General features: G+C 36.2%; 12 protein-coding genes and 1 non-coding gene across 13 annotated transcripts; 9 read left to right on the top strand and 4 right to left on the bottom strand.

Annotated features, from left to right (window-relative positions):
- Nucleotides 1-1,673: 1,673 nt before the first annotated feature.
- On the top strand, nt 1,674-2,630 carry LOC111804894 (2S albumin). Its single transcript, XM_023689713.1, has 2 exons — nt 1,674-2,077; nt 2,455-2,630. The coding sequence occupies exons 1-2, from the start codon at nt 1,723-1,725 to the stop codon at nt 2,523-2,525; spliced, it is 426 nt and encodes a 141-aa protein (XP_023545481.1). The 5' UTR covers nt 1,674-1,722; the 3' UTR covers nt 2,526-2,630.
- A 503-nt stretch (nt 2,631-3,133) lies between these two features.
- On the bottom strand, nt 3,134-3,206 carry TRNAA-AGC. The gene has a single exon. It is a non-coding gene; the product is annotated as a tRNA-Ala (tRNA).
- Nucleotides 3,207-3,676: 470 nt separating this feature from the next.
- Nucleotides 3,677-7,731, top strand: LOC111800285 (transcription factor ILR3-like). The gene is made up of 5 exons (XM_023683906.1): nt 3,677-4,143; nt 5,571-5,633; nt 6,740-6,817; nt 6,928-7,090; nt 7,278-7,731. The coding sequence occupies exons 1-5, from the start codon at nt 4,001-4,003 to the stop codon at nt 7,536-7,538; spliced, it is 708 nt and encodes a 235-aa protein (XP_023539674.1). The 5' UTR covers nt 3,677-4,000; the 3' UTR covers nt 7,539-7,731.
- An 89-nt stretch (nt 7,732-7,820) lies between these two features.
- Nucleotides 7,821-9,300, top strand: LOC111800276. The gene has a single exon (XM_023683895.1). It carries the CDS (start codon nt 8,126-8,128, stop codon nt 9,155-9,157), a length of 1,032 nt encoding a protein of 343 aa, XP_023539663.1. The 5' UTR covers nt 7,821-8,125; the 3' UTR covers nt 9,158-9,300.
- Nucleotides 9,301-9,387: 87 nt separating this feature from the next.
- Nucleotides 9,388-12,307, bottom strand: LOC111800266 (probable galacturonosyltransferase 12). Its single transcript, XM_023683884.1, has 6 exons — nt 11,550-12,307; nt 11,417-11,472; nt 11,166-11,324; nt 10,307-10,897; nt 9,845-10,147; nt 9,388-9,758 (listed from the first exon to the last, which is right to left on the bottom strand). Exons 1-6 carry the CDS (start codon nt 11,758-11,760, stop codon nt 9,474-9,476), a joined length of 1,605 nt encoding a protein of 534 aa, XP_023539652.1. The 5' UTR covers nt 11,761-12,307; the 3' UTR covers nt 9,388-9,473.
- A 2,638-nt stretch (nt 12,308-14,945) lies between these two features.
- Nucleotides 14,946-27,704, top strand: LOC111797765. Its single transcript, XM_023680872.1, has 20 exons — nt 14,946-15,271; nt 15,391-15,479; nt 15,767-15,876; nt 16,023-16,074; nt 16,598-16,686; nt 18,994-19,060; nt 19,135-19,197; nt 20,082-20,252; nt 20,383-20,476; nt 20,583-20,662; nt 20,755-20,830; nt 22,568-22,611; nt 23,501-23,568; nt 23,775-23,860; nt 23,993-24,150; nt 24,243-25,557; nt 25,751-26,025; nt 26,219-26,425; nt 26,508-26,664; nt 27,028-27,704. The coding sequence occupies exons 1-20, from the start codon at nt 15,160-15,162 to the stop codon at nt 27,324-27,326; spliced, it is 3,612 nt and encodes a 1,203-aa protein (XP_023536640.1). The 5' UTR covers nt 14,946-15,159; the 3' UTR covers nt 27,327-27,704.
- A 929-nt stretch (nt 27,705-28,633) lies between these two features.
- Nucleotides 28,634-29,625, top strand: LOC111789638. Its single transcript, XM_023670276.1, has 2 exons — nt 28,634-29,216; nt 29,357-29,625. The coding sequence occupies exons 1-2, from the start codon at nt 28,858-28,860 to the stop codon at nt 29,418-29,420; spliced, it is 423 nt and encodes a 140-aa protein (XP_023526044.1). The 5' UTR covers nt 28,634-28,857; the 3' UTR covers nt 29,421-29,625.
- A 1,348-nt stretch (nt 29,626-30,973) lies between these two features.
- LOC111805883 (proteinaceous RNase P 2) lies at nt 30,974-34,190 on the top strand. Its single transcript, XM_023691203.1, has 6 exons — nt 30,974-31,954; nt 32,194-32,295; nt 32,433-32,608; nt 32,777-32,897; nt 32,995-33,063; nt 33,626-34,190. Exons 1-6 carry the CDS (start codon nt 31,037-31,039, stop codon nt 33,848-33,850), a joined length of 1,611 nt encoding a protein of 536 aa, XP_023546971.1. The 5' UTR covers nt 30,974-31,036; the 3' UTR covers nt 33,851-34,190.
- Nucleotides 34,191-34,221: 31 nt separating this feature from the next.
- LOC111805971 (gibberellin 2-beta-dioxygenase 8-like) lies at nt 34,222-37,141 on the bottom strand. The gene is made up of 3 exons (XM_023691321.1): nt 36,647-37,141; nt 34,781-35,102; nt 34,222-34,698 (listed from the first exon to the last, which is right to left on the bottom strand). The coding sequence occupies exons 1-3, from the start codon at nt 37,084-37,086 to the stop codon at nt 34,438-34,440; spliced, it is 1,023 nt and encodes a 340-aa protein (XP_023547089.1). The 5' UTR covers nt 37,087-37,141; the 3' UTR covers nt 34,222-34,437.
- Nucleotides 37,142-39,686: 2,545 nt separating this feature from the next.
- Nucleotides 39,687-42,141, top strand: LOC111790819 (probable NAD(P)H dehydrogenase (quinone) FQR1-like 1). The gene is made up of 4 exons (XM_023671893.1): nt 39,687-39,797; nt 41,202-41,295; nt 41,370-41,632; nt 41,744-42,141. The coding sequence occupies exons 1-4, from the start codon at nt 39,775-39,777 to the stop codon at nt 41,973-41,975; spliced, it is 612 nt and encodes a 203-aa protein (XP_023527661.1). The 5' UTR covers nt 39,687-39,774; the 3' UTR covers nt 41,976-42,141.
- Nucleotides 42,142-45,042: 2,901 nt separating this feature from the next.
- Nucleotides 45,043-47,190, bottom strand: LOC111805792 (transcription factor bHLH123-like). The gene is made up of 6 exons (XM_023691027.1): nt 46,788-47,190; nt 46,082-46,715; nt 45,865-46,002; nt 45,709-45,774; nt 45,557-45,622; nt 45,043-45,467 (listed from the first exon to the last, which is right to left on the bottom strand). Exons 1-6 carry the CDS (start codon nt 46,970-46,972, stop codon nt 45,258-45,260), a joined length of 1,299 nt encoding a protein of 432 aa, XP_023546795.1. The 5' UTR covers nt 46,973-47,190; the 3' UTR covers nt 45,043-45,257.
- A 6,352-nt stretch (nt 47,191-53,542) lies between these two features.
- LOC111789617 (WD repeat-containing protein 25) lies at nt 53,543-55,923 on the top strand. Its single transcript, XM_023670253.1, has 4 exons — nt 53,543-53,917; nt 54,234-54,395; nt 54,567-55,051; nt 55,425-55,923. Exons 1-4 carry the CDS (start codon nt 53,626-53,628, stop codon nt 55,794-55,796), a joined length of 1,311 nt encoding a protein of 436 aa, XP_023526021.1. The 5' UTR covers nt 53,543-53,625; the 3' UTR covers nt 55,797-55,923.
- Nucleotides 55,924-60,101: 4,178 nt separating this feature from the next.
- Nucleotides 60,102-62,112, top strand: LOC111776555 (indole-3-acetic acid-amido synthetase GH3.6-like). Its single transcript, XM_023655994.1, has 2 exons — nt 60,102-61,331; nt 61,404-62,112. Exons 1-2 carry the CDS (start codon nt 60,143-60,145, stop codon nt 62,003-62,005), a joined length of 1,791 nt encoding a protein of 596 aa, XP_023511762.1. The 5' UTR covers nt 60,102-60,142; the 3' UTR covers nt 62,006-62,112.
- Nucleotides 62,113-64,564: the final 2,452 nt, after the last annotated feature.

Below are 64,564 nucleotides of genomic sequence, written 5' to 3'. Positions count from 1 at the left end.
TTTTTTTTTTTTTTTTTTTTTTTTTTTTTCTTTTTGTGGAATAAAATGTCGTCGTTAGTTAATCCTCTTAAATATTAAATTCTCTTGTTGTTATTATTATTATTATTATTATTACTTATGGTTTTTTTTTTAATTTGATATGAAATAATTTAATTTTAATACACATAATATTATTGATATTAAACCCATGTTATTCTGAAAATGAATGAAATAAAGAAGCCTGATGCTAATATTTGTTCCCATTTTATTGCTTTTCCATAATTTTTAAAATAGAGTTTTAATAAATATAAAAATCACATAATGGTGTTAAATAATTTAATTTAAAAATAGTTTTTGAATATATAAAAGAATAATTACTTCTTTAAAATTTTAGGATGATGCCTATTCTCTTCCTAATTTTTTGTACAAACATTTCTAAGTACGTTTGGTTGGCTTTGGTATCCTATAAGAAACACAAAATCCAACCTCAATCCACGTCATATACTTAATGGATGAGATGAATAGATTGAGAATTAGATATTCAGATGACATCGTTTGAGGCTATATGGGCGTTAAGAAGAGGTCGATGTAGACGGCTGTAAGGACAGTTGCCCGTCTATTATAAGTCAAATATCTAGATATTTGCCGTCTATTATAAGTCAAATATCTAGATATTTTCCGTCTATTATAAGTCAAATATCTAGATATTTGCCTCACATTATGACTTACATATTTGCCCTTTTATTAGTATCTATTTATTATTCTTTCCTGTTATTTCCATATTATTTGCTATATTTCTGTATTGAATTTTGTAAATGATTATAAATAAGAGAACTTTCACCACTATTTAGGCTTTCACCACTATTTAGGTGTGGTAGATTCAGCAAACATTCATATGGTATAGAGCCCTTTCGGTTTAACAACCCGATCCTTTCTTCTCTATGGCTTTCAAATCCTCTTATCATCTTCTTCCTTTCAATACTCTAATCCATATGATCACCATCAAACTTCCATATAGAAAGAACCTCAAATTTATTGTGGGTGAGCGAGAGGGGTTTTAAGATTTGAAAAGGGTAAATTGAGCTGGAAAGAAGGGTAAAATGAGCTCAAGATTGGTAGACCGCTTTGAGATCCTAGATAGAATAGGATAAGTGATGTATATACATTTCGATTTACGGTAGATATCATATTTGACAATTGATTATAAGTTAATAGTTTGTATTGTTGAGTATATTTAGGCTTTTCATTTCAATTTACTATATATATCATATTTGACTTGGAATTATAAATTAATATTATCAATCTATATATTGCTTTTTTTCATTTCCTTTCTATGATGATCTTATTTGATTTGGTAAATGATTATAAATATAAAATTTGGGTGTTTTAAAAGTGTAATGGAATAAGTGGTGTTGGCATAGCAAAACGACAACATACGCCACCACCCCCCAAGTAACGAAAATAAAAACTGCCATTTGGACACAAAATCCCACTCCCAATGCCAGCATCATGACACATACGGCATCGGCATTTGCATGGCTACCGTCACGTGGAAGCAGAAACACAGCACACAACTCCACCATAGCTTACACCTTCACAAGCTACACAAACCCACAACAATACAAAACCACTCCTTCCACGTTCCCTACATGCACCCACTCCCCACTCCCTATAAATACCAATTACAAATTAAACAACGCTCATCCATAAAAAAATAAAAATAAATAAACATCTTCTTCAACAATGGCCAGACTCACAAGCATCATTGCCCTCTTCGCAGTGGCTCTGCTGGTTGCAGATGCGTACGCCTACCGCACCACCATCACCACCGTGGAAGTGGAGGAAAACAAGCGAGGGGGAGAGGAGAGGTGCCGCCAGATGAGCGCCCGCGAGGAGCTCCGTAGCTGCGAGCAGTACCTGAGGCAACAGAGTAGGGAGGTGCTGCAGATGAGGGGAATCGAGAACCCATGGAGGAGGGAAGGAGGGTCCTTCGACGAGTGCTGCAGAGAGCTGAGGAATGTGGATGAGGAGTGCCGGTGCGATATGTTGGAGGAGATTGCTAGGGAGGAGCAGAGGCAGGCACGTGGCCAAGAAGGAANAAATAAACATCTTCTTCAACAATGGCCAGACTCACAAGCATCATTGCCCTCTTCGCAGTGGCTCTGCTGGTTGCAGATGCGTACGCCTACCGCACCACCATCACCACCGTGGAAGTGGAGGAAAACAAGCGAGGGGGAGAGGAGAGGTGCCGCCAGATGAGCGCCCGCGAGGAGCTCCGTAGCTGCGAGCAGTACCTGAGGCAACAGAGTAGGGAGGTGCTGCAGATGAGGGGAATCGAGAACCCATGGAGGAGGGAAGGAGGGTCCTTCGACGAGTGCTGCAGAGAGCTGAGGAATGTGGATGAGGAGTGCCGGTGCGATATGTTGGAGGAGATTGCTAGGGAGGAGCAGAGGCAGGCACGTGGCCAAGAAGGAAGGCAGATGCTACAGAAGGCTAGGAACTTGCCTTCCATGTGCGGAATTCGCCCACAGCGATGCGACTTCTAAGCCCCAACTACAACACAACACAATAGAACAGAACAGCACATGGTCGTGTGCCTTTTGTCCTATGTTTTCATAAATAAAGACTAATGAATTCTGCCATCACTACTACTCCTCTGCTGCTTGCTGCTTACTATAATAATGACTGCTCTTCAGACAACAATGATAATAATTAAATAAACTGAAATCCTAAGGATAAGAGGATAGATTTTAATGATGAATTATGTTATCCAATACAATTTAAAAGACTCCCAAATGTAACATTAATAACGTAAACTAATCAAGGGGACATACAATGATGAAGGGGATGTAGCTTAGATGGTAAAGCGCTCGCTCGGGGTATTCGCTCGGGATCCATACCCCGCATCTCCATTTTTAAAACCCATTTTTGCTAATTCGTTTTTATGTAACTTTGCTCAGAGTGGGGCTTGCTGATAATGGGCCAAGCCCATAATTGAGGGAGTCCATGTGGGAAGACCCGGGCCAAGCCCATAATTGAGGGAGTCCATGTGGGAAGACCTCGGCCCTTTTCACGTGAGAATTTAAGCGGCCCAAAAAATGCCCCGACAAAACCGCGCAGAAGAGAGAAGCAAAATAAAGGGAATTAATGAAAGTGGAGATGCGGGGTATCGATCCCCGTACCTCTCGCATGCTAAGCGAGCGCTCTACCATCTGAGCTACATCCCCTTTTTGTTTATTTGGAGACGTATAGACTAAATTTGTAAGATTAGTAATTTTGTTTGTATTGAAAATATACATTAAAATAAGGTAATAATTGGAACCAATGAAAGTTAAAGGTTGTAACAACCCAATAAAGAGGGCATGGAAGTGTGGACAATAATAATATTAAAATAAAATAGGAAAATTCCAACTCCACTACCATTTCCATAAACTTTACCCAATCACCATCCAACTTAATGGGAATCATTCTCATACCCTTTTATGCAAGCTAAGCTAATTTATTTGTCTTTTCTCAAGTGCTTAGCTTGCATCGGCTGTCTTCTCCTCCCATTATTTCTCTTTTAAATTACATATTCGTATGCTTTCGAGCATACTTCCAAATTTTTGAACGACTATTATTAAATCGGAAGGTCAGAAGTTCAAATCTTCATCCCATAAAAGAGAAAATAGAATTGATTTTAAGAAAGTCTTGAAAATTGAAAATAATATTAAGAGGGAAATGATTCTGGAGTGACATGAAGGCCCATTAAAACCTGAAAAGCCCATAAGGAAATATCATCAACATAGTGACGGAGGCGACGAATCTCTCGTTCCGACGACTAACCGCCACCACTTCTTTCTCATATTCCCCAAATCCCATTTCAGATTCTCCATTTTTGTTCATACATTTTTGGCTTCAACTTCGACACACTTCTCTTAACGCTGGCCTCTCTCTTCTCTCTTTCACTTTACTGCTTTCAATTCGACGAAAATTCACGCTGGAAACATCGCCCTTCCTGCTCAATCACCATCAACGCGATATGGTATCCCCTGAAACCACCAATTGGCTCTTTGATTATGCGTTAATCGATGATATTCCTGTTCCTGATGATGCCAATTTCTCTGCACCTACTGCCGGTTTCTCTTGGTCCATGCAACCCTTCAACGCCTCCTCTGATGTCAGGTTTTATTTCTCTCTCATTTTCTTTGATTTTCCTGTTCTATCCGTTTGACAATCATATATTGCTCCGTTGAACCTTACTGGCCTTTTACTTGGATTTTTATGTGTGTGAAAGTTCCTTCGAGTCTGCATGTACGGACTTCTAGTTGTGATCTAGGATTCGACTGTGCTGGGATTTGAGATGGTCGTTTGATTTCATCTTTAGCTCGAAAGTAGTCGCTGCAACTTTTTCTTTATGAAAGAACTTGATTGGGACTTGAAACTTGACCTTGCTTCTTCGAATTTGATAATCAGAAGATTTGTGTCTACATCTCCAACTTTCCTTAATATCTAAATTTAGTAACTAATTTACCATGTAAGGGGAAGAAACAGGATCACGTGTTTGAGAATATCTGAGATTTCTATCTAGTTTCTTCATGTTCTTGGCTTTCTAGTCGAAGCTTGTAGGTTGTAAATTTAAATGGGTAGGTTTAAAATCTGCAGTATAAGTTACTTATTTCATTTCATCCTCTAGCTTGGTCAAAGTCATTTTCTCTTGCTGACTATATAAATAATAAAAAAATTTCCCTTTCAAGTGTTGTTACAATCCATTCTCCCCCTTTAACTAGGGGAGTAATCGGCACCTTTAAATTAATCATTTATTGAAGCTTAAATGACGAATAATAACCTGAAAATATGATCATATTAAATAATCCCCTTGAAATATAATTAGTTTAGTTAAAAGAAACTATGTGTGATCTTCGTTTAATCTTTTGAAATGTAGTTTTCTCTTATAGTCTTTACTCTTTTCATGTTAGACATTCAGTTCTTTATTAATTTCTTTCATTTTGGAGACTTTTATACCGATTATATGAGTACTTCGACGACTAAAGATAACTTGATCGAAGTAAAGGGTCTATCTTATTTAACCAGCCTCGGCATGAATTTGCAATTTACCTGTCTTTCAAGACTTCATTTCCTCAGGTTTATTTCTCAAATTGCTTGACTAGCATCTATGAATTAATGGAAGATGTTGAGACCTGTTTTTAACTTAACTTTTTGCTTGTTTGAATTGTTGTTGTTTTTAATTTATTTCAACATTAACATTTCTACTATGTTAACGGAGACAGTGCCAATGTACTCGTACAGTTTTTCCTGTGTTTGTGCCTCCAGTCTTTGATATGGAACAGTGACTTAATCCTTTGGTTACTGTCTTTGGACAGTATTTATTTTTGAAATATGTCATTGCATTTAATATTTTTTTTTAAAAAAAAGAACTATCTTTCTCTCTCTTTCTCTCTCATCTGCAATTTTTCCTGTCATATATTCTCATCCTCTCTGTCTTTTTTATTTTACCATTTCATTAAATTTTGCTTTTTCATGGTGGTGGTTGGTAGGGGGATATCATTTTTGCGTTTACTCATTAAACTTTTTGCTACATCTTTTACTAGTGCGGAAATTGAAGGATCATTGTTGGAATCAGATGGCCTGAAGGAGCCTGGTTCAAAGAAGAGGTAAATACCAACCTCTTGGCTCTTGATGATTCTTTGATTGCTAGTTAGTTTCCCTGCTTTTCTGTAATCCAATTTCTCAGTGTATTTTTCATATTCTTGAGCCTCCAAGATTAGACATAGCATCATGATAGAAAAAAGGGGAAATGAACATGTTTAACAAGTTAAACCTTAATGTGACAAGTGGGTATACTCTAGAGAATGTATCATGTTAAAATAAAAGGCAACACTAACTATCTAGAAGCTTCTTAGAGTATCTACATGTATTTGGAAAAAAATCTAGAAATATTGTAGCTTATCCTTTGGGTCCTAGGTGTTATAGAGAATTACTTTAGATAAAGATGCACCTTAGAAATATCTAGGATATTCTAAGATCCAAGAAGAGCATCGAAAAATCTTTTTACTTGGGTCCAAGGTTCATATACCTATGAATAGCAAGTTAATCACGTATGCAAGTCAAGTTAGAGGAAGTTATAAAAAGGTAGAAAAGAGTGAGTGAGTATTTTGAGAGAGTGAAAGATTCTCTCTCAAAAGTGGCCATCTTCATACTTCCTTAACAGAAGTTTGGTTCTTCCAGTGTTTTTCTCTTCTCTTTCGTTTCAATTTCTTTATATTTCTTCCTATTTGCCAAATACCAGCCATTCTCTTTTTTTATTTACTTATAAAATAATAAAAATAAGGTTTTGGAAAATTTTCCGTATGTGGAAACACAATCGAAGATCAAAGAGTCTCGGCACATTTTGACTCCCTAAACTCAGCAAATGAAGCTGAGAGGCAGATTAAGATTTCATTTGGTTAGGGGAGGAGAGGCCGTTTCCAGCTCTTACTGTCTGGTTGCTATTCTTATAAGTCCGGTAAAAGAAAGAACTATTTGCAAACTGTTAAGATATCTTCTTTTAGGGGAAAATTTCATATAGCAATTGAATTTAACTTTTCACTCAATTACATTACATTATTAGAGTTGAAGGAATCTATATGGATGGTTGTAACGATACATATAGAACAAGTATGTTTTCTTGAACAAATTACTGAGCCTCCTATTCCTCCCCCTGTCCCAAAGGGGAGTGAAAAGGAGAATAAATAACGAGCAATCAAATAAAACGCTGCAGGGTCAGAACTGAATCAAGTTGTGCATCTAGCTCAAAAGCATGTAGGGAGAAGCTGCGGAGGGACAGATTAAATGACAAGTAATCCTCCTCTTTGTTTCTCTCTCTCACACTTGCATGATAATGCATATGCATGTACCGAGAAGCATATGTTTTATTTCTATAAGGAATGAGCATATGAAACTTGACAGATTTTTGGAATTGGGTGCTACTCTGGAGCCTGGAAGGGCACTGAAGACCGACAAGGCTGCCATTTTGATTGATGCTGTTCGAATGGTCACTCAGTTACGCGGTGAAGCCCAGATGTTGAAGGACTCAAATACAAGCCTACTAGAGAAGATTAAAGATTTGAAGGTAGGTCTTGTACAATTATCTAACCGAGAAGAAACTTACTCTAATCTCTGAGTATAATCTCCAAGTATTTCCATTACATTAGTAAATTCCACTTGAAAGAATCTTGCAAACTGCAACATTAGTGAGGCGAGGATTTTGATTTGCGTACTTATAAGACTTCAAATTTTCACTTTTCCCACTTTTTTAGGCTGAGAAGAATGAGCTTCGTGATGAGAAGCATAGGCTAAAACTGGAGAAGGAGAAGTTGGAGCAGCAACTAAAAGCCACGAATTCACAACCTGGCTTCATGCCTCCAGCCATCCCTGCAACTTTTGCTGCACAAGGCCAAGCACCTGGAAACAAGTTGGTTCCATTCATTGGCTACCCAGGAGTTGCCATGTGGCAGTTCATGCCACCTGCAGCTGTTGACACCTCGCAAGATCACGTACTTCGACCCCCTGTTGCTTAATTAGGCAGCCAGAAAACTACCAGGGTGGTTTGGGATTGCATATTTTGACCCAAACATTTGTACTGATTCTACCATTGTTCTTGACACATACTTCAAAACTTCGTTTTAACTGGTGGATAATATGGTGGAATCATTGATCTTGACTGTATTTGCAACCTGTAGACTATTTATGGAATCAATGCTGGTTTTTACATGTAAAAATGTGAATAAGTTAATCCAGCATATGAATGTTCATGAGAAGAATAGGCATAACAATGTGATGTTTGCCTGCATTACAGCCAGAGAGACTGAATTTCCTCTTCTTTTTCTTCCCTCTTGAGTATCATCCGCTGGCCCTTTCTCAAGTACAGAAACATTTTGCGGGATCTTTCCTCCAAAATGATAAAAAGTTCATTTCAATCGTCTTAATTGTGATTGCGGGATTTTTAGATAAATCACGATATAGTAGGTCCATAGAAATTAATTGAAACCAGACAAAGAAATATCTGTTTGCTAACGTTCTACCCGGCGGAGCAACATTATCCGGTTATTGCTGGAGCTTTGATGAACAATTAGTTTCTCAGTTCCCTCCTGTTTTCTCTCGTCAGATGGCCACCGATCTTCTCAAATTTCCTTTCCAAATCACCGAAGCTGCTATTTCTTCCCCATTCCCCAATCTACTCCCCACCAAAAATTTCTCCCCTCTTCAAACATTTCCGGCTTCTCAGGTTTTCCCAATTCACCATTTCCAGGTCTCCTTCTATCCTCATGCAACTCACAAATTAAAAAGAATCCCTGCTACAGTTCATTCCTCTCTGTCTTCTTCAACCCCACCCACCTCAAAAGAAGAAGCCATTTCTCAGGCCAAAACCTGCCTCTGTACCACACTCCAAAAGCCCCTCAACAACATTAGATTTCCCGGCAGGATCGTCAAGAAAGCAAAGCAGCCCAGATTCCGTGTCGAGATTCCGGTCATTGATGAATCGCCCAGGTCTTTAACTGAGCTCGCTTTTGAGATGTTTGGGGACCTTCCCATTAAGATAAAAGGTTCCCCTGTTAAAATTTTACTCCTCTGGCCAAGCCCCGTCTTGGCTGATGCTGCCAGTAAAGCCTTTCTTTCTTGTTCTTCAGATCAAATTGAACAAATAGACATTTCCTCGATGGATGGGTTAGATGCCAGAGTTTCGAATTCTAGTGTTGTGGCAGTGTTTTTGGGGCCAGAATCTTCTCAAATTCGAACTATAAAGAGTATTACTGATCTTTTGTATCCCAATCCAGTGGTGATTCTCAACCCCAAATGGGCATTTGAGGAGGAGAGTGAATTTGGTGACTTGAGTGGATTTGTTGGGTCCTTTGATGTCATTTATTCCTTCATGGGGTTGGAAGTTCAAGGGATTTTGAACAAGAGAAAAGGGGTGATTTTCAAGTGTGTGAGAAATGGGGTTTTGAGTGGTGAGCTATGGAATGTGCTTGTCGAAGAGGACGGAGGAGAACTGAAGGCGGTTTCGAAGTTCAAGGCGAGGCCATCGATCACAGAAGTCGAGAATGTGTTGTACAATTTGATGGCCATGAATTCACCCATCACCAAGTCTGCAAAGTTCTTGAAGGACTTGGTGTCAAATGTAACTGGGAAAAAGTAAGTTTTGTTAAACTTCTGTGTTCTGATTTCATGTCATTGTCTTACAAATCACCTGTTTGCCTTTAGATCTGATCTACACTGAATGTATTTGCTTTTCAATCTTGTAACATGACTAAACTACATAAATCTACAAAAATTTGGAAATGGTATATGGGTTTTATGTGTATAGGGAAACAAAAAGTTAATAGCATTGAAAGATGGGAATAGAGAAAATAATGAATAGCAAGGAGGATCCGAAAGTAAGAGGTGCAACCGTCATCCATACTCGGTATCGAAGTACTTAGTAATCATATAGTTGTAGAAAATTTCTTCCCAACCTAGGAAGCTTGTATGTGGCAGCTCTTGATAAATTTATCAGAGAAGTTGATATACTTTGTCCACAATGGCTGGAGCTGTGGAAAGGCTATCTCAAGCCATGGCTTTGCTCGGCCATTGAAGTGGACGACTCCCGCAGTTTCTGCATCGGCCAAACTTGTATTCTCTTGATACCCTAGGCCTAGCATATGCCAAAATGGATCGATGATATGAACGTGACCATGAAATGCTATCAATCCTGGAGGTAAAGTCCCCAGCTGCCATAAACTTAGGTCTGATTTCAAGTTCTGCATAGGAAACAGTTTCCATTCAGCCAAAATATGTTGGAAATGTAGGATAAACAATGTAGCACAAACTATTGAATTGAGCTTACCTGTTCCAACCAGTGATGATATGTGAGGCTTATGTTAGTCTTTCTCCAGGCCTCAAGATCAAAGATGTTCATCCCATAAGCCCATGCACATTCATTAGGATTGAAATTTGCTGCTATTAAAGGATGGGAGAAGTTCAAATAGTTCTTTAATCGCTTCGACATTACAAATTTATCTTCTCCTGTACATGTTTCCACTGCTCCATTAACCTTCCCATTCATCTTGATGTCCCATAAAGGTGAAAGATCAGTTTGAATCACAATGTCGTCGTCCAAGAATACGACCTTCTTGAGACTTGGGAACAACTGCATAGAGAATGTGCAGTTCATGAGCATTCACGTAGTAAAATTAAAAGATAGGTCGTATAGGAGTTTTGATAGAATACTTTCTTGACATTTTCCAAGAAAATATGGAAGAAATCCGCTTTCAGAAAGACGATGAGGGTGTAGAATGAATTCCTTTACCTCGGGTAAGTGGATACGAATGTGATTCATCACGGAATTATATTTAGGACTCAGTGCCTGCAACTTTGCTGCAACGATATTAGGGTTTTCGGTCTCATTTGCAACAATGGCAGAGGACCCTCCCCTGAACTGTGACCGGACCTTCTGATCTTTCTCCATTGCTTCCAAAACTGGGACTTTCCCCTTTGTAAACCAATCAAAATGATGCAATGCCTTAACCTCAATAATTGCAGGCGACAAAGAGTGAAGGGAAAACCATGCTTGCATAGGGAAGTAAGTATTTCTCTCGGTGATTATATGGAGAACAACTTTCTGTGGGCATAAAGCGTTGTGAACGAGGGATTTGGCAACGACAGATGCAGCAAGCACATTGTCAGTAGCTAGGACAAAGTGAAAGTAGGAATTGTCAACAAGGGCTGGCACAAGTTCAGCTGAAGGAAGCTGGAGGCGAGCAGCTGCATTGGTCGAGTGCTCGTTAGCAAGCCTGAGGGCAAGGCAATGGAGCTGCTTCGGTATGCTGCTAGATGCTATATGCCTGTACAAGTATTCTTGGATTTTAGCAGTTCTGGTTCTTTGTTCCATAAGGCTAACCTGCAAAATACACAATAAATTCACATTAACACCTCTATGATAATGAAACCTACAAAATATCAACACTCCAGCTCAAATTTCTGACAGTGGTGATTTGTTTCTTAAATGATTGTCATAACTCCCTTGATCTTGGAGTAAAAACTCTTGAACTCTGTTTCACTCAATTATCCTCACACACATAACACCAACAGAATTGGAGTTTCTGGGTATGTTTCAAGAGGTTGAAGGATAACAAACAATCATAAACTTAGAGATGAGAGATCATAACCATTTCTCTGAGTTTGAGGGCAAAAGTTACTGCATCTGGTTTGCTTTCCTTGATCTCAGACATAAAGTCTTCTAAAGTCTGTGGGATATTGTCTAATCTTCCTTGAAGTTCATCTTTTCTCATGGGTTTATCCAATATTTGATACATGACATCTGGAACCTGAACCAAAAACAAACAAAATATAGAAAGTTCATTAACAGTGCATATATAGACGTTGAATTATGCCTTCACGGCAGAGGTTTGGAGATTACTTCTGATTCCAATCTTCTCCCCAAAAGCTTTGGGACTAATTTTTCCCCCAGACAACCTACCATAAGATCAAGAAGTTTAGACTACTAGAAGCTGCCATACTTTTAGAGAGAGAGAAGTTGAGGATGAATGTACCTAGAGTAGAACACTTGCTTTCCCCATCGATTGTATCAACTGCTGTCAACACGAACACAAACCGGAGAAGGAAGGTGAAGAATAGAAGCAAATAGATAAGCGTTCGATATGAAGCCCACCTTGATGCAACCTTCACTTTGATGTACTCTCTAACCCCTTTGCCTGGAAGCACTGTGACATGCCTCAAACTTGGTGATATATGAAGCTGCATTGTTTTCTAACAGAAGAAAGCAACTTCTATGGCTAAAAAACACAAATACAAACAGCAAAGCGAAGTGAAATCCAGATCCTAGGAAAGCTAGCCAGGTTAGAAGAGTTCTTCCTTGAGACAGTTATTTCATTTGACAATCTCCCAGAGAATAGATATGCTGTTTTTGATGGTGTTTAAGGTTTCTATCTCTTACCTAACCTTGCTTAGCATTTGGGCTAGATGTTTCTGCTTTCTTCTGTCTGTTCTTTTTTTTTTCTTTTCCAATTCAAAGGAGGGAGAGGGGGTTGTTAAGAAGAAAGAGACATGGGACTGATAAGAAGCAATGTTTGTTTTACTGGTTTCTTTTCGTTTTCATGAAGGGAAATTCAGAAAGAATATAATAATATTACTTCAAACTTTCTTTAGAAGGGAAAAAGAAAAGAACTTCAAATGAGAAACAGAGATGGGGAGGGTCCGGTGTTTGTGTAACGGTCTAAGTCCACCGTTAATAGATGTTGTTTTCCTTGGGCTTTTTCTTTCTGCTTCCCGTCAAGGTTTTTAAAACGCGTCTGCTAGGGACAGATTTCCACACCCTTATAAAGAATGGTTCGTTCTCCTCTCTGATCGATGTGAGATTTCACAGTTTGGCTTGAGGTTTACAGATTAGTCTACAGAGAGTTTAGCATTCTGAAAGAACATGGTTTCTGAATAGAAAAAGACTTCTCCCCTCTCTCATCTGAAGGTTTGGTTGGTCTTTGGCTGTTGGAGTGAAAATGCATTAACCTTCTTGTTTTCCTTCTGTTGCATGTTTGCTCTGTGATTAAGTTGATTCAAGCTATCACACTCTCTTAAGTTCTCCCTAATCAAACCAATACTCATGATAATCTCCATTAAATTTCTCTTGAAAACTGATTGATCATTCCATGTTTTGATCATCACTAAGGGAAATTTCGATTGGATTGTTCCTATCATCAATATCGTGTTGTACATTCTCAACCACCAGACTTATTATTGAACTCACCATGAGATTCTACATCGATTGAAGAGAAGAACGAGTGCCAGCGAGGACGCTGGCCCTGAAGAGAGGTGAATTGTGAGATCTCACATCGAATAGAAAGGGGAACAAAACATTCTTTATAAAAGTGTGAAAATCTTTCCTTAGCAAACGTGTTTTTAAAACCTTGAAAAGAAGCTCGAAAGGAAAAACCCAAAAAGAACAATATATGCTAGCGGTAAGTTTGGATTGTGCAAATTGTTGCTTGGATTGTGCAGATTGTTTTCACAAATTTATAGTGCATGATTTGTATTGAGCTTTTTCTTAAATCTACTTTGAACTCAGAGTGTGCATTGATTAGTATCTACATAACTGGATCAACAAACTTTCCATTTGAATGAACTTTTATGAAAAGAATATTGGGAAAGGTGAAAATTTTGGAGCTAAAGCAAGCTTCGTTAATGGTGTTTGTTTCTGTTTTTGTTGGCATAAAGGAAATGGTAATCCCAAGATGAGAGTAGGCATGAAGTCTTTATCCACATGTATATGTGTGACATCGATAGTCGAACATAAATATACTAATGATGTCAAATTTATAGTTTTTGTTAATGAAATTTTGATGTTCATCATCTTTCTAGTGACATGCTCTAAAATTGAGATGAAAACATAATTCGAGATGATTTTTTTTCCTTGTCGAGCTGAACAACTTCCAAATTCCAATACACATTCACAAAGTTAATCTGAGATATATGAATGGTCAAACAGACACCAGTTGAAATTTGAAGAGAGAATAACACAGAAACTAATCAAAATAGTCATTCGTACTACCCAAGAAATTCAAAATATTGAATTGAAGTTAGGAATTCAGCAGAAACACAGTTAGTAAACAAATTTATGGCTTGAACTCTAATTCAATAAAAAGGCTAAGCCATAGAAATCAAACACTAGTCTCGAGGCCGTCTCTTACTGATTGCAAGGATGGATTAGGTTTATTCAGGGAGCAAGACTACTTGAAGGCTTGTATTTGAGACTCGCACTTAATGCGTGCGAGTCCCCATTGTTTTCCTGCAAACATTTCCTGAGAGCTTCAACATCGCAGGGCGATAGATTCATCAACACAACCCTAGATTTTTGCGTTTTGCCGTCCATCGAGTTCCAACGAGTAAGCAAAGAAATTTGATTGACAGACACGAATTAAATTCAAACGGATAATCGTAAGAAAGCAATTGAATTTGTGAAAGAGAGGAAATCCAATCGAACACACTCCACACGCAGTCCATTGAGCGCCGCTGCTCGAGCCTCGAACTAAAGAAATGTGCCCCCAAAATATTTCAATTTTTCGCATCTTAAACCGAATAAACCGATTTTCTAATAATAACCGGACCGAACCAAGGTTCCTTAGTTTTATCAGTTAAATCCACATCCCCACCTATAACATAATATTGAAAGGGCATAATTATAAAATATATTCAAAATTATTTTTTAGGTAAAAATATATTATCATCTATATTTCAGTATAATTTTCTCAAAATCTTAACTAAAAAGAGATTTAATATCAATATCAACAACTAAAAAGATTTTTTTTTAAAAAAAAAAAAAAAAAAAAAAAAAAACTCCAATCAGCCTGAGAGCTAAAAATAAGAATAAAACAAAAAAACAAATGCAACTGACACGGACGGGCTGGCCTTCAACAATCGAGATCCAATGCATGTTGCTGTCCTTAAAATCCAATTTCTACCTTCTCCAAAAGCGAATAAAAACACTCTCAAAATTGATGTCAACTCGATCTTTAATTGGTTTAAAAATGACTGACGACGATACGTAACGAGTCAAATCAAACAATATTTGTTAATATCAGAGGCAGATACTAGACGGTGTACCGGTAAGTATGTTGACCCAAAGTTACTTTAAATTTTATTTTAAGAATAATATTATGTATTAATAGTTTATTCGGATAGTATATCATTAATATATTAACCATACATTAATTATAATATTACTATTTCAATAATATGTCAATACACTCATTAAACAACTTCAAATTTAACAATTCAATTCAGTCTTTAAATACCCCTTTTGAGTAATTTTTAAAAATTTTCTCTTAACACGTGTCAAATTCATAGATAGTGCAAGTGAACATTCCGGCGCACGTGCCTGGGACTCGCTCGCCAGCTCACCCAACCCGTTTGCTGTTTCGGGATTCCCTCCGGCCGAAAGCAAATCTTCAGGAACAAATGTTCATCACGCAGTGGTAGATTTCAAAGGCAGCATCTACAGGGTCATGCCCCTTCCCATTCCAATCCCAAGCCCAATCTTTTATTCCAACCCCCAAAATCCTTTCAATCTCTGCAAGATCTACAACTTCTCTTCTTCACTCTCTGCTCCGTGGAGCCGCCGGAGCGTTCTGGAACGAAGGTGATCCACCCATGGAGTCCATTCTGGCGCGAGCGCTCGAGTACACTCTTAAGTACTGGTTGAAATCTTTCTCTCGAGACCAGTTCAAATTGCAGGGCCGGACCGCGCAGCTCTCCAATTTGGGTGAGTTCTCCCTAACTCGTTTGCTAATTTCTTCAATTTCACTAGTTACTAACTACAGCGTTCATTGGGTTTTTTTATTTTATTTTATTTTTTTATTTTCTACTTTTGAATTTTGTTAGATATCAATGGAGACGCTTTGCATTCCAGTATGGGGTTACCGCCGGCGCTAAATGTCACGACGGCGAGGGTTGGAAAGTTGGAGATTATGGTAGGTGGCTAAATGCTTAGAATTCCCCCTTCCTTGCCCTAGATGATGGGTGACTACTGTTTGGCGGCTAAGAGGAATTAGAAATGTGATTTATCGATTATTCTTCTTTGATGTTGAACTATGTGAAGTATAAAATTATAGTTTAATGATGCATGTCAGTTAGTTTTTAGTTCCCGGATTTATAGCAGTGGAGAGGAAAAGGAGATTTCGGCTGGTCTTTGCAGCAGTCTATGTTTTGCATACTCCGATTGTTTCCCTAAATGAGTTATCTTCCTGTGATCCTGTAGTTACCTTCGCTGAGTAATGTACAAGTGGAGCCAGTCGTTGTGCAAATAGATAGATTGGATTTAGTTTTAGAGGAGAATCCAGATGCAGATGTGGGTAGAAGCACGAGTAGGTAATTCAACTGCCTCTCTTCGTCTCTATGCCCCTCCCCCAGCTCCTCGCATCTTACCATTTTCTGAGTTTTATGTATTAACCTTCGAAGGATGCATTTTCTTATTACATTTAGTTAGAACTGAGGCTCTGCTTTCCAACTTGCAGTAATCAGACTTCCAACCCCGTGAAGGGTGGCGGTTATGGATTTGCCGATAAGGTAAGACACTCTTGTCAGATTAAAATGCTAAAGTTATCTTAGATCTATGTAATTGTTGACTAACTGCAAATGATTTGCTTGATTCATTCTCATTTTAACGAAATTTGTGGGCTGTGTATAAGAAGTTGACTTTAGATATGGGCAAATTTCACCGCATTACATGCAATCTTCTGAAACTAGATCAGTATTGGGCCTGTGGTTTTTTATTTATGAATCAGTGGACTTTTTCCGCCTGTCAGTCTGTTTCTATGTTCTTCCTCTGATTTTAGTTTCCACAATGATATGGTATCTTCATTACGTTTCTATTGGGTAAGCAGCAACAAAGAAGATCATTTACTTGCTCAATAATATTTGTTCTTTTATCCAATAAAACAAAAGGATGTTAGTCCTGCAAATTTTTTAGTTTTTGATGCCAATAGTTCCACCATCTCCCTCTTTTTCATTTACATTCCACGTTCATATACATCAATATTGTTGAGCTGTTCATATACATTAATATTGTTGAGCTGTTCATATATAATAGATTGCAGATGGAATGACATTAGAGGTTCGTACGGTCAATCTGCTACTTGAAACTGGTGGTGGATCACGACATCAAGGAGGAGCAACCTGGTGAGTTCTTGCTTATTCGCTGTTTAGTTTCTCTTTGTCTCTTCTTTCACTCTCATCTTCCCTGCCCTCTCTTTTTATTAAAGATACGATAGCTTGTGAACTTTCACATATATGGTTTCTATTCAGTGTATCTACATACAGTGTAAAAGATGAGCGTCCAGAAAATTAATTTATCAGCTATAGTTCAATCTATGATTTATGACTTCAATGAAGAGAATATTGTATTTTAAATTATTTGTTTTCTCCTTTGTTGCTGTTATTTTATTTATTTATTTTCCCGATACAACACAGAATATATCATTATGGGAAAATATGTAAAAGTAAAGNTTTTTTTTTTTTTTTTTTTTTTTTTTTTTTTTTTTTTTTTTTTTTTGCTATAGGATCATTGAAGTAATATATGTTATAGTATTAAAGCCAAAATTTAGGTGTAACTCTTGCTAAATCCGGCATAAATGATTAATCCAAGAGGAGATGTAGGTGTCCACCCAAGAGCAGAAGGCCCAAAGGAAAAGGTCGTTGGATATTTGAAAAAGAAGTTCCACGCATCATTATTAGTGAGAGTACGGCTTTGTAAACAGAATTTTGAGAGGAGGGGAGGGGGGAGGGGGGTGGAAGAAGCTTTTAGAATGACTTCCAATTGATTACCTAGAAAAAGGAACGATGGAAAGATTCCTTAGAGAGAGAGAGAGTCGAGGTTCAGTAGTCCCAACAAACCTAATGAGAAGATACGGAAGTCAGTTTAGTCCCCCACTAAAATGAACTAGATCGAGATATCTTGAATTTTGAACTTGAACCTCAAAGTGGAGGAGGAGATTATTGAATTTGAAAGGTGGATGTAATGACCTGGCTACTAAGACAAAGACTAAACAGTTACTACATGCATGTCATGACCCATGTTTTCTTCTTTTTTACCACTTGGTGAAATATTTATCTAAGAAAGTTAAACTTTGTTTAAAACCTTTTATTGGGAATTCTGAGGAAAGCTTCAAAATCATGAAAACGTAACTTTATCATAAATAAGAGGCTTCAAACATCCAACAAAAATTGAGTCGTCTTTACAAAAGTAAATATACTCCTTGAGAGGAGACATGCAAAACAAAACATGATCTAAAGATGCGGAAGCTACAATCCATCCCTCTACCCCATGGCTTTGTAACTAGCAACATCAACTGCATTGAATGCCTCTGTTTTTACCGAAAAAAAAAAAATTTTGGAAAAGAAGAGAAAACAGAAACATAAGGATAACACTTACACGCAGGAAAAAATGCATTCCAATTAAGATAAATGTCCAGAAAGAAATGATTATAAAAAATTTTAGAGGGTAAACACCTTTAAACGAGTTGAATCAAGGTGACTGAACCAGAGGACGCTGGAGTTCTGAAAAATCCTCTGGTTTCTTTCCGTCCATAATTTTGATAGCAAAGCTTTGATAACATTGGTCCATAAGATTTTAGTGTTTGATGCCAAGGATGGTGTGATTAAAATAGATGTAATGTGGTCCTTGAAATGTTGGAGAAGACACAATGGGGTATGTAATGTTGTCCTTGAAATGTTGGAGAAGACACAATGGGATTGAAAAAAGGATAAAATCTTGAACCAAAAAGCCTGAGAATAAGAACATTAAAAAATATATGGTTCAAAGAATCCCCAGCGAGGTTGCATAAGACACAAACTGATGGCATAAGACAATGGGAAGAGAGCTTCCTTTGTAAAATCTCTGGAGTTTATTTTATGATTAAAGTACGAAGGAAGCTTTTGACCGAGGACACAAAGAATGACTTACCTTTTTAGGTTCAAGAGTCAAAATATGTAACCTGATTTTGAAGAAGGATCTGGTCTTTGGTTGTCAACTTCCAAGTTCCCAAATTGCAGTTTAAAGAGCTGAGGCTAATGACCTTACTCGAACAGGATTTTTTTTATAAGTTGTTCAACTACGTCCTTGTGTTTTAAAGATGACAGTTTAAAGAGCTGAGGCTGTGGTATGCATGTGACTATTAGCAGCACATTGAGGATTGGAGGTGTCGGCCAATTTTCACTTATTTATCCACACACCTTTTAGAATCTAATCCTCTCACATGACCACACCTAAAGAAAGGAAATTGGAAAAATGATGCCATACACTGACCACAAAATACTATGCCTGCCTACTGCTTGTGTCATGCAATTAAATGAAAACCCAGAGTTAGTAATATAGTCCACAAAGCTTTCACTTAATGTTCATGTTTTTTAGCTTCAAATCTGCTGACCATTGTGTTACTTCTTAGCTCTCATGTTATTTACCGTTTTTTTCTTCCCTCCTTTCTGTAGGGCCTCACCCTTGGCATCTATCACTATACGCAACCTTTTGCTGTACACTACAAATGAAAATTGGCAGGTAGATTATTGACATCTGGTGTGACTGATATTTTTAGTCACAGTACATATTTTCTAACAAATTTTCCACCGTAGGTGGTCAATCTTAAGGAAGCCCGTGATTTCTCTGCAAATAAGAAATTTATATATGTATTCAAGGTAATTCTAGCTTCCCTGATTGGTTTATTTGGCTTTAATTTTTTATTATTTGAGAAAGAAACTACATTTTCATCAAACGTATGAAAAGGTACAAAAGAATGTCTCTAGTTTGTGTTGATAAAAAAAATCAGAATAATGCTAATTTTAGGTGTACACTTTACCCTTTTTTTGTAATTACTTTTAATAGCTAATTACAACCATGCAATGTTATGGAAGTCTAAAAGTGGCCTTTAAATTTCTTCTCTGAAGGAAGCAAAGAGTAAGTCTTGAGGAACTATGAGGTAGAACCTTTTAGATAAAAAGCGTTGATGAGAATCATGTATAGATTACGTACTCATAAACAACAATATTACATAAAAGTTCANAAAAAAAAAAAAAAAAAAAAAAAAAAAAAAAAAAAAAAAAAAAATTACGTCCATTCCCAACATCATCATTATTCACACTTGAATCTACCTACTTTTAGTTTTTGGTTTCATTTCTCTAACCTTTATGGTAAATTGTTAATGAGCTAAATTACCAACTTTTAGTGTATGCATTAAGCCTGCATTAAGCAGATGAGTGAATTCTAATACTTTTTAAGAATATGACAAATTGGTACATTCATTCTAGTAATTTCACAATGTATATGAACTCAAAGCCTCAATGTATTCTTTTGGAAATGTAAGACTCATCTATAAGACATGTTAGCTTCTTATTATCCAAAGAAGCCGTAAAACGAAGGCTACAGATGAAAGTTTCACTCTAAAGTGAGCCTAAAGAAGCCTCAAACACCTGTTAAAACACTGGTTCATCATTTGTATGGAATGTGTGTTTGATTGTTGGCCTGGTCTCTCTGTGCATGTTTTGTTTAGTGACTCATACAGTTAAATTCTTCTTGATACTAGAAACTTGAATGGGAATCTTTGTCAATTGATCTTCTGCCTCATCCGGATATGTTCGCTGATGCTAATTTGGCTCGTGCTCAAGAGGGAGCTAATGGCAGGGATGATGATGGTGCTAAACGTGTTTTTTTTGGTGGAGAGCGATTTATTGAAGGGATATCTGGTGAAGCTAATGTAATACAAATTTGATGTTTCATTTTGATTCTTGATGAACTTGTCTTTATGGTGCAAATCTTGGAGAACAGCATAAAGAGTGATGAGGGTTTTGTGTTGCTGATGCACTTTATTTTATAAACATGAACAGATAACATTGCAAAGGACCGAACTAAACAGTCCACTGGGTCTTGAGGTGAATTTACATATTACAGAAGCTGTGTGCCCAGCCTTAAGTGAACCAGGTTATTAAATTGTATGGTTTTAGATCAGTTGTTCACCATGTGAACAAGCTGTTGTATGATGGTGATCTATTATCATGCTGATGGGATGTATTTATGGCATCAACAGGACTTCGTGCCTTTCTTCGCTTTTTGACAGGGTTATATGTTTGTTTAAATAGAGGAGATGTGGATCCAAAAGCTCAGCAGGTTTTAGTTTACTCTACTCTTCTGACTGTACTTTTCAATTTGAAATGGGAAAGTCTCACACGTCTCTCTCTCTTTCTTGTTTTCATTGGCAGAGGTCAACAGAAGCAGCCGGACGTTCTTTAGTTTCTATTATTGTAGACCATATATTTTTGTGTGTGAAAGACCCTGGTTCGTACTTTCATCCTTAAAACTAACTTCTTCCTCTTTGGATTACATGATCTTCAATATTATATTCAGTGTAGATAGGATTATGTTCTATTTATTAAAAGGACTGAATCCATTGGGTCAGTGCTGACCAATCCAATAGTTTCCTTGTTCTGAACATTAGTTACGAGAAGTTAAGTTTTGAAACCTTAAGTCAACTCTTTAGTATGTTCAAGATAGATATTCTCTTTCTTAATATGAAACCATGTTTGACGAGCGGATGAATATGTAGAGTAGGGGTGAAAAGCCTCGATCCAAGCAATGTAATTTTCCAAATAGGAAGATGTTGAGAGGTCATAATGATTTACTGGTTTGAAAAATTTGGCCAAAGACACCACAAAAAAAGCAATATGATTCTACCCGCATGACAGAGTTAATACTCTGGATCAGATTCTTAGAAGGTTGCCTTGGTAGGACTGCAATGGTTGTATTCTTTGTAGGGAAGCAGTTGAAGATGTTGACCATCTTTTGTGAACTTATGATCTCGCTTGGTCAGCTTGGAATCTTGTTTTTTTTTTTTTTTTCAGTCCTTTGATCTTAGCTTGACCCATCCTAGAGATTGTAGCTCCATGTTAGAGGAATTTGTGCTATTCTATTATGCCTTTGGGGTGAGATTAACTCTTAGAGTTTTTAGAGGGGTTGAGAGGTCTTGTTAGGTGATTTTTGCAATTACCTTTTAGACCTGATTTTTCTTGATTGTATTCATTTTTCTAATTAAGTTTGCCTCCTTTTGAGGGTTGGTTTTTCGGTATGCTTCTTGTATTCATTACCTTTTTCTCCACGAAAGTAGGATTTCTCATTAAATAAAAGATTATACAAAATAGAGAATGATTCTTCTTTTTCCAGAAGAAACAAATTTTTTTTGTTGTTGTTTCTCTCTAACCAAAATGCCCACAAAAAGGTTTTGATGAAGTTAATCACAAAGTTTTAGCTACGGATCTTAAAGAATGCCCTCCATAGGTAAAAAAAAAAAAAAAAAAAAAAAAGAAGGAAACATTTGGTGTTGGCAGGAAAAGCAATGAACCAATTGAAGCAAGCCTGCCAAGCCTGCCAATATTGAGAGGCTGTGGGCAGCTGATAAAAAGGCGTTCTTGATTTTTTTTATTGCTTAGTTTGCACCTAGTATACACCAGCTAGAGGAGGCATTCTACTTAGGATTCCATTAATGAAAATAAAAAGGGACTGGGGGGATGAAAAATATCCAGGTAAGAAATTTTATTCCAAAGGGGAAAGGGAGGGCAAATGGTAGGAGAGAGGGAAAGAGAGGGATTGGGGGGATGAAAAAGAGAGGAAAGAGAAAGGAGGAGAGAATAAATAAAAATTTTGGTTCTATTTTTTGCCACATCAAGATTGAAAAGCATTATTCATATTAATTATTCCCTCATTAGCATACAAAAATAATAAAAAAAAAATGGCATGTCATCTTTCTGTACTGATAGCTAAGATTTTGAAACTATTTTTGGAAGCTCATGGATGAAAAAGGTATTTGTTGTAAAAGAAAAAGAAGAAAAAAAAGTGCTTATTCGAGGAAAATGATTGGATTTCATGATAGTTTGGTTGATTTGGCTTGTTGATATTTAACTTGATTAGTTTCTGAACGTTATAGCAAGTTCATAATTGTTTAGTAGGAGCACCGATAACTCGTTATTTTTTACTTTGTTTTTCATTTCAATTTCTTATAACCCAATGCTTTACTTGCAGAGTTCCAGCTCGAATTTTTGATGCAGTCATTATTCTTTTCTCGGGTAATGTTCCATACTCTTGCTGCTTTTAATTGCAATTATTTTTCTAACTTGGCTTGGTGGGGATTAGGAAGCACGGGCACTCTTTTTTATATTGTCCAAGTCGGACAAGTGTAAGACATAGATGTGTTCGAGCATGTTTCATACTTGTGTTTGATGCATGCAGAAAGTATCCTATGTTATTTTTATTTTTTAAATTTCAGATACATTAAGGACACAAATGGGACATGTCTGGTTCCGGACGCATGGATGAGAAAATAATAAAAAAAACATTTAACCCAGCCTATTACTATGCCCATTTCCCAACCCCATCACTTATCTTATTATGTTTAGAACTAAAGTTTAATTCAACCCTAAGAAACCCATCTGGAAGTTGGAAAGAAATTGTGATGGGTGGTCTACGCTACTCATTACTATGCTACTTCCTTTTTTTATTTTTTCTTTTTTAAGTAACACAACGTGCTTGATCTATTTGGAAGTATTAAATATATCAAAATATACACGTATTCTTTTAAGAAAGGTATCGCAACATGTTTGTCTTTTTTAGAAATTGATGTGTCGTCGAATCGGTGCCCCGACCCTTGTGCTTCAGTGGGTGCAGGCTTCTATCCGCCCTTTTGTATTCCCCTTTGTTAATAAAATTTCATCGCTAAAGAAAAGAGTAATATTTTGTAGAAGACCTTAAAGTCCTGATGTTAATTAACAATTTCTTCTTTAAACACCACCACCACCACCACTTTTGTCATGTCGTGAATTAATCTTATAGCTTTTGTAGTCCATTTTTCTTTTAATGATTTAATGACTATCTAAATTGCTCATTAGGATACATTCACTTCCATCTCTCTTTCTCTTTCTTTCTCTCATTCCTCAATGTGGTTGCTTTTTATTGCAGGCTAGTGTTAGCGATGGACAAAATGACAATAACTTGACGAGAGTCATGATTGGTGGACTTTTCTTGAGGTAGTTCAATTTTTCATTTATATTGATTATCGATTTTTATATTCTTGACAACAGTTTGTTGAATACAGTTGTAGCTGGTTATTTTTAATTTAACTAATTGATAATGTTCAGTGTTGAGGGGTACTAGTAATGTGCTATTTGACCTAAAATTGATCTTGTCTGTATGTATGGAGTTGATTCTTCTTTTTGGATATTTATTTTCTTAGGGATACTTTTTCACGCCCTCCATGCACGTTAGTACAACCAGCAATGCAGGCTGTTACAGATGACTTTTTACATGTTCCAGAATTTGGTAACGTCTGGCAGGCCTTTTGTATAATTTCAAGAAATCATTCTTGGTTCTTTAGCTTTATATGCATTTATTACTTGAGATTTGAAATTTCTTTTGTCAAATGCTAATGATGATGACTTCTTTGCTGGACAGCTAAAAACTTCTGCCCACCAATATATCCCTTCAAGGACAAGCAGTGGGAATTAAGTGGAAGTGTTCCTTTATTGTGCCTTCACTCTGTGCAGGTCAAACCTTCTCCAGTCCCCCCATCTTTTGCTACCCAAACAGTCATCCACTGCCAACCTCTCACAGTATGTAAAATATTCTTAAAATGAATATTCTAGTTACTTAAACATATTTGAAACCATTATTTTCCTTGTTTTTTTCTTTGGCACTTTTCCAGATTCATCTTCAGGAAAAATCATGTTTGAGGATATCATCTTTCCTAGCTGATGGAATAGTTGTGAATCCTGGTTCTGTTTTGCCAGATTTCTCCATAAATTCTATTTTACTTTCACTTAAGGAGCTAGATGTTACTGTTCCAATAGACGTGGCAAAATCTACTAATTATCATAGCAGCTGGGTTGGTACCTCTCAAAGCTCTTTTGATGGAGCTCGTCTTCATATTAAGAATATGCAATTTTCTGAGTCACCTTCTCTAAAGCTTAGACTTCTGAACTTGGAAAAAGATCCTGCTTGCTTCCTTCTCTGGGAAGGTCAACCAATTGATGCTAGCCAGAAAAAATGGGCCACTGGCGTGTCTCAGATTAGTTTATCATTAGAAACATACAAGAAAGTGATTGGATCCAAGAGTTCTGATGCTATTTTAGCCTCGTTGAGATGTGTGGAGCTGACAGACGTTTCCATTGAAGTAGCTATGGCAACTGCAGATGGAAAAATATTAACAGTTCTTCCTCCTCCTGGGGGTTTTGTGAGAGTTGGGGTTTCCTGTCAACAGTATCTATCTAACACGTCAGTCGATCAATTATTTTTTGTTCTAGATCTTTATGCATACTTTGGTAGAGTTACTGAAAAGATAGCCCTTGTTGGAAAGAAAAATCGACCAAAAGAAAGTAGGAGTAACTTATTGGCTGGAAAGCTTGTGGATAAGGTTCCAAGTGATACTGCTGTTAGTTTATTGGTCAAGAACATTCAACTTAGATTTCTGGAGTCTTCTTCCACAATTGTTGGGGAACTGCCTCTTGTTCAATTTATTGGCAATGATATGTTCATCAAAGTTGCTCACAGAACGCTTGGTGGTGCTGTTGCTATTTCATCCACTGTAAGGTGGGATAATGTTGAAGTGGATTGTGTAGACACCGAAGGAAATATTGCATATGACAATGGAACCGTTTCAACATCAATTGAAAATGATTCTTTTGTAAATGGGAATGGATTATCTCAACTAAGAGCAATTCTTTGGGTACATAACAAAGGGGATAGATTTACAACACCGTTTCTCGATGTTAGCATAGTGCATGTGATTCCTTTAAATGAGCGAGACATGGAGTGCCATAGTTTGAATGTGTCAGCTTGTGTTGCTGGAGTGCGCCTAAGTGGAGGAATGAACTATGCTGAAGCGTTGCTGCATCGATTTGGAATTCTTGGCCCTGATGGTGGCCCAGGAAAGGGTCTGATGAAAGGTCTGGAGAATCTTCGGGCAGGGCCACTTGCAAAACTTTTCAAAACTTCACCACTTATTGCGGGCAGTTTAGAAGGTACAGGAAATTAAAATATGCTGCTCTTTTAGATATATATAGTTTCGTGCACACTAATTACATTATTAGACTTTAAGAATGCATGTTATCTTCTATTCTCATCACAGAAGTTTTTTTGTCATCTGTCTCCCTTAGATTCTTTAGAAACAAAATTTACAATCCTCAAGTTTCAATTTTTGATGTGGAATTTCAGGAGATGGGAAAGAAAGTACTGTATTGCAATTAGGAAAGCCAGATGATGTGGACGTTTCCATAGAACTCAAAAATTGGTTATTTGCGCTTGAAGGTGAACAAGAAATGTCAGAAAGGTGGTGGTTTTATAATTCTAATAATGCAGGCAGAGAAGAGAGGTGTTGGCACACTTCTTTCCAGAGCTTCCGAGTGAAAGCACATAGTAGACCGAAGGAACCACTAAATGGCAAAGGAAGATCATGTGGAGCTCAACAGTATCCCGTGGAGTTGGTGATAGTAAGCACCCTCTTCCCCCCAAAACGAATAATTAAATAGTAAATAGATAAATTAACGGACTAATTAACAAATTGCAATCCTTTTCCCCGGTGGTTCTGATTTTAGTGAACCGTTCTTTTTTGGTCATTCTCCATGTTTGTGGTTTAAGTCACATATCAAACGCATGAGCTTGAAATGTTCGAGTGAAATTCAGGTCAGCGTCGAGGGACTGCAAACATTGAAGCCTCAGATTCAAAAGAACACCCATCATACTGTTTCTCTCCTCAATGGGGTGAATGAAACGGTTGAGCCGCTTGGAGGGATAAATCTTGAAGCTCGCTTGGTGGTATCTGAGGATAACGTTGATGATGAGATGGCCAACTGGATTATGGAAAACTTGAAGTTCTCTGTCAAGCATCCGGTATTTGGCAATCAATTTTCCTGATGTTGAACATAATCCGTTTAGTTTAGGAATGTTTTGACACAATGTTATTCCATGATAGATTGAGGCTGTTGTTACAAAGAACGAACTGCAACATCTTGCCTTACTATTCAAGTCAGAAGTTGATTCGATGGGTCGAATTGCTGCTGGAGTTCTTCGGCTACTAAAGCTGGAGAGTTCTATTGGTCTAACCACCTTGGATCAGCTAAATAACCTTGGTATGTCAATTTGCAAAGTGATGAGTCTTAACGCCATGATTTCTAGGCTTTTTAAAAGTTCTCTGTTTCTGTTGCAATCAAAGGCTATTAACCAAACGCCATGATTTCTAGGCTTTTTAAAAGTTCTCTGTTTCTGTTGCAATCAAAGGCTATTAACCATACGATTCCTTGATTCCCTGTGCTTCATTTCGTTTGATTTTTTTAAACTTATTAGGAGAGTATCCACTAAGGTAACACATTAGTTACGTTTCAAATTTCAATACTGACACTTAGACTCCAATCTGGTTTTGTGCACATCAACTACTCCTTCTAGAGTTCTTTTGAGGTCTAAACGAACATTTACTAGTTGATGCTTAACTGCAGGAAGTGAAAGCATTGATAAGATCTTCACCCCAGAAAAGCTTAGCAGCAGGGGAAGTAGTGCAGCCAGTTTTGGATTCTCCCCATCGACATATTTGATTGGGGAAAGCCCACGACCAACCATAGAATCTACAGTGACATCTCTGGAGCAGGCTGTTCTCGATTCCCAATCTAAATGCACCTCTCTCATGACTGAACTCAGCAGTTCAGATTCGTTGCTACATGTTGCAACTATTAAGCAACTCTACGAGAAACTTGATAGCATGCAAACATTACTGTCGAGATTGAGGAATCAAATCTGATTTGCATCTGCTGTTGTCTCATTTTGCCATTGCTCACGCAATTAGAGGTCCCTTGGGCCAAGGTTGTTATTCCTACTTTCAGGTGCAAGCTACCAGGAAGTGACCAATATTTGGCAACTCCTGGAACCTGCAGTGGCCCTGCTCATCTCCCCTCAAACTCACAGGTCAATTCAAGAATTGTGTATTTCAAGATAAAAAAAAAGAGGTCATTTCCCAATCATATATAGTTCACCATTCTTTCGCCCGCATATATACATATATAGATATATATAAATATATAGAAATGCAAGTTGAGTGTATGTAGTATAGCTCCGAAGAAGTGAACCTTTCATTTTTGTAGACTTGAATTCTTCGTGGAAATATGATAAGTTTTGTACATGATTTTACTGTGAAAGATATATATGATGCTCCATTTGGTAGAAAATTAGATGCTTCATTTGTTTAATGATTTTGGCTTCCATACTAAAATTTTGTTTGTAACATTGTATTGTCCGTTGGTTGAATGACTAGTTGGTGTCCTAGATGCTTGTTTTCAACGGGTTGTGCAAAATTTGGGATTTGTTCATACAATTCATTACCTACTTATATGTATCCTCTTGGTTTCACTACATAAAATCCTTCTAATTGGCTTTAAGACCAAGTTTTCTTTTCATTTGACTTGTGGTTCAAGGGATTTGGATTCTATTTAGCTTCCTCTAATAATTATTATGGTTTTCAATTAGCAATCTCGAAACTAATCTCCTATTTTGATGTTAGAAATATTTAATGGCGACTGTATCTCTGATTTATTGACGATCAAGTATAGTAAGGTCACTGATTTATTGACGATCAAGTATAGTAAGGTCACTGATTTATTGACGATCAAGTATAGTAAGGTCAGACTATTCTCTTAATTTAATTAGTAAAGATAAACTAATTTTAATATTTACGATTATAAGAATAAATCTTGGAACTAACATAAAAGCATATGTACATATTTTAATAGAGTCATGTCTACTCTTGAACTGAAAAGATTTAAAATATACTTTTCTAATTTATCTAATTCCTATGTCATTATATTATTTTTCTAAGTTACGTGTAAATATGCTTTCATGGCATTAAATTTAGTTGACCTGTATGATATAATCATTTATTATTACAATAAACAACTTGTCACGTCACTATAGTAGGAAAAGAAAAGGGTAAGTGAAAATGTCTAAAATGCCCATGCAATTCTGATTTCAACCATGGGGATGAAGGGTGTTTTGGTAATTAAGTATAAACAAGTACAAATGTAAACACCAGAAAATCAATACCCGACTGTTTCTATAAATTGATAACCAAGTCCGCTCAACCGCTGCCACGGGTTGCCGTAATTCTACGACGGACGACGGAGTAGAATATGGACTGCCGCCGTATTAGTCAATGGTAGTGATTATAAGAGATTTGCTCTTTAAGCTCGCCTCTTCCTTGGCATCGGATCGGAGCTGCTGTTCTCGTTCCGATCACTCTCCTTCTGCCTAGAGGCTCGACAGGAGCGGTTTAGTGTCCGATGAAATTCCTTCCCGAGTTCGTTTCTTGCTGCGTGCCGGTTAGCGTGTCGCGCATGGAGAATCCGGAAGCGACGGAGGCTCCGGGAGCCGAGGAGATAAGATCTCTGGCTCCGATCACCACCAGAATACAACGGCGTAGAAGACGAGGCGCGCTGTATACTTCGGCGGCTAAAATGGCCGGCGATTGGACGCCGTCGCTAGGAGCGATCTCGGAGGATAATGTAGTTCTGGTAGTGATGGAGAGAAAGAAGAGCGAGGATCGGACGGCGGAATCAGAGCGATCCGTGAAGAGGAAGAGCGGATCTCGAAATGGAAAGGCAAGAGGAGTTCACGGACGTAACAACAGCAACGATTTTAGGTACGTACGTTTGTCAGTTCGTGAATCTTCCGTATCATTATCGAAATCGTAACGATCTGTGAAATGAAAACGACGTCTGGAAAGAATCTTTTTGTTATTTTATTTTTTATTTTTTATTTTTTCCTCTCTCTCTCTCTCAGGCGAAGTCCGGCGGCCATACCGGTGGTGATTCCGGCGTTTTCTCCAACTCCGTTCTTATTCTGATGCAATTCTGCTTCGATTATCCGATCACTCAGGCTTGTGTAATATTAGTGCATATTTGCATAACTCAATTGCATCGTAATAATGATTTGTATAATCAATAAAAAATTGAATAGAGAAAGGTGAGGTTGAGGAGGAAACTTATCCCTGGAATTGTAGCTTGTTGGTTCAACTGCCCTCTGCAATTTTAAATCTTCCCATTTCTACATGATCGATGCTTTGTTCTCTTTTGTTCTTAGATTCAACTTAGGGCAACAATAATCTGTTTATTTATTGATTGATTGAGTGAATATTCCTACCCAATTGTTGGAGAAAGATCAACTTGGTTCTTGAAGTTTGATTTCTAATAAATTATATATAAATTTTGTATAATAAAGAGATTGAAAGCGTAATTGAAGAAAAGGGTTTGAATAATTTATTAGAATTAAAAAAGAGCTTAGAAATGTGACATAAAGAAGAAAAAGGAGGCATGGGGTAATGGAAATCTATAGGGGAAAAAATTCACGTATTTGGTTAAGAGTCACATCATCATTCACAAGCTTCCATTTTATATGGCTCTCATTTCTACCATCCTTCTTCAACCTTTTGGCTAAACATATTGCTCAAATTATTCAAACAAAACAAGCACATTAGTAATATATGGAATGCAGAAGAAGTTGATCCACGTCTGTATTGAAACTTAGTCGGAAGCTTGATGTACTTGATAGCAACGAGATTTGATGTTTTATTTCTTCTAAATATGTTATGTAGATTCGAGAAGTCATTAGGTAATCTTGGGATGAGATGAAAATTTCAGAATAAATATTTGTTATATTGATTGGAGTTGTAATTGTAATGATCTGCGCATCATGTTTTCCTTTTATTGATTAGAGTTGAGAATTAATGTTGAATTTGAGATCGTTCACTCCGGGAGAAAGAGCTCCCTGAGAAAACTTTGTTTATTTTTTTCTTTATTTTAATTACTTAAAAAAACTTGATGAAGCAATATGAAGTATTGCAAGACTCAAAATCAAATAGTGGATACTTTTATAAAAACATTGAAGTTTGACTTATTTGGTAACTTAGTTCAAAGTTCCTCAAATCTAGATTCAAGGAGGATGTCATAATTAATCGTGACACATTTTGGATACATTGTATAACAACTCAAGCTCATTGCTACCAAATATTATCTGCTTTGGCCTGTTATAATATCGTCGTCAGCCTCACGATTTTAAAACACGTTTACTGTAGAGAGGGTCTAACCCTATTCCAATTAGCACCTCACGTCGATGACTGACTTTGATACCATACCATTTGTAACAACTCAAACTCATCATAGTAGATATTATTCACTTTGGTCCATATTTTAAAAATGGTGAGGCAGAGAAGATTACGTAATAAGCTATTAATGGTAGGCTTAGAAAATTTTGGATTTGTTGTCAAATTTGACAAATTGGGCTGTTCATTTGTGTAAACAACCCTGGAAGGATTCGGGCTTCTTCTTCTATGCAGCAAGGAAGGCCAAGCCTTTAAAACGGCCCATATTTGTTGTGCGGTCAACACCGTATGAAATCTCCCTAGGCTAAAATTCCCGCGGTTAGGGCATTTTGTTTTAGGATTCTTTTACAGACCCTTCTCCCATGGATTCCACTTCCTCTCCCAAAGCTAGAAAGAAGTCCAAGAAACCATCGCCTGAAGTCAAGTTCCACTTAGACCTCACTAACTGTTCGAGGAAGAAGGACTTGCTTTCGGCCATAACTCTCTACGACTCTGCCGTTTCGGAGAAATTCAAATTCAATCAGCAGCACTTCAATACTCTACTATACCTCTGCTCTACGGAGATCTCTGACCCGTTGTTGAAAGAATCCGCAGTAAGTTTTGGGTTTCGTGTATATAATCACTTACAATCCGTCGGTGTTATTCCTAATGAGGCTACAATCACTGCCGTCGCAAGACTTGCTGCGGCCAAAGGGGACGGTGATTGTGCATTTGAATTGGTGAAAAACATTGATAAATATAAAGTCACACCCAGGTTGCGCACATATGACCCGGCATTGCTTTATTTCTGTGAGAATTTGGAAGTGGAAAAGGCTTATGAGGTGGAACAACACATGGATTCCGCTGAGGTGGTGTTAGAGGAACCTCAAATTTCTGCTCTATTGAAAGCGAGTTCTGAGAGAGGGAAAGGGGATAGAGTATATGAGTATTTGCACAAACTGAGACTTTCTGTGAAGTGTGTTAGTGAATCCACTGCAAAGGCTATTGAGGATTGGTTTTGTAGTGAGAATGCCTCTGATGTTGGCGAACTGAGTTTGGATGTGGGTCTGATCAGAGAGGCCGTATTAGGTAATGGAGGGGGATGGCACGGAAAGGGGTGGATTGGGAAGGGAAATTGGACAGTGAAAAGAACAAATGTTGATTCCAGTGGCAAATGCTGCTGTTGTGCGGAGCAATTAGCTTCTGTTGATATTAGTTGTGCTGAGACGGAAAGCTTTGCTCAGTCTTTGGCTGCACTCGCCATTGAAAGGGAAACTCAAACGAATTTTAGAAGCTTTCAGGTTTGCCAACTTCTACATGTCTATTGTATGTTTGTAAAGATCTTGTATTTATTGTTTTCCCCATAATAGTATGTGTTTTTTAGGTTGTCTTGGTGGGTTACTTTTTGAAGTTCTCTGAAGCCCTGCTCTAAAATTATTTGCTTTTGAAGAATATATATATATGCAATTATGATATCTTTGACAGCTTTCTTTATCATTGTTTCTTTTTTGCCTGAATATATTACTTTGTTTTGCTTAAGGAATGGTTAGAACTACATAATGATTGTGATGCTATTATCGATGGAGCGAATATTGGACTCTACCAACAGAATTTTGCAGATTCTGGATTTAATCTTCCTCAGGTTGTAAAATATATTTTGCTCCTTTGTTTATTTTAAATTAGGCAATCTCTTGAACTTTCCATCATATTTCTTGGCTAGCATTTTCTCTAAGAAACATTATTAATTATGCAGTTGTTCTCCTGATTTCAATAAAGCAGGTTGAGGCCGTTGTTAATGAATTATGTAAGATGAGTGGAGGGAAATGGCCATTAATTTTCTGGCACAATAAACGGACCAGGGCTCTATTGGATAATTCTTCTCAAAGAAGGCTTGTTGAGGAGTGGATAAACAATGATGTTCTTTATACAACGCCTGTTGGTTCAAATGATGATTGGTATGCCCTTGACTAATAATTCGAAATCTCCTCCATGATATTTGTTCATTGTTTAAGATGTAAAATTTTGGATTCGACACATTTTTGTTTACTTAGCCTGGTAAATCACATTTATTTTGATTCATCCAAGCTGTTGCTCATATTTTTTTTTTACCATACATAATATAGGTATTGGCTTTATGCTGCTGTGAAATTGAAGTGCTTGCTTGTCACAAATGACGAAATGCGAGATCATATTTTTGAACTTTTGAAAAACGACTTATTTCTCAGGTGGAAGGAGAAACATCAAGTATGTGATATCTAGATAAACCTGGCTCTGCAGATAGTTTAATTACATGTCGAAATTTGTATGTTCTCATGCATTGTTGTATCATGTTTTTTTATAGATTCGTTACACGTTTGTTAAAGGTCAACTGAGATTTGAAATGCCACCACTTTACTCTGTTGTAATCCAGGTATCTTCTGTTTCCCCATTTTGTCCCTTTATTATATAATTTGCACATGTTTTTACTCGTTTTGAGCTTTTAATTTTAGCTGAAATTGTTAGAAACAATGAAAAACAGAGTGGGAGTGGCTAGCTGGTTGAGAATTTTTTGTTTCTTTGAACAGAAAAGCTATAGAAAATATGTTCGGATTACTACCTAAGAGTTATTTTCCTTCAGTCTTTTTTATCACGAGTAGTTTGTTTTGAACAACTGGATTGGAAGTTCTTCAAAATTATAAGTTTGTGAGCAAATAAGGATCTCCTTATTCATATTAACCTTAAATCTTTAGACTTCCAATCAGAGTTCTAAGACATGGTTCTTGTAATGACTATAATGTTGGGTTTCCTAGGCGCACCCAATCAACTCTGAGAAATACTTATTGTAGAACATATTGTCATCCATCATTAAAACGATTAACAAATGCTTAATTATCAATGAATCTTTATTTTTCAAAAGCGTGTTCTCCAAAACTGGAGACAAAAAATGGCGACTTTATGAAATGACCCCTTAATTATCTCAAATTTTGTTTCAGGAATCAGAAACAGGATCCTGGCATATTCCAATCGCAGGCAATGATTCTGAATCAGAACGAACTTGGTTGTGTGTTACCAGGCCGGGTGCTTCTGCAGCCTCCAGTAAACTGGTGAATGTTGAAACTTCTGAAAACATTGAGGCTCGAGGGTCATGTGCACCAATGAGTGTATCCAGTTATAGTGATGCAGCCATAGCACGCAAAAGAAAAGAGAGGCCCTCGTAGCTGCATATCATTGCCTGAGAGAGTCTTTAAAAAAATCCTAACTTGCTTGTCTCTGCGTATGACAGCCACCAATGGTAGCCGGGTCCTTTACAGAACAAACCAGCAATGGTCTTCTGTAGGTTTTCTGGATTCTGCAGATAGCATGGCTGATGATTCTTTTGTCCTCAATTTTTGATCTGCTTAAATTAGTGTGTTGGTTTAGCTGGACGACGACAATGTTGTAACTTATCTTGTTGAGTCACTTTCTTTTAATATTATTTTTTTCGGCGCAGATATATCTATTAGACTGTCTGTCTTGAACTTAAAGAATTGGACAAAAAGAAGTACAAGCTCTCGTAGACATAAGTTCATAACTCATTTAGGATAGGATTACGAGACATATGATCATTTTATTAAATATTAATCTTCTCGATTAACAAATTTATGAAGAGATTAAATTTAAACTCATAGAATATTTCTACTCATATCTTCACACAAACGATATGGTAAAAATATTGAATACAATAACACAAACCCATATAGCCTCGCACTTGGATTTTTGCCTTTCTCATAGCTAGCTAGAGTCCCTAGAATTGACATTAGATACCTCACTCATTGAGCAAATTAAAATCCAACATGTGGTGCAAGAAAAACCTTGAAAGCCCTACTTTGTTGCCTGTTTTCTCCACATCTTTTTCTATTTGTTGTCTATACTCTTTGTAGCTGAACTGCTTGTAAATGCTTGGTTTCATGCAGCTCTCAATCATCACATCTTCCGATGGGCAGTAGAAATATGCAAACGAAAATCTCTCTTCTTCAGAAGCAACCACTCTGTGTTTTATGCTCTTGAAAACATCATTGCTCACAACCTGCATCACATTTTCATCATATTTTCACCAATTAATATGAATGGAGGAAATAAGATTTAAGTCAGGGGAACAAAGTGTGCACCTGAAGTAAGTCACCGATGTTGACAAGCAAATATTGTGGGTTAGGTTTAACAGGAAACCAGGTTCCATCTCTCATGAGCTGCAGACCACTGGTATGAGCTTGATAAAGTATTGTCAGATAATCGCTGTCTGTGTGAGGAATAAGGCCATACACTTTGGAGGCAAATGGACAAGGTGGGTATCTGTTCAGTCTAAGGCTGCTCTTTCCTTTCTCACATCTTTCTTTGAAGTAACTCCATTTTATCCCCAAACTTTGCCCTAAAATCTCTGCTATGCTCTCTGCTATGCTCCCAAATTTCTTCGCAACTGTTTCCATTGTGGATCTGTTCAAAAACAGAAACAGAGACGTATAGCACTGATTTTTTTGGATCATACCCAGGAGAAAAGATTACTTTTTTCCCTCTTTAAAGCACTTTTGGGGCGTGAATTCAGGCATTTGGCCAATAAATTTGACAACTTTGGAAGATTTTAAGGAAGTTTGAGTGAGTTCATAGTTTATTAACATGAGATTATCTCGAATTGTTCATGAACAACTTCTGGGTATGATCCAAAATGTGTTCTTTCAAGCTTGGTCTTCATGAACAACTTCTAATAATGAAAGAAGAAGAGTAGTAAGAGCCAAAATGAATGTGTTGCTTAAAAACCCAGCACCAAAAAATGAAGATAAGACCATGGAGGAGGGTGTGTCCCCACGGGGTACTAGAAAACTGGTTCATGTGATGGTCATGTGATGGGGTGGTGTCAAACTAAGGGTATACCCATGGAGCCATGCAGTCTCCATTGACGTGGAAGCACCCCCCCGCAGGTACTTCACATGCCCTTCAGTCCTTGTGGGGTACCCTAAATATATATTAAGAGGTGCGGGGCTCACGGATCTAGCTTGCAATCCTAGAGTTTTTAAACATGTGAGCGAAACCCATGTAGAGGGCTGTATGGAAGTACTTTTTTCTTTTACTTTGGTAATTGTATGAAGTAAATGCAGACACTGAATTCAAAACCAGGGCAGGCAGTGAAAGGGTAAAAAAATAAAAAACAATAGAAAACTTCCAATCAAAAGACACAGAAATCAAAAGCACTCTCCTGTGTTAATATGCTTGACAGTTTGTACATTTTGTTGGTTTTCAAGGGGAAAGCAGCAACCTACATCAGTAGTAACTTATTGGGATTGCTCATATGCTTCATTCTTCATACCAATTAAAAGAAAACTTGAAGTTTTAGTGCTCAAATCAATGTTCAAATGTACAATGACCCTATCCTATGCCACTTTTATGTCTATACGAGTAGAATGAAGCATTCTTTATAAGGGTGTGTAAACCTCTCCCTGGCAAACGCGTTTTAAAAACCTTGAGGAGAAGTCCAAAAGTGAAAGCTCAAAGAGGACAATATCTATTTGCGGTGGGATTGAGTTATTACAAATGGTATCAGAGCCAGATACAGGGCAATGTGCCAGCGAGGAGGCTGAGCCCCAAATGGGGTAGACACAAGGCGGTGTGCCAGCAAGGACGCTGGTCTCCATATGGGATGGATTGGGGGTCCCACATCGATTGGAGAAGGGAACGAGTGTCTGCGAGGACGCTAGGCCTCGAAAGGGAGTTGATTGTGAGATCCTACATCGATTGGGGCGGAGAACGAAACATTGTTTATAAGAGTGTAGAAACCTCTCTTTAACATACGCAAAAGGGAAAACCGAAAGAAGACAATATCTAGTTATTTGGGTTTCGATCATACCCTAATCTCACTTGTTTGAGTAGTTGTGAGGGAGGGTAGATTAAGGTTGATTGTGTTTTTAGTTCATGATACAAGTAAGAACATTTTTGAAAAGTTAGAACACTCCTCAAGATGAAGATGAGGGAGAGGGCATATATACCTGAGGGTGACATGCTCCTCCAAGCTTGAAACATCCAAAACAGCTATATGAAAAGCTTCAGACCAAGAAATTTGAGAAGGAGAAAGGGCAAGAGGGTTACCCCACCGGTAAGTTCCACCCAAATTTAGAAAGTTTCCCAAACTCTTGTGTGCAAAAGGGTGATAGAACACTTTCTTTTGCTCATACAACAACGCCTTCAATGCCCTCTCAGGAACCCCATGATTCATTACTTGAAAGAAACCCCAATTCCTTGCTGCTTCAACTATCTCCTTTTTGCACTTCTCCCTCTCTAAATTCCCCATCTTTAGAAGCCCTAAATCAATCACTGGTAGATCTTCATATGTCTCCTCCACCTCATCCTCCACTCTTCCACTTTTACCCTCCACTTCATCTTTCATCAGGGCATTGTAGCAAACTTGTAATGGAGGATCAATGTCCATACTCAATTGTTTTTAACTCAGTTTCACCCTTCAACAGATCTACCACTTCCTGACACTGTTTATACATACATCATACCCTACCACTTCCAAAAAACGAGTGTTGTGTTAACCTCTTCTCAGCTCTCAAATGCAACCACTTGTCTCACTGCTTCTAACCAATTCAGGTCTCCTTATATGTACCAACCCCATTTCAAAAGGACAGAAACTAAGATATGGTTCTGTTAGGCCACCAAGTTTGGAGCCCTTTATGTATGATTTTCTGTTTCTAACTTCTATGGCTGAGTGAAGAACACGTTTTTCAGTTTCCCATATAACATTAATGCCCAAAAAAAAAAAAAAAAAAAAAAAGCAATTTTTCTTTTTTAATTTCATTTTCTAAATATAATATATTCACGAGAAGATTATAGAAGGAGTCATTGTCCGCTTCAAAGATAAGCTCTCGTAACTTTGTATTTAAATTCTCTAAGAGATTGTGTCTTTTATTTATATATCAATGATCTTCCCCTTAACGGGCGTTTTAGATAACTACACATTAAGCCGACGACGTTCCAAACTCATGCAAAAATCTTTATTTAAAACGATAGGGAGTCAGTTGTTTGCATGAGGTTATGGTATGAATTAAACAGTTTGGTGTGTGAAGTCGGCAAGGAATGATAGACATTTAAGTTTGATGTGAAAAGAGGATTTGCATGGGATACATAGGGTGGGGTCAATCAATCCATCCATCCATCCATCCATCAGAAGAAAACAAATTATGATAAGAGGAATGGTGAAAAGGGTATTGATCCATCGTGGGCAAAGAGTTGGGAATCTAAGTGTGAAATGGGGATGTCGGCTTGCATCCACTAAATGAAGAAATCAATACCCAAAAACATATCATTAATTGCTTGTGGAAGCCATATGCATGTGATCAAGTGGGTACTTTTTCTTTCACCAATTTTAATACTTGTGGAGCCTAATTAAACCAACACACATTCAAACTCCACCTGTTCGTCAAAAACGCCATATAAAATTAGGGTAGATTAAAGAACGATATGAATTATTATTATTATTATTATTATTATTATAAAGTTTTTGTTTTTGAATTGGATTCAAACAAATTAAATTGATTTGATTAGTGGATAGGAAGAGATTGTGTTAGAAGGCTGTTGATATTTTGAAAATATATCCCATCTTTAATAAGTGAGCTGTAGATGTTTGTTATATATAGGAAAGCTCATAACTCTGGTTTGACCCTACGCCTTCCAAAAGGAAGTGTGTTTCTGGGTGATTCTAGTAGCTGATTGGGAGCCCACCATAGAGGTCATGTCAGGACAAATCTCGAATTCCGTTGCATTATTTAAATTATGTCCCAAACACGAGAATATGAACTAGATAAACTAACCCGTATGTTTAAATTAACAGAAGATGTTATTCAATGTGAACAGAAACTGTTTAAAAGCATACGTCATTTCATGGTCTTCATAACAGAAACCATCATCCACTAGAGATTTCTTGTTTCTACTTAAGAAAATATCAAGAAAAAGTTTGAGTATTTAAAAATACGACTCTACTATTAAGTCGAAAACATGGTTTGTTGANTAACCCGTATGTTTAAATTAACAGAAGATGTTATTCAATGTAAAAAGAAACTGTTTAAAAGCATACGTCATTTCATGGTCTCCATAACAGAAACCGTCCACTAGAGATTTCTTGTTTTTACTTAAGAGTATTTAAAAATACGACTCTGCTATTAGGTCGAAAACATGGTTTGTTGATACCTAAATTCCATAACTATCCTTGAGCTCTACTTTCATTTTCGGGTATGGTTAAATGCATAATACTTTTCAACGTATGGTCCATGCACATGTACGTGGGCCCACTGGACGAACTTGTTAATGTACATAAACCAATATGGGACTTCAACAATCTTCAACATATATTACAATTTTTTTGTTTGTCAGACGCAAATGGACAAACTTAGAGGTCCAATAAAAGACAGACATTACAAGCCAAAAAAGCTCAATTAGGCTAATCGATCGTATTAAAGTTGAATATAATCCTTCATTTGTAGAAAAATAGTTACGAACAAAATTACACGAGCTCAACCATCACAATCTTCCCTGGTTAAGGACGCTCATCTCCGAACATTTCTACTCTTGAAAAAGTTTCAATCCGTGGATCGACTCAATTTTTTTGGTTTTTCAAAAATTAAACAAAAAAAAAATTAATTGAATGTTCTAGAGGCAATGAGGTTTTGTAAGGAGGAGTGATGATGATGAGGGCGTGACACCACCCTTCCATCATTATTATTCATGAGTTCAAAATTTCATTCCTCCACACGACACCGTTTCTGTTTATTTCTTGAATTAGTATTTCTTAATTACGTCTTTAATTGGGTTAACATTTTTTTAGAATCATTCCTTAAATGGAAAAAAACCGAAGTTCTTTTACAATAATTTTAATATAATTCTTTTTTTGGGAAATAAATGTGGTGAAAACTTGGTGGTAAATAAAAGTACCAATACATTTGAAAAAGATGATCCAAGCACACAATTGTGGACAAATTATTGTTGTTTTTAAAAATTAAGCGGGCGAGGCGGTTCCTGCACCTATAAATATGCCCCCTTGCTTCGCAAACTTCATCACCCTCACCCATTAACAAAAATTTCATAGCTCAGAAAATTCGACCTCAAACCCTCTGCATCCATGGCAATCAAACTCTATATTGTGTATGTGCTACTTCTGCTCTCCTTTTTCTTTTTTCTTTTCTTGCAATTTCATGAATTTCTTTCCATTTCTCTTATGTCCTTAGCCTGTGTTTCGCATTTCGATCGCTTTCTCGTTTGCGTTTTGCCAGTTTTTTCCTGATATCTTTTGGTGTTTGTTGATTAATTGTTGGTTCCAGATCCTGTTTTCTTTGTATTTTGGTTGAATATAATGGATCTCACTGCGATTTACGATTCATTTGACTATGCTATTGAGAAAAAAAAAAATTCGGTTTCGTTTGCATTGTATTTTTGGTGTTTTTCTGGTGTTTTTGTGTTATGTATATGCTGATGAATTCTGTGGGAGTCGTTCGGTAGTGAAATTTTATGTTGCCTTCTTCTTTTTTGAAACTAACCAGGAATGTTATAAAATCAATAATTTATTTCTGTTAGTCCTTTATTAACATTGTTATTTATAACGAAATTAGCGCAAAATATAGGAATGTCGACTGAATAAAAGGTCGAACATTCATGTTATCTGCAGTCTTGGAAAATATATTCATTTTTATTGTTTAAAGGGTTTCTTGATTGTCTTGTATTCATCAATGATTCACCGGATATTCAGAATCAGTGTTCAGTTTTCCCCAAGGTTTCCATTTGATTCGTGAAATTGTCTACTTTTTAGTTTGTAACCCTGGAACAATTGGATTCCCAAGACACTCTGTTCTACAATGGCTAAAAGTTTGACTATTTTAGTTTTAAATGTTTCATCTTATCTTTGGAGTCTGAAACAGATTTGTTGTCTTGCAAACATTTTCCCTGCTGGTAAACCATTTAGAACAACTCGTCCGCGGTTTTCTTAGAATTATTGAACAAGTTTAGGAATATGAATGTGTACACACTTGCCAAACTACAGAGTTCTGCTAGTTAAGAAACATGACCCTGTATTGAGTAGTTATTAACAGTGCCATCTCTGCTCACATATGTAATCTACGTTTTTTCTTAGCTTATTTCCCATTCTTCAGATGCGGATAATTTCCCAGGCGCCTTTACCTCTCAAACTTTGATTTTATGCACTATTGATTTAGAAGTGTTGATGAACTCGTTCTTAAGGGTCAAAGCCTAGTGTTGGCATGTATGAGCACTGGTTTTCACATTGATTAGTTTGAATTCCTTGTCCGCTCTTGTGCAACGTTTAAGAACAATGATATTAAATTATGGTGAACTTGAACCCATCATGTCATATTCTGGTGCTGTAATTTGGACTTTGTTACGACCTTACTTGACCACAATCTATTTAATAGGGACTGTGTCCTTGAGTTCTAAAAAGTTGGACTGTTATTCTATTCATGTAAATGTGTGCCTAGATATTTTGTGTAACCCGGGGCTCCTATAGTTTATAAAATTAACTTGCTGCTATTGCTACAGTTTCTATTCCATGTACGGACATGTTGAGAGACTTGCAGAAGAGATTAAGAAGGGGGCAGCGTCTGTAGAAGGTGTCGAAGCCAAGTTGTGGCAGGTAACGTCTGAAAAACCACCAAGATATTTGTCCCAAAACGTCCTGCAATTCCTTGCCTGATAAACTCTTATTAGGTACCGGAAACATTAACCGAGGATGTCCTTGGCAAGATGAGCGCACCATCAAAGAGTGATGTGCCAATTATCACCCCGACCGAACTCCCTGAGGCAGATGGTTTAGTTTTTGGCTTCCCTACTAGATTTGGAATGATGGCTGCCCAATTCAAAGCATTTCTGGATTCAACTGGAGGTCTTTGGAGAACTCAACAACTTGCAGGCAAACCTGCTGGTGTCTTTTACAGTACTGGATCCCAGGGAGGTGGACAGGAAACTACCGCGTAAGTTCATCCTATCATTTATTTTACTTTGATAAACAAAGCACATCAAATGATATGAATTCAACCATAAGAGGAATCTCCTGAGCTGAAAACAATCATGCATCTCTATAGGTTGACTGCCATCACTCAGCTGGTTCACCACGGAATGATATTTGTTCCCATTGGTTACACTTTCGGTGCTGGCATGTTCGAGATGGAGCACGTTAAAGGTGGAAGTCCTTATGGAGCTGGAACATTCGCAGGTGATGGCTCAAGAAAACCAACCACTCTTGAGTTGGAGCAAGCTTTCCACCAAGGAAAGTACCTTGCTACCATCACAAAGAAGCTCAAGGGATCAGCCTAGACTTGAATGTAAAAGAGACACTGTTTGAAAATACATCCATTTCCTATTTTTTCACCATTCGAATTTGAATTTGCTTGCAATAATCATTGAGTTGTTTGGTTATGAGAATTGTATGCTTCTCAGTAGAGTTGTTTTAAATGATACAAACTTGCTATTTAGCTTCAAATTTTCTCAGCAGCTTACTATTTTTTCCTTGACCATTTGATTACAATAATGTGACCGAAGCCTTTTGGTCATTTTGGAAAGACCAATAACCCCTTGTTTTTTTCACGATCTACCCATCATTTCTTTGTCAACTAATCAGAGTATAGCTTAACGGTTAACGCATAATTTTTCTGTTTCTTTGAGGAATTATCCCTAAACAATTAAGCATTAGGTGAAAGGAATTATTCTGAGACAACTTTGAAGCAAATAATTTATAAGAAAACAAAACCCAGAACATCAGTTGGATAATTATATCCACAGTCACATAGGGAATAAAGTTAACTCGTTTTCTTTAAGCAACAACATTCTCAAGTTATAAAACAAAACAAATATATATGCAATGCAATTCAAATTTTTCTATTTTTTAAGTGAGAAAAAATAGGTTATTACTTATATTTTTTATGGGTTAACTCAGAAATTATGCGGAAGCTCTACGGAATTATTATAAAGCTATGCGACTAGAAATCGATCCCTATGATCGAAGTAATATACTCTATAACATAGGTCTTATCCATACAACGAATGGAGAACATACGAAAGCTTTGGAATATTATTTTCAGGCACTAGAACGAAACCAGTTCTTACCACAGGCTTTTAATAATATGGCTGTGATCTGTTATTACGTGCGACTATCTCCACTATAGAAAGAAAAAAAAAAAAAGAACAAATTCGATAATAACTCATATATGCTTGAGCTTATATAAAAATTTGATGGTGATGTTTATAAATTACTCACTAACAATAGAATCATTCTTATAAATATGTAGTTGAAATTATCTTAGTAGAATAACATTGTCACTAGAAATTGTTGGTAGAATTGTTGATATATATTATTTATGGAATATATAGTAAATATTATATCTTAATANGAGAAAAAATAGGTTATTACTTATATTTTTTATGGGTTAACTCAGAAATTATGCGGAAGCTCTACGGAATTATTATAAAGCTATGCGACTAGAAATCGATCCCTATGATCGAAGTAATATACTCTATAACATAGGTCTTATCCATACAACGAATGGAGAACATACGAAAGCTTTGGAATATTATTTTCAGGCACTAGAACGAAACCAGTTCTTACCACAGGCTTTTAATAATATGGCTGTGATCTGTTATTACGTGCGACTATCTCCACTATAGAAAGAAAAAAAAAAAAAGAACAAATTCGATAATAACTCATATATGCTTGAGCTTATATAAAAATTTGATGGTGATGTTTATAAATTACTCACTAACAATAGAATCATTCTTATAAATATGTAGTTGAAATTATCTTAGTAGAATAACATTGTCACTAGAAATTGTTGGTAGAATTGTTGATATATATTATTTATGGAATATATAGTAAATATTATATCTTAATATTATTTACCGTGTATTTTATTTTATTCTTAAAATTTAATTATTTTATATTTTCTTCATTTGTACGTATTAGTTGTTGGCTTGTATTCTATTTAAATGATATCACTATTCATGAGAATACACACCTTCCTAATTCTATTTATATTCCTATTTCTCCTTCTCAACAAGAATTTATTTAATATATAATTGATTGTTTATTTTTAAATAAATATCTTATATATTTCAAACATTACGACTATTTTTATTTAATCTTCATTACTAAATAGTTAAAATTTTGAAAATTTTATAATTTGAAATAACGTTAGCATTATAAGGACAATAGCTTTTTTGAAATTTGTCTTTATTGAAAACTGTTCTAGAGATTTGTAGTTAACACCAATCTAATTATTAGATAAGCACATAATTTGATGTGCTTATATATATTTTCTTTTTGTTGACATGTTAGACCTTTAAACTAAAACACAAAAAAATGCATGAGATGTTGAAGTTAATAAAAAACTAAAAATTTGATAATTATTTAAATTATTTCAAAATTAAATATTACAAAATATCAAAAAGAATGATTAAAACTATAATAATAAATATTTTCTATAACCAGACTCATGGTTTTAAATCGTGTTTGTTTCTCTCTCTAATTGACGTGAGACTTCACATTCCATCTTCCTTGGGGTTAGAGTCCCTGTTGGTACACCACTCGATATTTAATTTTGATATCATTTGTGATTGTCCAAGTCGGCCGCTAATAAATATTGTCCATTGTGATTTTGTATACATCGCTATCATCCTCACCATTTTAAAATGCGTGAGGTTTTCCACATTTTTATAAAATATATTTTATTTCTCCATATCGAATATGAGGTCTCATATTTAATATTTTACTTTATTATTAATCAAAATTATTTGAAATTTAAGAATAACGGTGAATATAGTATGATAAAAAGTAGTTTTCTTTATAGAAATGATTGTAACTTAGTTGCTATAATTACATGAACAGTAGAAGCTGTAGTTCTTTTTGTTATTACAATACTCAAACCTTATATATTTCAAATAAAATTATTAACTATTAATTCAACCCCTCCACTTTACGATATCACAAATCCAGCATATTAATATGTTTAATTGACAAATAGTTATAATTTTAATCTATTACAACACACGTGGCCTTTCCCTAAATTGTTATTCTTTTCAAATCATTTTACACCGTCTAATCACACCTCCATATATTGACATGGAAGCCATTAATTCTGGCCGTTGGATGAAAAGAATATGTAAAATATGTAAAATATTTAAAATGTTATTAATAATAATAAACATTTCCTTGTTGGGCAGCTTCTGAGTTCCACTCACATATTCCAAATAAATAATTAAAAAAGAAAAAAAAAATAAAAGTGAGATGTGAAATCGAAATTCCCAATCCCCACAATCTATTTTCACTTTTGTTTTTTGTAAATAAAATCACAAATATTCCGTAATTATTTTGAATTCAGTAAAAAATAAATAAAAAAAAGAGAAATATAGATATTATATATGTGTTTGAGGAAGAACTAGTACAGTAATGAGGAGAATAGTGGGTGCATTCCCCCGGTGATCTTATCAAAATCCAGGAATAATAATGATAATAATGTTGGTATGAAGGGTTATGATAAGATATGTACTAGTTTTAATTGAGTATTAATAATAATAATGATAATAAGAAGAAGGGGGTTTGGTGTCTTATCGGAAGGTTCCTCCGAAGCTTGGAGTCCAGAAATCGACGGTGGTTTCGTGGGTCACCGGAAATGTACTTGAAACTGGAACTAAACAAAGCCCTCTGCTTCTTAGATCCTCTTCTTTTCCTTCTCCTTCCTTCCTTTTCTCACACCATTTCTGCTGCTGCTGCTGCTGTACTGCACCACCGCTCTTCAAATATGGAGTGCTCAATACCTGGAATTTTTTTTTTTTTTTTTTTTTTTAAAATAACTATAATGTTTTTCCAAATTTAAAACAAAAAAAGACATTAAGTGAGCACTTACACTGACTTGTTCATGGAGGAACTTTATGTATTCAATGGCTTCAGACAGCACTGAAGCGGTATCAGTCTGGTGGCACAAAATCACAAACATTCATTTCATATCATTCATTATCATAAATTTTGAATTAATTTTAATTTGAGTAATGATGTTACCTTTCCGAAAGGTGAGACCAGTTGTTGGAGCGCAGTGATTCTGTCCCCCATCTTCTCTTTCCTCACCTGCAAAACCCAACCCCATTTTCATCTCTTCTGTTTTCCTCTTTTTTCCCAATTTACTAATCTCTCTATAACTCAATTCAGTTCAGTGACCTTAAACGCTGGCAATCCCGGCGCCGTTTCATTTCGAGGCCTTTTAACCGCACCACCAACACCACCACCGCCGGCGCCGCCACCCGTTTGTTGTTGATTCTGATCATTCCCACTTTTCTTTCCACCCTCTGATCTACTCTGTTACCAATTTCAATTTCAATCATCATTATTCACAACCCTAATCATAACCCAACCAATTGCTTTTTATTGTTTTTACCTTTGATTTATCTCCCGCCAAGGCTGCAGCGTTGTACGACGCCGGAATATAACTCGCCCTCGCGTCTTTCATGTCTGACGCGTTCCAGAATGCTGTGTTGTTAGAAAACTGTAACTGACTCTGTGCTGGCGTCGGTGCTGCTCCTTTTGGTGGTGAGTTTCTTAAGAACGGAGGTACTTTGGAGTTCGACCATGATGCTGCCGCCATTAACTCGTTGGAGTTCATTCCGAAATGGGTATTGTATGGGAAGTTCATACCCGCTCCTGAGACTTGCTGTTGCTCGCTGCCTCCGCCGGCTAATAAGCCTTGTAATAGTGTTGTGGAGTTTCCGTACAAAGCGGCGGCGGCGGTGTCGATTGGAAAACTGGTGATGGTGCTGTCGCCGGTGCTGTAATGAGAAGGGCTGAACTGTGGCGGAGGCTGGTTGTGGTGATCTAGTGAAAACCCTCTGTTTATTGGCTTGAATTCAGTCGCTGGAGATTCCCCTGAATATAGCTTCTCCGATCTCATCCATTGAATCTGTTGTTGTTGGTGTTGGTGGTGTTGCCCTGTTTCTTGCATATTCAAATTCATATTATCCGGCTGCAGCATCGACCGGAAACTGCTCTCCGCCGCCTTCTCTCCGCCGCCCCGACTGTCCCAAAAACAACAAAAAATTAATACCCATAGCCGCCGTAAATTAAAAAGCAAAAGGGATTACACTTACAAGAGGGGTTGGTTCCAATCGAGGCCCAAGCCCATGATGTGCAAATTGGGGTCGCCTGCGCCGGCGCCGGAGTCCGGGTGGTCGACGAAAGTAGTTATGGCGGAGGAAGAAGGGGATATTCCTGCTTCGTAGCGGCTTCTAGAAGCGTCCCACCAGTTTCCAGTGCTCTGAAACTCCTCCGCCATGGCTACTGCAGCTCTGAATCTCAAACCCAGTTTGATGATTTGGGATTTGGTTCTTTCGGATTTGTTCTGTGTTCGTGTGTGGAATTTCTATTTACAAAAAAAAACGATTGAAAACGCTTCGCGGCATATCGCTATTTATATTGCTTGCACTGCAACTAAAATAAAATAAACAAAATTAAAATCAGAAGAAAAAAAAAAAAGAAATGTGGTTGACAATTTCAGGGAGAGTTGATTAGACTCAGGAAAGGTCAATTTGGAGTTGAATTTATTAAATTCCGTTATTATGACGATTTATTTATTATTTATTTTTCTTTTTAAGTTGAAAAATTATCATGGGTAATATTTTGAATTTATTGGAATTTATTCCTTGTAATTATTGATTTATTTTTAATAATTAATAACATCTTTTTTATTATTTTATTTAAATAGTACATGATTGACATATAAAAGTATTTAAAATAATAATAATAATTCATCTCACCTACCAAAATTCTAAACTTGCACTTATTATGGTTGAAATGAAGGTTGATTACATTAATGACGATAAATATTGAAATTAGTAAGTAAAACTAAAATTAAACTTTAAACTTAAAAGGCTTCTTAATTTAGAATTATCATCCTAATTGGAAGGGGAAAAAAGAGCAAAATATAGGGGGAAAGATTGAATCATATATATATATATTTTTTATTTATTAAAACCATACTAAGTTGCCCAAAACAGTTTCATGCATCACAAATATAAGAATATTACTTATTCAATTGTGTAACTACAAACGCTTATTACTTTTGGAAATAATAAATCTGGGAAAATCCTTGCTACACGTATAAAACCCTAACCTTGCTCTACTATGTCAAGTCTTCTGACACACTATCATCATGTATAAATATGAATGAAATACCATAAATATAAACACAGATATCAGGGGAAGAATGTAAACATGATAAGTATAGAAATATTATGTGCATTCTGATGTTTTATGTGAAACCTTATGCATGTTATATGTTATAGGATCATTTATTGCTTCTCTAACATGTTATATATGATGTTTATACCATGAAATTATTTGTATTCCTTTCTTTTTCTGTTTGTTGTCGACAACGTGGATGTGAGCTAACTCATAACCAAATCTAGAAGGATGTTCATAAGCCCGTCTAATGGGTTCATGTGTGCATGCATAAATCATATATAGAGTATTGTGCGTCCAATAGAACCCAAGGAAGAATTAGGAAATTAGATCCTACCAGAAATAATACATTTTATGTGTGGATGGTTTTCTGGACCGGAATGATATTCACTTTGTGTGTATTTTTAAATACTCATCTATATTTATATTTTTAAATACTCGTGAGAGAGGAATTGAAGAGTTGTTTGAGTAAAAAATATATATAATTTTAACTCATTTTTGAAGAAAAGATAAAAATATGAAAAAGAAAAGGTCAACGACTTGGGTCCACACGGCGTGCACGCGTGCGTAGACACGTGGGACCTACTCTCTTTTCTTTCTCGTTCCCACCATATGAGTCAGAGCCAGGAAAATGACTTTCTTCCGTATATAATATTATATAATATATTTAATTTCCCTTTTTTCTGCCCTAAATTAAAAATTCTTCCTCCTTAATCATTTGCTACCTTTCTCGTACTAATTTCAGATCTTATTTTGGTGTCAATTTTCATTTAACATATAATCTTGAATATATTGGTTATATTAGTGATAGGTTTAAAGGAACTTGTATACTCGAGTAAAGTAGAGATACATGAATAAACCAAGAGTGAATCTAGATTTTGAATCATGAGCCTGAGACGTCACATTTCTAATATTGATAGCGCTATTCACGAGATATTTACTTCAAATACACCTAACTCTTCTTGCATCGACTAAATTCACTAACCCATTTTAAACTCATTTCAAGAACAAGCTTTAATTTGCAACACGAAAATGCGAAGAGAAAAACAAATTCAAGTGTGAAATCAAGTTCTATTATTGGAAGCCATTATTTGGAAGAAGAATGAAAATACTCTCATTATTCTCCCCAAACAAATCCTCTCTCTCTCTCTCTCTCTCTCTCTCTCTCTTTCTCTCTCACTTTGAGAATCAATCCCAATTTGGGATTGTTTCTGTGTATCATCCATACTAACATCTATGCTATTACTTCAAGGCACATGTGAATCACACTTCAGTTTGATGCGCATTCGACAAAACATTTGGCAATATGAATGAACAAATCATAAGCAACATAAACATATTGGTTTTGTTTGAAGGGGAAGCTGTGGTGTTCTAATAATAAGAGTATCATAACCCCACTAAGGAGTAGTGCCATACAAAATGAATTATGACAGATCACAGTTTTTGTAATGTTTTCAACCTTCAACCCACACTTATTTCTCTCACACATTCTTTCTAAGTTTGAAAAACCCATTTCAGTTCACACACACCCACATGTTGATACAAAGTCAAATTGTGAGATTAAAAAATTTGAATATCAAGTAATGTCAATAAGAGTTTGCCAGTTAGAAATCACTAATAATGCACAGTGAATGGTGGTAGCTTGTAATGATTGAATATGGGTTAACTTCCTATATTTTGTTTCATTACTAGTAATCACTTCCAGCCCCAACGTGTTCATTGGCACTTGTTCCACTTTTCAATTCCACGTAAACTTGAAAATAAGGGATACCACTTGTAATGTCTCGAATGCATCTTTCTTTTCGGTGATTCAATTATGAATTTTATGGTTGAACGTACTTTTCTATGTCGAGCGACCTCTTAGAAATCTTCTAAGATACATTTGAGTGAAGATAAAACATATTGGAAGGAATGTGTTGATATGTGGAGATGGTCTTCATTCTTATAAGCGAAAAATAAATAATGTGACCATGTCACAGGGATGCAGCAGAATGGAAAAGAGTAAGAGAGTGACGTAAGCATGTGGTAAGGGTGAGGTAGATTATACGATAATAATAAATAAAGAAGAAGAAAATATAGGCAGGGAGTAGTGGATTATACCCATAGGAAGGGAGGAGACAAAAGGGTACACCAAAGTGAGTGAAGAAGGATTTAGATTTGGAACAAGTGGGTAAGGGTGTCACCATGTGAGTTTCAAAAGAAGAGCCCATAACTAAATTTTTAAATACCCACTCAAATCTTATTAATAATCAAACAAAACCTCTACTAGTTTGCTTTTATTATTATTATTATTATTATTATTATTATTATTATTATTATTATTATGATAAATACCACTTTTACCTACCAATTTGTATATTTCTAACTATTGAATAATATTTGGTTACACGGTATATTTGAATATCTTTTGTCCTATTACTAGATTATTATTGACAATAAAGAAATAGAAAATATAATTAGGAGAGAATATTGATATGACCCATTTTTAAACTCACTTTCTATACCTATTATACAATTTATTAATTTGTTTTTTTCTCTCTCTTTGTATAAAGTCCGAAACAAATTATATGCAAAGTTTATGATGTAAAATTCAAAAGAAGAAAAAGAAAACGAAAAAAAAAGTCAACCTACAAAACTTGGGAGAGTGAAACACGTCTCGTGGGACACACATTCTTATGTTTTTAGTGGGTCGGTTTTCTCTCTCTTTTCTCTTAAAACATTTTTAAAATTTAAGAAGAAAAAAAAAAGAATGAGAAATTATAAGGTTGAAGCATAGGGGAGACAGAAAGATATGGTGTGAGAGATATTCGAATTAATGTTTGTAAGTGATAGGTAAGATATTTAGAAAGGTGTTTTAATGTGTTTAATTACTTATAAGTTTAGTGTTTAGAATGTGATTATGTCAGAAAGCACTGAGAAGAAGGGGTAATAATTGTAGGAATGTAAATTAAGGTATGATGTGATGTGATGGATAAATTTTAGTGACTGTCTAATGGGACAAATCTCATCTTGTTAAGTCAGCATATATTAAAATAACAATTGTTGAAAAGTCAACCAACATAATATTGAGGTTGACTAAGGCAATGGTAAACCTTCTGCTTACCAATTTCTATGAAATGACAAATTTATTGTCGTGTTTGAGCTGTCCAAATCCTTAATATCCTCACCTAACCCCTCTAGACTATATATATNCCTCACCTAACCCCTCTAAACTATATATATAACTCAAATATTTATTAATAAGAATTTGTCATTTTAATTGCTTAAATAATTTTATTTGATTTTTTTTTATTTTAATTTTTATAAAAAAAGATGTTAAGGAATGATAATGGGATTTGAAGATGTAAGGACCACAGAAGACCACCTTTCTTTTCATTGACTTGTGCTTGTAATTCAAATGATTTGAATTTTTTCAAACAAGATAATGATAAGTATACTAAAAAGAATGACTAAATAGATAGTGGGTTTCTGTCTTTTCATTGAATATTTTTTTAATTTGATTTATAATTTATAATTATAGTTTTAGTNGACTAAATAGATAGTGGGTTTCTGTCTTTTCATTGAATATTTTTTTAATTTGATTTATAATTTATAAATATAGTTTTAATTTTCTTTCATTCCTCCAGCTAGTGGGGTTGACATGGATCTTGACCCTCTTCCATGAAACATTCTGGTGTTCATTATGTATTTATGTGTCATTGGGTCCCATCCATGCCTTATAATCTTGCTATATTTAAGGGACCTCTTTTTCATGTGAAAATTAAATAATAATACTACTAAACTCCATACCTTGTTTTATTTTAATTTATATTGTATCAAATGTACCAATATTCCATATTTTTAAAGTTTAAGATTAGTTTATACGTTAGTTTAACTTTTTTAAGTAATTTAGTTTATAGCTTACATCATCTTAAAAGAAAGAGTAACATGAATGAGAATGAGTATATAAACATTCAATAAATAGTTCATTAGTAGGTTCTCAATTGGCCATAACTTATATCTTGAATTTAAGTACAATGTGTCTAGCTTATATGTTCTTTTACGATTATAGCAAGCGAAAAAGTAAGCTTGAGAAAAGCACACTTTCCAAGTAAGTAATAAGCTTGAGAAAGGCACACTGCCCAAGTAAGTAGCCATTTGAAATTCTTTGAGTAGTAATTATAAGGATTGCAAGGATATTCTAGCATGCGAGCATGAACTGCCTTCTATAGCTAGAAAATGCATGATTAGGACATTTGTGTGAGTTGAAATGATAAGCATGGTATACGTGTTGTCTGCGAATGACATAAATGCTTCTAGAAACAGATTTTAGTACTATATGCTATATAAGATGAATTCCACCCGGCTAGCAACTCTTGAGTTTTAAGAAGTGTACTCCAGGTGATAGAATTATTTATTTCCTATTTGAGCATGTATAAATGAGCTATGATAGGAGTAGGACCTAGAGATCGGATGATTTTAGGATGACCTATGTTAGGATACTTTTAATAGATCAAGTACCTCAAGATCGTGAGAGGTGATAAGAGAACTAAATCCTAGTACTCCAAGAACCAGATTAGCCCCAAGATCTAGTTTAGAAAGAATTGGAAATAATATGTCAAGTTATAAGTCGTCTAGATGCCCTATGAACATTGTTTATTGGATATGTTTACACTCACCATATATTACCCTTTTTTTTCCAGGTGATGTTGATTGTTGGTCGAGGTGGGAGAGCGTTTGAGAGTTGCACGGTCATAAAGGAGGGTTGTCCTAGGACGTCAGTTCTTATGTGCTAGGGGTTGTTGTCCTTTATTTTCGTTTCTTATCCCTAGTCTCCGTTTTATAATAATTGTGTAAACAACACTTTGATTTGTAAATGTTTGTATTTGTTTTAAATAGAGTATTATTTTTTTTTTAACTAGGGAAAATTTTATCGTATTTTTTATTGTCGGTCTATCCGTCCATCTTGTGATATGTGATTGAAAGTCTAAAAAATTAGATTTTCACGATCCAACTCTAGCCTATAGTAGAGTGACATATCGTTATTTATTATAAATTAATTAATTAATTTTATATCCTTGAAATTTATAATTAGGTCCTAATAAGTCAAATTTAGTTGAAAGAAAATTTTGAAGCGTAAAATTAATATTTATTATATATTGAATGTATTAAATATAAATGAGAAAAATACGTTGTTTTTTAATTATTCAAATTAATATTAAATGTATTGAAAATCTTAAGAAACTATATATATATATATATATATTTAATTTGAAGGGTTGGAAGTTAATATTTGATATATGATATATATATTAAATATAAATATAAATATATGTATTGAATTTGATGGATTTAATATTACAACCATTAACGTATATTAGATATAGTAAATAAAAATTAAATTTGAATCTATATTGTAATATTTTTGGTATTTAAATATGATTTAAATAAATATATATATTTTAATATAGTAGATATTAAAATATATTATTTTAAATATGAAAAAGTGTGGCCTTATTCCAGGCCTCCAAAAATATGTTGGGTTTTTAGCCCATAAAAGTTTGGGCCACACTTTAACGTAAAAAGTCCAAATGGGCCAAAATTGGATCCATATTCTTGATCTTGGGTGGAGTCTTTCTTTGAGATTGTTTTGAGCCCAAGATTGAGGTCCATTGGCCGTCGGAAGTATTCGATCCGATTCTCCCTGCCGCAGAAGCCGATTGCGAGGGCGAAACTCATTTCCAATGTTCTTCACATAATTTCGGAGCTATGGAGCATCTGTTCGAAACTTACTCAAATACTTCTGACGAAGACAACCAAGAAGATGAACCTCAGCCCAAGCGTTTAGCCCTCACCTCTTCAACATCGAAGAGACCCGAACATTCCCAATTCCAGCCGATGTTCCGGCCATCGCATAGCCCGGACTCCACTTCAGAGCCTCAAAAGGAGATTATGGTTCCTGGACGCTACATTTCCAAGAGGGAGCGAGCACTCATGAGTTCAGCTCCAGTTTCTAGGGCTCCAGAATCATTTCTGAATCCATCCGTCCAATCTTCAACCGGTATTTGTCTGTTCTTTTTTTTTAGCGTTTATCTATTCACTAACTGAAAGTATGAGTTTAGTTGAGTTGATTGCCGTTTCTGTTGGTGCCACTATCTTAACTCTTTTGATATGCTACATAGAGGAGTCTTCGCACTAACTCATTCTTTGGCTTGTGTTTTATTCATTGATTATGGAGGGAAGGATCGATTTATAGGCGTGCATACAACTCTTGTATCCAATAAATTAACTTTCATGTACCTTGAATTATATCGCGAAATTCATATAGGAAAGTACCATGTAAAGAATCTGATGAATCTAACTTAAAATTCGAACAGTTGGAAGTCTTTCGGATTCTGATCTTCCGCGTGATATCTTGTCATTGTTGAGAAGTAGAGCTAAGAACTTTCTGCAGCAAGGCCTCATGCCTAAAAGGATGTCTGTAAGTCTCGACTGCCATACAAAAGCCGTCAATGCAGTTCAATGGTCACCAAGTCATGGTGAGCTTCCATTTCTCTTTCTTTCTTTTATGTTTTGGTAAATTATTTGATTAAGTTTACTACCTAGTTTCTTTCCAATATCATTGCTAGTTCTGTTCTTCTGTTAGGATATTTTTTTTTACATGGTCTTTATGCCCTGGCTTATTGATCTGTTTGTTAGAGTTAATGCAGCTCATCTCCTTGCTTCTGCTGCTATGGATTACACAATCTGCATATGGAACATATGGAGCACTGAGCAGAAGCTAGCATTCAAGTCAAGCATCCACAACGCTGCAGTTAAAGATGTTGAATGGTCACAACAAGGATTATCTGTTCTTTCTTGTGGATATGATTGTTCTTCAAGATTGATTGATGTTGAGAAGGGAACAGAAGTTGGAGTATTCAAGGAGGATCAAGGCGTTGCAGTTGTAAAGTTCCACCCTAACAACCCAAGTCTCTTCCTTTCCGGTGGACTGAAAGGCAGCCTACGAATGTGGGATGTGAGAATTGGAAAAGTGGTCAACAAATACAATCGACGGCTTGGCCCGATTCTTGATGTTGAATTTACTCCTAATGGCAATCAATTCATTTCTTCTAGCGATGTTTCTTCAAGCAATAGCAGTGAAAGTTCTGTCATCGTTTGGGATGTCACAAGAGAAGTTCCGCTTTCATATCAGGCATGTTATTTTCCACCCTCCTTTTCATCACTACAATTATCATTTGTCCTCTTGCATTCATTTGCACAATCCAATTTCAAGCAGTGTCAGAAAGCTACATAAGGAAGAAAAATGGTTAGCCATGTCTCATCACTCCTAATGGTCTTTAATGATAAAGATGCATCCTATGCTCTCTGCATGTTGGAGAAACATAAAGAAACTTAGTTGCAATTACTGCTGTGTGGTAAATATAAACAGTTATTACTTAATACCATGATTAGTAGTGGGAACTTAGTTGCATTTAGGTTCCTTAGGTAATCTTTTGTTTGCTTTTTTCCCACTTTTATTATGCATGCTTGAGATACAGAAGAGCTAATTGAAAGTGGCATAATAGGTTTATATGGAAGCCTACACTTGTCCATGCGTGAGATGCCACCCATTTGATCCAGTTTTTATTGCCCAATCGAACGGAGATTATATTGCAATCTTCTCTCTAAACCCACCTTTCAAGTTAGACAAATACAAGAGATATGGAAGTCATGTAGTCTCAGGCTTTCCAATAAAATGTAACTTCAGCTTGGATGGCAAGCAAATCATCTCTGGTTCTTCAGATGGCTCTATATATTTTTACGATTATAAATCATCCTTGCTTATACACAAACTAAAAGCATCTGAACAGGCTTGCACAGACGTTGCCATCCACCCAACCTTACCTAATGTAATTGCTTCGTGTAGTTGGAGTGGAAATATTTCCGTGTTCCAGTGATTGTTCTAATTTATGTCTTGTAATCGCTTCGTGTAGTTGGAAGAGAAATATTAACGTGTTTCAGTGATTGTTCTATTTTATGTCTTGATTGTTATCAGATTCCTTTTACCAAAATGAGGACGATGAATGTTGAATGTTATTTCCTACATTTTGTCTAATGATGAGAATGATTGAAGAAATTTTGTTAATGTTCTCTTTGGAACCCCTTATCATCTCTTCCAGATTAAATTCTATCTTGGATAGACAAACAGTACCATTTGAGGGCGTTGAACTTCAGTGTTCATCCACTTCTCTTCTGCTGAGAGAAAGAGAGAAAGAGAGAAAGAGAGAAAGAGAGAGAGAGGTGTGTGGGGGCGAAAAGAGGANAAGAGAGAAAGAGAGAAAGAGAGAAAGAGAGAGAGAGAGGTGTGTGGGGGCGAAAAGAGAAACGCTTAAAGAGAGACAATTATGGAAATCACTTTCCATTCTTCATGGGGTTCAGTTTTAGGGAGACAAGACACTCACTTTTAGATTCATTTTTCCAAATGGGACCAAACATCCCCACCTTTCTGCACCAAATACACAGTACTCCCTCTACTTCTCCACTTATGATACTATTTTCTTGCTCACAATATTGTATCTTTTACTTTTCAAATCATGCATCTCTGTTCTTGTATTCGTTTGATTTCTAAAAGTCTTGACAAACATCTGAGTTTTGATTCATCTCCATCATAGATAGTTGTTCATAGCTCTAACTTGTTCATTTCACAAACTTTATATCAACTCTAGCTCGACTAGAATGTTTGATCTTAGAAGTTACCCGACTTGCTTAATCTGGTCACTGTTTTTAGTTTCTTCCCTTCCAAACCACAATCCATAGATTCCATTCAGTGAAGAAACTATGTAATAAAATATCCAACATATTTTGTGATGTAAAACTTGAAACGTGTTCAAAGGAAATACACAAAGACTCTCTGATCAGTCAACTCCTTTACATCCCAACATTATAAAGAACATGACACACAGTAGAACTTCATATGGTGAAGGATGAAGTAGCATATACAATGAATGATACTATTTCAATTTTCTTTCTACACCTTGAAACCATGTTTTACATAATACACATAGCCATGGGGTTCAAACTAAACACCTTTTTCACCCACTGGACACTAATTAATTATATAATGTATTCATCTTGCTTTTTGGCAGCGAAACCAAAGCCACTTAAAAGGATAGAAACTTTATAGTATAATTAATTAAGGAATCTAATCAAACTCGAAAACTTCATGGAATCCCTTGTTGCTTTGTAATAAATCAACGCGCACACACACACACATAACCCTTTTAAATCATGATTTCCCACCTTTTTTTTTTCTTTTCTGATCCATCTTTTCATGGTTTTTCAACTGTGATTTTGTTGATTTAATTGTATGTTATCATGTATGTAACTTTGTTATGTGCCTCTAAGACACAATAGGGTTCAAAAAGTTGCCGACAAACTCATTTTGCTGCTACTAAGCATGTGATTTGAGGCCTAAACCTGGTCGCTCATTCGCCACTTTGTTCTTTCCTTCTCTCTAATTTGTACCCAAATTCCTTTTTTTTTTTTTTTTTTTTTTAATTTTTTAATTTTTTAAAGTAATTACATTGGTTTTGGTGAAGCAACACCCTTAATCATGATTAGTGTTTCTTCATTTTCCTAATTGGGAAGTCTGCCTTTTATTCCCGTAGCTGGCATTTCTACATGTTTTTTGGTTTATAATCCTATGTTTGTTCATGTTTTAACGTTGTGTTTCACACCAAGCATAATTCAGTTGGCGGAGGATTTTTATTCCATATTCTGAGGTACTTTTGATTCTTGCTGCTTATCTTTCGATTTTTTTACACAAACCATATCGATTATAACTAATTAAACTATGTTCAAATATTATGTTAGAAAAGTGGAAGCAATATGTTTTGATGAGTGAGGCCATAATCAAAAGCTAGAATCCAATTCCCATAATTTGCATCTTCTTTACTGTTTATGTATTGTTTTTGATTTGAAACAAGATTTGGTTCACCTTTTCACAAAACATTATTACCCTTTTCTTTATACTTTTCTTGAAAATGTTAATATTTATTCTCATTGGTTAAGTGATAGGGACCCCCTAAATTTAGGGCACTCGACCAACAAAGTGTGTCTGAAACAGTGGAAAGGACAGAGTGTTGTTTAGGGTAAGTATAATAAATGAAAGAAAGGAGCCAGAAAAGAGTGTAATGTAACGGGGATAGAAACATGAAAATAAATTATCAGAAATTTTAGGACATCAACGATAACAAATATTGTCTTCTTTGTGCTCAGTGATTATGTCTTGTCTTGTGGAGAGGCACAAAAAGCAGCGAACGATTAAACAAGAATGAGTTACATGTGACAGAAATTATGAAGTAAAAGAGAGAGATTNGCATGTGATTTGAGGCCTAAACCTGGTCGCTCATTCGCCACTTTGTTCTTTCCTTCTCTCTAATTTGTACCCAAATTCCTGTTTTTTTTTTTTTTTTTTTTAATTTTTTAATTTTTTAAAGTAATTACATTGGTTTTGGTGAAGCAACACCCTTAATCATGATTAGTGTTTCTTCATTTTCCTAATTGGGAAGTCTGCCTTTTATTCCCGTAGCTGGCATTTCTACATGTTTTTTGGTTTATAATCCTATGTTTGTTCATGTTTTAACGTTGTGTTTCACACCAAGCATAATTCAGTTGGCGGAGGATTTTTATTCCATATTCTGAGGTACTTTTGATTCTTGCTGCTTATCTTTCGATTTTTTTACACAAACCATATCGATTATAACTAATTAAACTATGTTCAAATATTATGTTAGAAAAGTGGAAGCAATATGTTTTGATGAGTGAGGCCATAATCAAAAGCTAGAATCCAATTCCCATAATTTGCATCTTCTTTACTGTTTATGTATTGTTTTTGATTTGAAACAAGATTTGGTTCACCTTTTCACAAAACATTATTACCCTTTTCTTTATACTTTTCTTGAAAATGTTAATATTTATTCTCATTGGTTAAGTGATAGGGACCCCCTAAATTTAGGGCACTCGACCAACAAAGTGTGTCTGAAACAGTGGAAAGGACAGAGTGTTGTTTAGGGTAAGTATAATAAATGAAAGAAAGGAGCCAGAAAAGAGTGTAATGTAACGGGGATAGAAACATGAAAATAAATTATCAGAAATTTTAGGACATCAACGATAACAAATATTGTCTTCTTTGTGCTCAGTGATTATGTCTTGTCTTGTGGAGAGGCACAAAAAGCAGCGAACGATTAAACAAGAATGAGTTACATGTGACAGAAATTATGAAGTAAAAGAGAGAGATTGGAAAAGAAGAAGTTGGGGTTGGGTGGCATGTGAAATAAAGTGGATATGCAGTGAAAAAGATTGAGAATTGAGTTGAAATCTCAAAGTACCAATTGAAGAGAGGATGGAGTGGATTGTTTATGATGTAAATAATTGTTAATTAAAGCAAAGTGTCGCATTAATCAAGGCAGCATCCTGTCTTAACGACATGCTTGCTCATTAACATCCTTTGTTCTACCCTTTCCAACTCCCAACAATCACTAGCACTAAACCAAAAACTACCTTAAAAAAATTATTCGTTGAGACTTGAAAAATAAGATCATTGTTTGATATTTGTTGCGATATCGTATCTGTAATCCTAACCGGAGCGATCATTTATTTGGGGAGCCGATGTTTTGGCGAGGAAATGGGAGGGGCATAGTTGAGTCCGGGCAGGGGAACCGTGAAGTCACAGTGTTGGCATTTTAAAACAATCGTGCACGTGTCAACCTTACAAGGTAGGTGGCCAGCTGGCTGGTCCCACGTAGATACTTCAATAAGAAACTCCTCAGTTAAGTACGGTACGCAACTAAGCATACTATTATTTCTCTCATTTGTTCTCTCGCGTTTCATTGACTCCAAATCTCGTCCTTTTTCTCTTCATCGGAAAATACACGGTTACGCTAACGTTAAACACAAATAATGGAAGTGCCTGCCGGTATTTCGTACGACACCCGCGCAACAAACACTGCGTGTTTATCGGATATTGCCAGTTATTTTTAATTAAAATTAAATATTAATCCACAACAATTTTTTTATAGTTATTATGTCGTGAATACATGAATGATACATAGACTAAAATCAGGTTCAAATGAGAGCGATCTTAAATAGTAATTTTACAAATTAATTAAAAAAAAAAAAAAAAAATGAGCTTGTTTATGTGTTGTCTATAAATAAGAGAATTGTTCCATTGTTTTCCCCCTCCCACGCATTCCTTCCCTCCTCCCTCTCTCTAACAAACTCCCATTCTCTCCAAAAACAAAAAATGCCTGAAGCTCCAAACGCACCCTCTCTGCTGGAAAAAAACAGCGCCGCCCTCCAATTCATCGAAGACATCACCACCAACGCCGCCCATGTGCAGCGCCAAGTCCTCTCCCAAATCCTCTCCCGCAATGCCTCCTCCGAGTACTTAACCCTCCACGCCCGCCCTTCCCCCGACACTTTCAAATCATCCATCCCTTTGATCTCTTACGACCACATCCAACCCTTCATCACCCGCATTGCCAATGGCGACACTTCCCCTATTCTCTGTTCTTCTCCCATCTCCGAGTTCTTAACCAGCTCCGGCACTTCCGGCGGCGAGAGAAAGCTGATGCCCACTATCCATGAAGAGCTCGACCGTCGCTCACTCTTGTACAGTTTGTTGATGCCTGTAATGACCCAGTTCATTCCGGGGTTGGAGAAGGGTAAAGGAATGTATTTTTTGTTCGTCAAAGCCGAGGCTCGAACCCCTGGCGGCCTTCTCGCTCGCCCTGTTTTAACTAGCTACTACAAAAGCTCCCACTTTAAGGACCGCCCCTACGATCCCTACACCAATTACACCAGCCCCAATGAGGCTATACTTTGTACGGACTCATACCAAAGCATGTACGCTCAAGTGCTGTGCGGCCTCTGCCACCGTCTCGATGTGCTACGCGTGGGCGCGGTTTTCGCCTCTGGCTTTATCCGCGCCATACGGTTTCTGGAAAAGCACTGGCAGCTACTCTGCCATGATATCCGGAGTGGGACACTTAATTCCCAAATCACGGACCAGGCGGTTCGGGAGGCTGTACTGATGTCAGTCCTGCGTAGGCCTGACCCTGAGCTGGGGGACTTCATTGAGGGGGAGTGCTGTAAGGGGTCGTGGCAGGGAATCATTACAAGGCTGTGGCCTAATACCAAGTATGTGGATGTGATTGTAACAGGGGCAATGTCGCAGTATATTGGGACGCTTGATTATTATAGCAATGGGCTTCCCTTGGTGTGTAGCATGTATGCTTCTTCCGAGTGCTATTTTGGCCTCAATCTTAACCCTCTTTGTAGCCCAAATGAAGTTGCTTACACTCTCATCCCTTCCATGGCCTATTTTGAGTTTCTTCCTCTCCAAACAAACCACAATCACGAACACCAACTCGTCGATCTTACCGATGTCGAACTCGGCAAAGAATATGAGCTCGTAGTCACAACTTATGCTGGTAAAACCATTCTATTCGACTATTGTTTATGGAAGCCTATGAAAATGAAATTATTTTGTTTCAATTCAACAGGATTGTATCGATATCGAGTTGGGGACATTCTAAGAGTGGCGGGATTCAAAAACAACGCTCCTCAATTCAACTTCGTGTGCCGAAAGAACGTGGTTCTAAGCATTGACTCCGACAAGACCGATGAAGTTGAACTCCAAAATGCGGTGAAAAACTCCATCAACCATTTGGTGCCATTCGACGCAACGTTAGTGGACTACACAAGCTACGCCAACACATCAACAATTCCAGGGCACTACGTGGTGTATTGGGAGGTGAACCAAAAGGGGTCGACCGGAGTGCCGCCGTCGGTGTTCGAAGATTGTTGTCTTACGATGGAGGAGTCGCTGAACAGCGTATACCGTCAAGGGCGGGTGTCGGACAAGTCCATCGGCCCTTTGGAGATCAAGGTTGTCGAAATTGGGACATTTGATAAGCTCATGGATTATGCCATAACCATGGGAGCTTCTATAAATCAGTACAAGACGCCTAGATGTGTGAAGTTTGAGCCCATCGTTCAGCTTTTGAACTCGAGAGTGGTGGATAGTTACTTCAGCCCTAAGTGCCCCAAGTGGGTTGCTGGTCATAAGCAATGGTGCCAACAGGATTCAACCTTCACTAATTAGGCAGATTTTTATGCGCTTTTTCTTTTTGTTCTTTTTTTCCCCCTTGCAATCAAATAATATGTATGTTCTTGTGATGATCATGTTAAAAGCATCATCAATTCACAACCTCCATAATTTTTATAAACCCTGAGTTATTTGATAACACAAAACACATTCAAACAAACCTATTTATAACATAAAACATTAGAGAGGTTTGTCTCATAGCTCAAATCGTCCATGAAATTGTTATGAAAAAAAAGTAGGTACAAAAAAATATTCGGTAAGAGCCCTCCCTCATTGGAGTTAGATATACATACACACATACATACCCTAACTAGCACATAAATACACTAAAACCGTGGATCATTCATAATGACCAAAACAATACTTTGTTTCTCCCGATGAAATTAGATAATAAAATTGAGGCTCACCCTTTTTGGTGATCTTAAATTACTTGTTCTAATTACCACAAAATTCATATTGGATCACCCATTTAGTGACAATGGTAGCAAATTACCCGACATAATTATCACAAAATTATTTTCATCCTAACACACATCTCATACATAAAATAGGTTCAAACGCAATACATAAAATAGGTTCAAACGCAATCTAAACATGTTTTATGATACATCAAAATCATGCCAAGACGGAAAGAAACGAGAACAAGTTGTTCAAATGGTTGCCATAAATGTTTGTTTTCGACCAACCAACCCACATTTCTCGTCATCCTCTTCGTAGGACTGTTCAAGATTTCAGTAGGACTGTTCAAGATTATGAAAAAGATGAATAAATAAAAAGGATTGATAAAAAAATGGCCGAAGATAAAAAAATAAAAATTGGTTGTTGGGTTGAGGACTACCAGCGAATTTTGTTGGGCCAAGAGACCCGGCCCATTATCCTTCCACCGAAGGGAGCGGGAGGTAACGCTGCTCTGTGTCCAGCCTCGCGCAGTCTCCTCCGCCCTTTAGGGCCCAGTGGACCATCAGCCTTCGCTAAAGGCCCACTAGCCAGCTCCCTACTTGGAATGGGCAGGCCAGAAGATAAACCTCAAGAACCCCTGTTTCAACTAGTCGTACCAACATCCAACCAATTCATAGCCCCCATTCGAGTTACAAGCCCACATTACTGGGCTCGGCGATAGACGAGGTCACAATCCAGATTAAAAACAAAGAGAATAATCATAATTCTGCCGATGTGGTATGCTTGAGAACGTCGAAGTTTTGTTCTACCCTCTTCAGGATTTTCTTATAACTTTTTGGACTTTTTCAATTTTATATATTAAATCTCATTCAACTTTCTCTAAAATTTTCTATATATTTTAAACATATGTATTTAAACATTTCAAAATTTTGTTTTAACTAATTGGATCACATAAATATTTTATAAGCTCTAATAACACAAAACTATTTAATTAAAATCTTTCATTAATCAAATTAATCAAACTAGTCAAACTAGTGTAATTCCACTTATTAATCGTACTAAATTAAGCTATGTACTCGAATGAGAATCCATCGTATTACTACTCGATTTTATTTTATAACTTTTTTTTTCTTTTGTCATGGAGTATTTTAAACTCCGAAGCTCCTAACCTAATTTATAGGTTTGAATTGACATTTAAATAGATTTAAGAAAACCCACAATATAAAATACCCACCAACAAGGTTCTAACTTATTTTGGTATATTAAATGGTTGGATGGGTATGTATATGAATATTTTAATACTTGATTTGGATAAATATTTTATTCACAGAATCCCTCAAAAGAAGTGAGGATGTTGTTCATATTCGTTTCTGAAATTCCAATTTTAGAAGAAATAAATATTGGGCATATAATTATCTCTTTAACAAAATAAGTATATATATTAATTTTAAATATATCCTGAAATTGATTTGAGGGATTAATGTCCAATTAGAAACTTGTGATATTGAAGTAATGAATTAATGAATTAATGAATAGCCACTAATTTTCATGGGTTTAGAGAGTCCCGAAGAAGCAACCAGCCAGCTTCAAATCTGTCACCCCTCCCCTTAAACATCATAACAACTCGTCACTCTTACCCCTTTATTTACTATCTAATTTTATTATTCAATTCCCATTTCCCATCAATAAATCTTCTCAATTTTATTACATACACATTAATATATAAACAAAGTTTAGGGAGAAAGGGTTAAATATAAAAAACCAAAACAGAAAATTACAGAAATGTAAGTTTTAAACTAAACATTATGATTTGTAATCAATAATTAAGATAATTAAGCAATACATTATTCCCAATAACTTCGGTTGGTTTGGTCCAAATTTTCTTATTTTCTTATTTGGGGGGACAATCATCATAAAACATGGGTTGCATTGTCACGCGTCANTAAATCTCATTCAACTTTCTCTAAAATTTTCTATATATTTTAAACATATGTATTTAAACATTTCAAAATTTTCTTTTAACTAATTGGATCATATAAATCCTTTATAAGCTCTAATAACACAAAACTATTTAATTAAAATCTTTCATTAATCAAATTAATCAAACTAGTCAAACTAGTGTAATTCCACTTATTAATCGTACTAAATTAAGCTATG

This window comes from Cucurbita pepo, chromosome LG01 (genome assembly GCF_002806865.2).
Source record: "Cucurbita pepo subsp. pepo cultivar mu-cu-16 chromosome LG01, ASM280686v2, whole genome shotgun sequence".
NCBI classification, from domain to species: Eukaryota; Viridiplantae; Streptophyta; class Magnoliopsida; order Cucurbitales; family Cucurbitaceae; genus Cucurbita; species Cucurbita pepo.
This window is presented reverse-complemented; position numbering and strand designations above follow the sequence as displayed.

Coding starts and splice junctions, on each gene's coding strand:
- LOC111805971 (XM_023691321.1), bottom strand. CDS start 37,086: ATGGACATTGATCCTCCATTACAAGTTTGCTACAATGCCCTGATGAAA. Junction 35,103..36,646: donor GAGGAGCATGTCACCCTCAG/GTATATATGCCC, acceptor GTTTTTGAACAG/ATCCACAATGGAAACAGTTG. Junction 34,699..34,780: donor ACATCGGTGACTTACTTCAG/GTGCACACTTTG, acceptor AATGTGATGCAG/GTTGTGAGCAATGATGTTTT.
- LOC111797765 (XM_023680872.1), top strand. CDS start 15,160: ATGGAGTCCATTCTGGCGCGAGCGCTCGAGTACACTCTTAAGTACTGG. Junction 15,272..15,390: donor CGCGCAGCTCTCCAATTTGG/GTGAGTTCTCCC, acceptor GAATTTTGTTAG/ATATCAATGGAGACGCTTTG. Junction 19,198..20,081: donor AATTTATATATGTATTCAAG/GTAATTCTAGCT, acceptor TCTTGATACTAG/AAACTTGAATGGGAATCTTT.
- LOC111805792 (XM_023691027.1), bottom strand. CDS start 46,972: ATGGCGGAGGAGTTTCAGAGCACTGGAAACTGGTGGGACGCTTCTAGA. Junction 45,775..45,864: donor CGGGATTGCCAGCGTTTAAG/GTCACTGAACTG, acceptor TGGGTTTTGCAG/GTGAGGAAAGAGAAGATGGG. Junction 45,623..45,708: donor TGGTCTCACCTTTCGGAAAG/GTAACATCATTA, acceptor TTGTGCCACCAG/ACTGATACCGCTTCAGTGCT.
- LOC111789617 (XM_023670253.1), top strand. CDS start 53,626: ATGGAGCATCTGTTCGAAACTTACTCAAATACTTCTGACGAAGACAAC. Junction 53,918..54,233: donor ATCCGTCCAATCTTCAACCG/GTATTTGTCTGT, acceptor AAATTCGAACAG/TTGGAAGTCTTTCGGATTCT. Junction 54,396..54,566: donor TCAATGGTCACCAAGTCATG/GTGAGCTTCCAT, acceptor GAGTTAATGCAG/CTCATCTCCTTGCTTCTGCT.
- LOC111789638 (XM_023670276.1), top strand. CDS start 28,858: ATGAAATTCCTTCCCGAGTTCGTTTCTTGCTGCGTGCCGGTTAGCGTG. Junction 29,217..29,356: donor AACAACAGCAACGATTTTAG/GTACGTACGTTT, acceptor TCTCTCTCTCAG/GCGAAGTCCGGCGGCCATAC.
- LOC111805883 (XM_023691203.1), top strand. CDS start 31,037: ATGGATTCCACTTCCTCTCCCAAAGCTAGAAAGAAGTCCAAGAAACCA. Junction 32,898..32,994: donor GGTGGAAGGAGAAACATCAA/GTATGTGATATC, acceptor GTTTTTTTATAG/ATTCGTTACACGTTTGTTAA. Junction 33,064..33,625: donor TTTACTCTGTTGTAATCCAG/GTATCTTCTGTT, acceptor ATTTTGTTTCAG/GAATCAGAAACAGGATCCTG.
- LOC111790819 (XM_023671893.1), top strand. CDS start 39,775: ATGGCAATCAAACTCTATATTGT. Junction 39,798..41,201: donor GCAATCAAACTCTATATTGT/GTATGTGCTACT, acceptor CTATTGCTACAG/TTTCTATTCCATGTACGGAC. Junction 41,296..41,369: donor TCGAAGCCAAGTTGTGGCAG/GTAACGTCTGAA, acceptor AACTCTTATTAG/GTACCGGAAACATTAACCGA.
- LOC111800266 (XM_023683884.1), bottom strand. CDS start 11,760: ATGCAGCTTCATATATCACCAAGTTTGAGGCATGTCACAGTGCTTCCA. Junction 10,898..11,165: donor CCCTCAAACTCAGAGAAATG/GTTATGATCTCT, acceptor TGTATTTTGCAG/GTTAGCCTTATGGAACAAAG. Junction 9,759..9,844: donor ATCATCACTGGTTGGAACAG/GTAAGCTCAATT, acceptor TTTCCTATGCAG/AACTTGAAATCAGACCTAAG.
- LOC111804894 (XM_023689713.1), top strand. CDS start 1,723: ATGGCCAGACTCACAAGCATCATTGCCCTCTTCGCAGTGGCTCTGCTG.
- LOC111800276 (XM_023683895.1), top strand. CDS start 8,126: ATGGCCACCGATCTTCTCAAATTTCCTTTCCAAATCACCGAAGCTGCT.
- LOC111776555 (XM_023655994.1), top strand. CDS start 60,143: ATGCCTGAAGCTCCAAACGCACCCTCTCTGCTGGAAAAAAACAGCGCC. Junction 61,332..61,403: donor CGTAGTCACAACTTATGCTG/GTAAAACCATTC, acceptor TCAATTCAACAG/GATTGTATCGATATCGAGTT.
- LOC111800285 (XM_023683906.1), top strand. CDS start 4,001: ATGGTATCCCCTGAAACCACCAATTGGCTCTTTGATTATGCGTTAATC. Junction 4,144..5,570: donor AACGCCTCCTCTGATGTCAG/GTTTTATTTCTC, acceptor ATCTTTTACTAG/TGCGGAAATTGAAGGATCAT. Junction 6,818..6,927: donor AGGGACAGATTAAATGACAA/GTAATCCTCCTC, acceptor GAAACTTGACAG/ATTTTTGGAATTGGGTGCTA.